This window comes from Narcine bancroftii, chromosome 1, assembly GCF_036971445.1.
Source record: "Narcine bancroftii isolate sNarBan1 chromosome 1, sNarBan1.hap1, whole genome shotgun sequence".
Taxonomy (NCBI): domain Eukaryota; kingdom Metazoa; phylum Chordata; class Chondrichthyes; order Torpediniformes; family Narcinidae; genus Narcine; species Narcine bancroftii.
The window spans coordinates 241,371,349-241,443,437 of NC_091469.1; the positions used below are offsets into that span (position 1 = coordinate 241,371,349).

Genomic DNA, 72,089 nt, shown 5'->3' on the forward strand with positions numbered 1-72,089 from the left:
AACTTCTCACACATGAGTCTCTTTAAAACTGATGACACGACAAGCTTTATTTACAAGTCTGCAGAGTTGGACTCAACTGGCTTCTCACCAGTTAAGCCCCGATACATACAGTGCATTGATTTTTATACCCTTGTTGTTTGCCCTTCCCCTTCTTATTAATACTGTTTTAATTGGTTAGTATTGCAAAAGCATTCTAAGTACAACTGCATTTTTAATTATCACGTTCGTTACGTACGCTGCGAACTCTACATACACTAAATTCTGTTTCTCACCCTTCTTATCAATCTTTTGTCTCCTGCATGTCTCTCACTATGACCATGAAAAGATATGTTTAAAAAAAAACATATCCAGCTGAACTTTTTGTCCTTGGCTGCTAGTAAGCTCCCTGTCCGTTCTGGCTTCCCTTTTTATGATTAATCATCACATTTTAACTTAAGCCATTTTAACCTAAATTCTCTATCTATAACATCTGGGACTGTCCTCTAAATCGGGGCCAAATAGAACTGCGTTTGGGACTGTCCTCTAACTCGTTTCGAATAGAACTGCGTCTGGAACTGTCTTCTAACTCGAGTCCGAGTAGCACTGCATCTGGGACTGTCATCTAACTCGCGTCCGAAGAGAACAGCATTAGTGACTGTACGATAACACGGGTCCAAATAGAACTGCATCTGGGATTGTCCTCTGGCACGGATCCGTATGTAACTAAGTCTGTGACTGTTCTCTAACTTGCGTCAGAATAGAACTGCGTCTAGTATTGTCGTATATCACGGGTCCGAATACAACTGCGTCTTGGACTGCCCTTTAACTCGTGTGCGAATAGAAGGGCGTCTCGAAATGTCCTGTAACACGGTTCCGAATAGAAATGCGTCTGGGACTGTCCTCGAACTCGGGTCGAATAGATCTGTGTCTGGGACTTTCCTGCAACTCGGATCCAGACAGAGGTGTGTCTGGGACTATCCTCTAAGGGGGGGGGGGGGGGGGGCAAATAAAAATGCATCAGTGACTGTCCTCTAACTCGTTTCAAATAGAAATGTGTCTGGGACTGTCCTCTAAATCGGGCGGAATAGAACTGTGTTTCGGACTGTCCTCCAACACGGGTCCGGATAGAAGTGCGACTGGGACTGCCCTGTAACGCGGGCCGAATAGAATTGTGTCTGGAACGGTCCTGTAACTCGAGTCCGAATAGAACAGTGTCTGAGTATATCCTCCAACTCGGGTCCGAATAGATCTACGTCCTGACTCTCCTCTAACTCTGCTCCGATTAGAACTGCGTCTGGAACTGTTCTGTAACTCATGGACTAAAAGAACTGCGTCTGCAACTGTCCTCTTACTCAGGTCATAATAAACCTCCGTCTGGCCTGTCTTCAAACTCAAGTCCGTATAGACCTGCGTCTGGGCTTGTCCTTTATCCCAGCTCCGAATAGAAATGCATCTGGGACTGTGCAGTAAGTAGCAAGGAATAGAGCAGTGTCCCGAACTGTCCTGTAACTGGCGTTAGAATAGAAATGTGTCTGGGATTATCATCTAAAAAGGGAAAGTATTAATCTGTATGCAGGTCGGTCCTCTCACTCGGCTCCGAATAGAACTGTATCTGGGACTGTCTTATATCTCATGCCCAAATAGAACTGCGACGTGGACTGTCCTCTAAATAGGGCAGAAGAGAACTGTGCTTGGGACTGTGTTCAAACACGGGTCCGAATAGAAGTGCGACTTGGACTGCCCTGTAATTCTGGGCTCTTCAATACGGAGCCGAGATAGAGGACAGCCGCAGGCGCTGTTCAATGCGGACCCAATTTAGAGGACAGTCTTCGACACAGGTTTATTCGACCGGAGATAGAGGACAGTCCCAGACGAACTTCTATTCGTAGCCGCGATAGTAGACAGCCCCAGACGCTGGTCAATTTGGACTGCACTCCTTCGGGGGCTGTCCTGTAACTCGGGAACGAATGGAAGTGTGTATGAGAATGACCTCAAACTCGGGATCGTTTAGAAATGTTGCTGGGACTGTCCTCTTACTCGGGCGGTTGAGAACTGTGTCCGGGACTTTCTTCCAACTTGGGGCCGAATAGAATAGGGTTTCGGATTATCCTCTAACACTGGTTAGAATAGAAGTCCAACTGGGACTGCCCTGTAACTCGGGCCGAATAGAATTGTGTCTGGGTCTGTCCTGCATCACAGAATCCGATAGAAGTGCGTCTGAGAATGTCCTCTAACTCGGGCCGTTAGGAACTGTGTTTTGGACTGTCCTCTAAATCGGGTCGAACAGAACTGTGTCTGGGGCTGTCCTTTAACGCAGGTCCAAATAGACGTATCTCTGGGACTGTCTTCTATCTCATGTCCCAAAAGAACTGCGTCTTGGACTGTTCTCTAACTCGGACCAAATAGAACTGCGTCTGAGACGGTCCTGTAACTCGAGTCTGAATAGAACAGTGACTGAGACTGTCCTCTAAATCGGGGACAAATAAAACTGCGGCTGGGACTGTGCTCTAAAACTGGTGTGGATAGAAGTGCGACTGGGACTGCCCTGTAACTCGGGACGAATAGACTTGTGTGTGGGACTGTCCTGCATCTCAGATCTAGATAGAAGTGCGTCTGGAACTGTCCTCCAACTCAGGTCCGAATACAGCTCCGTCTGAGACTGTCCTCTAACTCGGGACCAAACGAACTGCGTCTTGGACTGTTCTCGAACTCGGGTCGAATAGAAATGTGTCTGGGACTGTCCGGCAACTCGGGCAAAATAGATCTGCGTCTGGGACTGTCCTCAAACTCGTTTCGAATAGAAATGGGTCAGGGACTGTCCTCTAAAGCGGGGCCGAATAGAACTGTGTTTCGGACTGTCCTCGAGCACGGGTCCCGATAGGTGCGACTGGGAGTGCCCTGTAACTCGGGCAGAATAGAAATGTGTCTGGGACTGTCCTTCATCTGAGATCCCGATAGAAGTGTGTCCTCGATAGTCTTGTAACTCGGGCCGAATTGAACTGCATCTGGGACTGTCCTATAACTCGGTTTCGAATAGAACAGTGTCTCGGTCTATCCTCCAACTCAGTTCCAAATAGATTTGCGTCCTGGACGGTCCTCTAACTCGGGTCCGATTAGAACTACGTCTGGGACTGTTCCATAACTCGTGGACGAAAAGAACTGCGCCTGGAACATTCCTTTAACTCAGGTTATTATAAACCTCCGTCTGGGCTGTCTTCAAACTCGAGTCTGTATAGACCTGCGTCTGGGCCTGTCCTCTATCCCAGATCCGTATAGAAATGCATCTAAGACTGTGCAGTAAGTCGCAAGGAATAAAGCAGTGTCCCGAACTGTCCTGTAACTGGCGTTAGAATAGAAATGTGTCTGGGATTATCATCTAAAAAGGGAAAGTATAAATCTGTATGCAGGTCGGTCCTCTCACTCGGGTCCGAATAGAACTGTAGCTGGAACTGTCTTATATCTAATGCCCAGATAGAACTGCGTCGTGGACTCTCCTCTAAATAGGGCCGAAGCGAACTGTGCTTGGGACTGTGTTCAAACACGGGTCCGAATAGAAGTGCGACTTGGACTGCCCTGTAACTCTGGGCACTTCAATACGGAGTCAAGTTAGAGAACAGTCCCAGACGCTGTTCAATGCGGACCCAATTTGGAGGACAGTCTTCGACACAGGTTTATTCGACTGGAGATAGAGGACATTCCCAGAAGCAGTTCTATTTGGCGCAGTAAAAGAGGACAGTTCCAGACACAGTTCTATCCGTCCAAAGTTACAGGTCTATCACAGACGCACTTCTATTCTGCCAGAGTGACAGGGCAGTCCAAGTCGCATTTCTAGTCGGACCCGTGTACAGGACAGTCCTAAACACAGTTTGATACGGCCCTGAGTTCGAGGACATTCCCAGACGCAGTTATTCTCGAGTCCGAGTTACTGGACAGTCCCAGACGCAGTACTATTCGTCTTGAGGTTCTGTACAGTCCCAGACACACTTCTATTCGGAGTCGAGATAGAAGACAGCCTCAAACGCTGTTCAATTCGAACTGCACTTCTTCGGGGACAGTCCTGTTACTCGGTGATGAATGGAAGTGTGTCTGAGAATGATCTCAAACTCGGGAACGTTTGGAAATGTGTCCCGGACTCTCCTCTTACTCGGGGCCGAAAGAAATTATGTCTGGGACTGTCCTCTAACTAGGGCGGTTAATAACTGCGTTTGGGCCTGTCCTCTAAATCGTGTCCGAATAGAACTGTATCTGGGACTGTCTTATAACTCGTGTCCAAATAGATCTGCGCCTTGGTCTGTCCTCTAACTCGGGTCCGAAGAGAACTGTGGCTGGGACTGTCCTCTAACTAGAGACGAATTGTACTGTGTCTACGATTGTCCTATAACTTGGGCTCAATGATAACTGCGTCTGGGACTGTGCTCTAACATGGGTCCGGATAGAAGTGCGACTTGGACTGCCCTGTAACTCTGGCCAAATAGAAGTACGTCTGGGATAGACCTGTAACTCGGGAAGAATAGAACTGCGTCTGGGACTGTCCTGTCACTCCGGTCCGAGTAGAATAGTGTCTGGGACGATCCTGCAACTGTGGTCCGAATAGATCTACTTCCTGGAATGTCCTCTAACTGGGGTCCAATTCGAATTGTGTCTAGGACTGTCATCTATCTCGTGTCCGAAGAGCACTTCTACGGGGACAGTCCAAGAAGCAGTTCTATTGGGACACGAGATGTAAGACATTCCCAGACACGGTTCTGTTCGTACCCGAGTTGAAGGACAGTCCTGGACACTGAATTATTTGGACCCGTTTAAGAAGATAGTTCCAGACTCCTTTCTATTCTGACCCGAGTTACAGGACAGTTCAACACACTCTTCTATTCCTTGCGACTTAGTGCACAGTCCCAGACGCACTTCTATTCGTAGCAACGATAGTAGACAGCCCCAGACGCAGGTCAATTCGGACTGCACTTCTTCGGGGGCTGGCCTGTAACTCGGGGACGAATGGAAGTGTGTCTGAGAATGACCTCAAACTCGGGGTCATTTAGAAATGTTTCTGGGTCTGTCCTCTTGCTCGGGCGGTTGAGAACAGTGTCTGGGACTGTCTTCCAACTCGGGGCCGAATAGAACAGTGTTTCGGATTGTCCTCTAACCCAGGTTAGAATAGAAGTCCAACTGGGACTGCCCTGTAACCCTGGCCGATTAGAATTGTGTCTGGGTCCATCCTGCATCTCAGAACCCGATAGAAGTGCGTCTGGGAATGTCTTCTAACTCGGCCCGTTAGGAACTGCATTTGGGACTGTCCTCTAAATCGGGTCCGAACAGAACTGTGTCTGGGGCTGTCCTTTAACGCAGGGCCAAATAGAACTATCTCTGGGACTGTCTTCTATCTCATGTCCCAAAATGAACTGCGTCTTGGACTGTTCTCTAACTCGGAACAAATAGAACTGCGTCTGAGACGGTCCTGTAACTCGAGTCCGAATAGAACAGTGTCTGAGACTGTCCTCTAAAATCGGGGACAAATAGAACTGCGTCTGGGACTGTGCTCTAAAACGGATGTGGATAGATGTGCGACTGGGACTGACCTGTAACTCGGGACGAATAGGCTTGTGTGTGGGACTGTCCTGCATCTCAGATCCAGATAGATGTGCGTCTGGGACTGTCCTCTAACTTAGGTCCAAATAGAACTACGTCTTGGACTGTCCTGCAACTCGGGCCGAATAGAAGTGTGTCTGGAATTGTCCTTGAACTAGGATTCTGATAGAGGTGCGTCTGGAACTGCCCTGTAACTCTGGCCGAATAGAACTGCATCTGAGTCGGTCTTGAAACTCGGCGCCGAATACAACAGTGTTTGAGACTGTCCTCTAAATCAGGGCCAAATAGAACTGCGTCTGGGACTGTCCTCTAACTCGTTTAGAATAGAAATGTGTCTGGGACTGTCCTCTAAATCAGGGCCGAATAGAACTGAGTTTCGGACTATCCTCCAGCATGCGTCCGGATAGAAGTGCAACTTGAACTGCCCTGTAACTTGGGCCGAATAGATTTGTGTCTGGAACTGTCCTGTAACTCGTGCCGAATAGAACTGCGTCTGTCGAGGTCTTGTAACTCGGTTCCGAATGGAACAGTGTCTGGGTATTTCCTCCAACTCGGGTCCGAATAAATCTGCGTCCTGGACTGTCCTCTAACTCGGGTCCGAATAAAACTACGCCTGGGACTGTTCTTAAATTCGGGGCCGAAAAGAAATGCGTCTGGATCTGTCCTCTAATTCGGGCCGAATATAACGGTGTCTGAGACTGTTCTCTAACTCAGGCCAAATACAACTGCGAATGTGACTCACCTCTAACTCGAGTCCGAATACAACTGCATGTGTGGCTGTCATCTAAATCGGGTCCGAAGAGAACTGCATCTGTGATTGTACTCTAACATGGATCTGAATAGAACTAAGTCTAGGACTGTCCTCCAACTCAGGTCCGAATACGGCTCCGTCCGAGACTGTCCTCTAACTCGGGACCAAACGAACTGCGTCTTGGACTGTTCTCGACCTCGGGTCGAATAGAACTGTGTCTGGGACTGTCCTCTAACTCGAGTCCAATTTGAACTGCGTCTGGGACAGACCTTTATCTCAGGTCTGAATAGAACTGTATCTGGGACTGTCCGGCAACTCGGGCAAAATAGAACTGCGTCTGGGACTGTCCTCAAACTCGTTTCGAATAGAAATGGGTCTGGGACTGTCCTCTAAAGCGGGGCCGAATAGAACTGTGTTTCGGACTGTCCTCTAACACGGGTCCGGATAAAAGTGTGAATGGAACTGCCCTGTTACGCGGGCCGAATAGAATTGTCTCTGGGACTGTCCTCTAACTCGAGTCCAATTTGAACTGCGTCTGGGACAGACCTTTATCTCAGGTCTGAATAGAACTGTATCTGGGACTGTCCGGCAACTCGGGCAAAATAGAACTGCGTCTGGGACTGTCCTCAAACTCGTTTCGAATAGAAATAGGTCTGGGACTGTCCTCTAAAGCGGGGCCGAATAGAACTGTGTTTCGGACTGTCCTCTAACACGGGTCCGGATAAAAGTGTGAATGGAACTGCCCTGTTACGCGGGCCGAATAGAATTGTCTCTGGGACTGTCCTGTAACTCGGGTCCGAATAAATCTGCGTCCTGGACTGTCCTTTAACTCGGGTCCGAATAAAACTACGCCTGGGATTGTTCTCTAACTTGGGGCCGAAAAGAAATGCGTCTGGATCTGTCCTCTAATTGGGAGCGAAAGGAACTGTGTCTGGGACTGTCCTCTAATTCGTGCCGAATATAACGGTGTCTGAGACTGTTCTCTAACTCAGGCCAAATACAACTGTGTTTGTGACTCAACTCTAACTCGAGTCCGAATACAACTGCATGTGTGGCTGTCATCTAAATCGGGTCCAAAGGAATTGCATCTGTGATTGTACTCTAACATGGACCCAAATAGAACTATGTCTAGGACTCTCCTCCAACTCAGGTCCGAATACAGCTCCGTCTGAGACTCTCCCCTAATTCGGGACTAAACGAACTGTGTCTGGTACTGTCCTCTAACTCGGTGCAGAATAAACTGTGTTTCGGACTATCCTCTAACACGGGTCCGGATAAAAGTGCGACTGGAACTGCCCTGTAACTCGGGCAGAATAGAAATGTGTCTGGGACTGTCTTTTAACGCATGTCCAAATAGAACTATCTCTGGGACTGTCTTCTATCTCATGTCCCAAAAGAACTGCGTCTTGGACTGTTCTCTAACTCGGACCAAATAGAACTGCGTCTGAGACGGTCCTGTAACTCGAGTCCGAATAGAACAGTGTCTGAGACAGTCCTCTAAATCGGGGACACATAGAACTGCGTCTGGGACTGTGCTCTAAAACGGGTGTGGATAGATGTGCGACTGGGACTGCCCTGTAACTCGGGACGAATAGGCTTGTGTGTGGGACTGTCCTGCATCTCAGATCCAGATAGAAGTGCGTCTGGGACTGTCTTCTAACTCAGGTCCGAATAGAACTAGGTCTGGGACTGTCCTGCAACTCGGGCCGAATAGAATTGTGTCTGGAATTATCCTAGAACTAGGTTTCTGATAGAAGTGCGTCTGGGACTGTCCTGTAACTCTGGCCGAATAGAACTGCGTCTGAGTCGGTCTTGAAACTCGGCGCCGAATACAACAGTGTTTAAGACTGTCCTCTAAATCAGGGCCAAAGAGAACAGCGTCTGGGACTGTCCTCTAACTCGTTTAGAATAGAAATGTGTCTGGGACTGTCCTCTAAATCAGGGCCGAATAGAACTGAGTTTCGGACTATCCTCCTGCACGTGTCCAGATAGAAGTGCAACTAGATCTGCCCTGTAACTTGGGCCGAATAGAATTGTGTCTGGGACTGTCCTGCAACTCGGGCAAAATAGAACTGCGTCTGGGACTGTCCTCTAACTCGTTTAGAATAGAAATGTGTCTGGGACTGTCCTCTAAATCAGGGCCGAATAGAACTGAGTTTCGGACTATCCTCCTGCACGTGTCCGGATAGAAGTGCAACTAGATCTGCCCTGTAACTTGGGCCGAATAGAATTGTGTCTGGGACTGTCCTGCAACTCGGGCAAAATAGAACTGCGTCTGGGACTGTCCTCTAACACGGGTCCGGATAGAAGTGCGACTGGGACTGCCCTGTTACGCGGGCCAAATAGATTTGTGTCTGGAACTGTCCTGTAACTCGTGCCGAATAGAACTGAGTCTGAAAAGGTCCTGTAACTCGTGTCGAATAGAACTGCGTCTGTCGAGGTCTTGTAACACGGTTCCGAATGGAACAGTGTCTGGGTCTTTCCTCCAACTCGGGTCCGAATAAATCTGCGTCCTGGACTGTCCTCTAACTCGGGTCCGAATAAAACTACGCCTGGGACTGTTCTTAAATTCGGGGCCGAAAAGAAATGCGTCTAGATCTGTCCTCTAATTCGGGCCGAATATAACGGTGTCTGAGACTGTTCTCTAACTCAGGCCAAATACAATTGCGTTTGTGACTCACCTCTAACTCGAGTCCGAATAGAACTGCAAGTGTGGCTGTCATCTAAATCGGGTCCGAAGAGAACTGCATCTGTGACTGTACTCTAACATGGACCCGAATAGAACTATGTCTAGGACTGTCCTCCAACTCAGGACCGAAATCAGCTCTGTCTGAGACTGTCCTCTAACTCGGGACCAAACGAACTGCGTCTTGGACTGTCCCCGAACTCGGGTCGAATAGAACTGTGTGTGGGACTGTCCTCTAACTCGAGTTCATAGTGAACTGCGTCTGGGACAGACCTTTATCTCAGGTCTGAATAGAACTATGTCTGTGACTCTCCTGCAACTCGTTTCGAATATAAATGGGTCAGGAATCTAAAGCGGGGCCGAATAGAACTATGTTTCGGACTGTCCGCGAGCACGGGTCCTGATAGGTGCGACTGGGAGTGCCCTGTAACTCGGGACGAATAGACTTGTGTGTGGGACTGTCCTGCATCTCAGATCTAGATAGAAGTGCGTCTGGAACTGTCCTCCAACTCAGGTCCGAATACAGCTCCGTCTGAGACTGTCCTCTAACTCGGGACCAAACGAACTGCGTCTTGGACTGTTCTCGAACTCGGGTCGAATAGAAATGTGTTTGGGACTGTCCGGCAACTCGGGCAAAATAGATCTGCGTCTGGGACTGTCCTCAAACTCGTTTCGAATAGAAATGGGTCAGGGACTGTCCTCTAAAGCGGGGCCGAATAGAACTGTGTTTCGGACTGTCCTCGAGCACGGGTCCCGATAGGTGCGACTGGGAGTGCCCTGTAACTCGGGCAGAATAGAAATGTGTCTGGGACTGTCCTTCATCTGAGATCCCGATAGAAGTGTGTCCTCGATAGTCCTGTAACTCGGGCCGAATGGAACTGCGTCTGGGACTGTTCCATAACTCGTGTACGAATAGAACTACGTCTCGAAATGTCCTGTAACACGGTTCCGAATAGAAATGCGTCTGGGACTCTCCTGCAACTCGGATCCAGATAGAGGTGCGTCTGGGACTATCCTCAAGTGGGGGGCAAATAGAAATGCGTCTGGGACTGTCCTCTAACTCGTTTCAAATAGAAATGTGTCTGGGACTGTCCTCTAAATCGGGCCGAATAGAACTGTGTTTCGGACCGTCGTCCAACACGGGTCCGGATTGAAGTGCGACTGGGACTGCCCTGTAACGCGGGCCGAATAGAATTGTGCCTGGAACGGTCCTGTAACTCGAGTTTGAATAGAACAGTGTTTGAGTCTGTCCTCCAACTCAGGTCCAAATAGATCTGCGTCCTGGACTGTCCTCTAACTCGCGTCCGATTAGAACTGCGTCTGGAACTGTTCTGTAACTCATGGACTAAAAGAACTGCGTCTGCAACTGTCCTTTAACTCAGGTCATGATAAACCTTCGTCTAGGCTGTCTTCAAACTCGAGTCCGTATAGAACTGCGTCTGGGCCTGTCCTCTCTCTCAGCTCTCATCTGGGACTGTGCAGTAAGTCGCAAGGAATAGAGCAGTGTCCCGAACTGTCCTGTAACTGGCGTTAGAATAGAAATGTGTCTGGGATTATCATCTAAAAAGGGAAAGTATTAATCTGTATGCAGGTCGGTCCTCTCACTCGGGTCCGAATAGAACTGTATCTGGGACTGTCTTATATCTCATGCCCAAATAGAATTGCGTCATGGACTGTCCTCTAACTAGGGCCGAAGAGAACTGTGCTTGGGACTGTGTTCAAACACGGGTCCGAATAGAAGTGCGACTTGGACTGCCCTGTAACTCTAGGCACTTCAATACAGAGCCGAGATAGAGGACAGCCGCAGACGCTGTTCAATGCGGACCCAATTTAGAGGAGAGTCTTCGACACAGGTTTATTCGACCGGAGATAGAGGACATTCCCAGAAGCAGTTCTATTTGGCGCAGAGAAAGAGGACAGATCCAGACACAGTTCTGTCCGTCCCAAGTTACAGGTCTATCACAGACGCACTTCTATTCGGCCAGAGTGATAGGTCAGTCCAAGTCGCATTTCTAGCCGGACCCGTGTTACAGGACAGTCCCAAACACAGTTTGATACGGCCCCGAGTTCGAGGACATTCCCAGACGCAGTTATTCTCGAGTCCGAGTTACTGGACAGTCCCAGACGCAGTACTATTCGTCTTGAGGTACTGCACAGTCCCAGACACATTTCTATTCGGAGTGGAGGTGGAAGACAGCCTCAAACGCTGTTCAATTCGAACTGCACTTCTTCGGGGGCAGTCCTGTTACTCGGTGATGAATGGAAGTGTGTCTGAGAATGACCTCAAACTCGGGAACGTTTAGAAATGTGTCCCGGACTCTCCTCTTACTCGGGCCCGAAAGAAATTGTGTCTGGGACTGTCCTCTAACTAGGGCGGTTAATAACTGCGTTTGGGCCTGTCCTCTAAATCGTGTCCGAATAGAACTGTATCTGGGTCTGTCTTATAACTCGTGTCCAAATAGATCTGCGCCTTGGTCTGTCCTCTAACTCGTGTCCGAAGAGAACTGTGTCTGGGACTGTTCTCTCACTCGGGGCCGAATCAAGCTGTGTTTGTGACTGTCCTCTAACACGGGTCCGGATAGAAGTGCGACTTGGACTGCCCTGTAACTCTGGCCAAATAGAAGTACGTCTGGGATAGACCTGTAACTCGGGAAGAATAGAACTGCGTCTGGGACTGTCCTGTCACTCTGGTCCGAGTAGAACAGTCTATGCGACTGTCCTGTAACTCGGGTCCGAATAGAATAGTGTCTGGGTCGATCCTGCAACTGTGGTCCGTATAGATCTACTTCCTGAAATGTCCTCTAACTGGGGTCCAATTTGAATTGCGTCTAGGACTGTCATCTATCTCCTGTCCGAAGAGCGCTTCTACGGGAAAAGTCCAAGAAGCAGTTCTATTGGGACACGAGATATAAGACAGTCCCAGACAAAGTTCTATTTGTACCCGAGTTGAAGGACAGTCCTGGACACTGAATTATTTGGACCCGTTTATGAAGATAGTTCCAGACTCCTTTCTATTCTGGCCCGAGTTACAGGGCAGTTCAACACACTCTTCTATTCCTTGCGACTTACTGCACAATCCCAGACGCAATTCTATTCGTAGCCGCGATAGTAGACAGCCCCAGACGCTGGTCAATTTGGACTGCACTCCTTCAGGGGCTGTCCTGTAACTCGAGGACGAATGGAAGTGTGTCTGAGAATGACCTAAAACTCGGAGTCATTTAGAAATGTTTCTGGGACTGTCCTCTTGCTCGGGCGGTTGAGAACTGTGTCTGGGACTGTCTTCCAACTCGGGGCCGAATAGAACAGTGTTTCGGATTGTTCTCTAACACGGGTTAGAATAGAAGTCCAACTGGGACTGCCCTGTAACTCGGGCCGATTAGAATTGTGTCTGGGTCTATCCTGCATCTCAGAATCCGATAGAAGTGCGTCTGGGATTGTCTTCTAACTCGGCCCGTTAGGAACTGTGTTTGGGACTGTCCTCTAAATCGGGTCCGAACAGAACTGTGTCTGGGGCTGTCCTTTAACGCATGTCCAAATAGAACTATCTCTGGGACTGTCTTCTATCTCATGTCCCAAAAAGAACTGCGTTTTGGACTGTTCTCTAACTCGGACCAAATAGAACTGCGTCTGAGACGGTCCTGTAACTCGAGTCCGAATAGAACAGTGTCTGAGACTGTCCTCTAAATCGGGGACAAATAGAACTGCGTCTGGGACTGTCCTCAAACTCGTTTCGAATAGAAATGGGTCTGGGACTGTGCTCTAAAGCGGGGCTGAATAGAACTGTGTTTCGGACTGTCCTCTAACACGGGTCTGGATAAAAGTGCGAATGGAACTGCTAATGGCCTGTTTCCGTGCTGTAATTGTTATGTTTATGTTTATGTTACGCGGGCCGAATAGAATTGTCTCTGGGACTGTCCTGTAACTCAAGTCCGAATAAATCTGCGTCCTGGACTGTCCTTTAATTCGGGTCCGAATAAAACTACGCCTGGGATTTTTCTCTAACTCGCGGCCGAAAAGAAATGCGTCTGGATCTGTCCTCTAATTGGGAACGAAAGGAACTGTGTCTGGGACTGTCCTCTAATTCGTGCCGAATATAACGGTGTCTGAGGCTGTTCTCTAACTCAGGCCAAATACAACTGTGTTTGTGACTCACCTCTAACTCGAGTCCGAATACAACTGCATGTGTGGCTGTCATCTAAATCGGGTCCGAAGAGAACTGCATCTGTGATTGTACTCTAACATGGATCCGAATAGAAAAATGTCTAGGACTGTCCTCCAACTCAGGTCCGAATACAGCTCCGTCTGAGACTCTCCCCTAACTCGGGACCAAACGAACTGCGTCTTGGACTGTTCTCCAACTCGGGTCGAATTGAACTGTGTCTGGGACTGTCCTCTAACTCGGTGCCGAATAAACTGTGTTTCGGACTATCCTCTAGCACGGGTCCGGATAGAAGTGCGACTGGAACTGCCCTGTAACTCGGGCAGAATAGAAATGTGTCTGGGACTGTCCTGCATCTCGGAACCCGACAGAAGTGCGTATTGGACAGTCCTGTAACTCGGGCCTAATATAACTGTACCTGGGACGGTCTTGTAACTCGAGTCCAAATAGAACAGTGTCTGGGTCTGTCCTCCAACTCGCGTCCGAATAGATCTGCGTGCTTCACTGTCCTCTAACTCGTGTCCGAATCTAACTGTGTCTGGGACTGTCCTGTCACTCTGGCCGAATGGAACTGCGTCTGAGGCGGTCCTGTAACTCGGGTCCGAATAGAACTTTGTCTGGGACTGTCCTCTAAATCGGGCCATATAGAATTGCGTCTGGGACTGTCCTCTAACTCGTTTCAAATAGAAATGTGTCTGGGCCTGTCCTCTAAAACGGTACCGAAAAGATCAGTGTTTCGGACTGTCCTTTAACAAGGGTCCGGATAGGAGTACGACTGGGACTGCCCTTAAGGCGGGCCGAATAGAATTGTGTCTGGGTCTGTCCTGTAACTCGGGCCGAAGAGAACTGCATCTGTCAAGGTCCTGTAACTCGTGCCGAATATAAATGCGTCTGTCAAGGTCCTGTAACGCGGTTCCGAATAGAACAGGGCCTGGGTCTGTCCTCCAACTCGGTGCCGAATAAACTGTGTTTCGCACTGTGCTCCTGCACGGGTCCGGATAGAAGTGCACCTGGGACCATCCTGTAACTCGTGTCCGAATAGAACAGTGTCTGGGCCTGTTCTCAAACTCGGGTCCGAATAGATCTGCGTCCTGGACTGTCCTCTAACTCGGGTCCGATTAGAACTGCGTCTGGGACTGTTCAATAACTCGTGGACGAGAAGAACTGCGTCTGGAACTGTCCTTTAACTCAGGTCATAATAAACCTCCGTCTGGGCTGTCTTCAAACTCGAGTCCGAATAGAACTGCATCTGGGCCTGTCCTCTATCTCAGCTCCGAATAGAAATGCATCTGGGACTGTGCAGTAAGTCGCAAGGAATAGAAGAGTATCTCGAACTATCTGGGATTAGAATAGAAACGTGTCTGGGACTATCATCTAAAACGGGTCCATATAAATCTGTTATGCAGGACTGTCCTCTAAATCGGGTCCGAATAAAACTTTATCTGGGACTGTCTTATATCTCATGCCCAAATAAAACTGCGTCTTGGACTGTCCTCTAACTAGGGTCCGAAGAGAACTGTGTTCTAACACGGGTCCGAATAGAAGTGTGACTTGGACTGCGCTGTAACTCTGAGTGAATAGAAGTGCGTCTGGCATAGACCTGTAACTCGGGATGATTAGAAGTGCGTCTGGGACTGTCCTTTAACTCAGATCATAATAAACGTCCGTCTGGGCTGTCTTCAAACTCGAGTCCGAATAGAACTGCATCTGGGCCTGTCCTCTATCTCAGCTCCGAATAGAAATGCATCTGGGACTGTGCAGTAAGTCGCAAGGAATAGAAGAGTATCTCGAACTGTCATGTATCTGGGATTAGAATAGAAATGTGTCTGGGACTATCATCTAAAACGGGTCCATATAAATCTGTTATGCAGGACTGTCCTCTAAATCGGGTCCGAATAAAACTTTATCTGGGACTGTCTTATATCTCATGCCCAAATAAAACTGCGTCTTGGACTGTCCTCTAACTAGGGTCCGAAGAGAACTGTGTTCTAACACGGGTCCGAATAGAAGTGTGACTTGGACTGCGTTGTAACTCTGAGTGAATAGAAGTGCGTCTGGCATAGACCTGTAACTCGGGATGATTAGAAGTGCGTCTGGGACTGTCCTTTAACTCAGATCATAATAAAACTCCATCAGGGCTGTCTTCTAACTCGAGACCGAATAGAACTGAGTCTGGGGCTTTCCTCTACCTCAGCTCCGTATTGAAATGTATCTGGGACTGTGCAGTCAGTCGCAAGGAATAGAGCAGTGTCCCGAACTGTCCTATAACTGGAGTTAGAATAGAAATATGTCTGGGACTATTATCTAAAAAGGGTCCGTATACATCTGTGTCCAGGACTATCCTCTAACTCGGGTCCGAAGTGAACTTTGTTTGGGACTGTGTTCAAACACGGGTCCGGATAGAAGTGCGACTTGGACTGCCCTGTAACTCTGGGCACTTCTATAAGGAGCCGAGATAGATGACAGCCCCAGACGCTTTTCAATTCGGACCCAATTTAGAGGACAGTCCTCGACACAGGTTTATTCGATCCAATTTAGAGGACAGTCCCAGACGCAGTTCTATTCGTCCCGAGTTACAGGTCTGTCACAGACGCACTTCTATTCGGTCAGAGTGACAGGGCAGTCCAAGTCGCATTTCTAGCCGGACCTGTGTTATAGGACAGTCCCAAACACAGTTTGATTCGGCCCCGAGTTCGAGGACATTCCCAGACGCAGTTATTCTCAAGACCGAGTACAGGACAGTCCCAGACGCAGTACTATTCGTCTCGAGTCTGGGATTGTCCTTTATCTCAGATCATAATAAAACTCCGTCTGGGAATGTCCTCAAACTCGGGTACGCATAGAACTGCGTCTGGGACTGGGCAGTAAGTCGCAAGGAATAGATCAGTGTCTCGAACTGTCTTGTAACTGGGGTCAGAATAGAAATGTGTCTGGAACTATCATCCCAACCGGGTCCGAATAAATCAGTGTCCAGGACTGTCCTCTAACTCGGGTCCGAAGAGAACTGTGTCTGGGACTCTCTTATATCTCGTGTCCAAATAGAACTGCGTCTTGGACTGTCCTCTAACTCGGGTTCTAAGAGAACTGTGTCTGGGACTGTCCCATAACTCGACCCGAATTGAACTGTGTCTACGATTGTCCGATAACTCGAGTTCGATTATAACTGCGTCTGGGAATGTCCTGTAACTCGGGTCCGTTTGGAATAGTATCAGAGACTATCATGCAACTCGGTTCCGAATAGATCTGCTTCCTGGAATGTCCTCTAACGCAGGTCCGATTAGAATTGCGTCTGGGACTGTCGTCTAACTCCTGTCCGAATAGCACTTCTTCGGGGATAGTCCAAGACGCAGTTCTAATGGGACACGAGATATAAGACAGTCCCAGAAACAGTTCTATTCGAACCGAGTTAGAGGACAGTACTGTTCACAGATTAATTCGGACCCGTTTTCAATGATAGTTCCAGACACTTTTCTATTCTGACCCGAGTTACAGGACTGTTCGAGACACTGTTCTATTCCTTGCGAATTACTGCAGAGTCCCAGACGCACTTCTATTCGGAGACGAGATAGAGGAGAGCCCCAGACGCTGTTCAATTCGGACCCAATTTAGAGGACAGTCCTCGACACAGTTTTATTCGACCCGATTTAGAGGACAGTCCCAGATGCAGTTCTATTCGTCTCGAGTTCCAGGTCTGTCCCAGACGCACTTCTATTCGGAGCCGAGATTAAAGACAGCCTCAGACGCTGTTCAATTCGAACTGCACTTCTTCGGGGACGAATGGAAGTGTGTCTGAGAATGATCTCAAACTCGGGGTCGTTAAGAACTGTGTCTAGGAATGTCCTCTAACTGGGGCGAATTAGAATTGTGTCTGAGACTGTCCTCTAACTCGGGCCTTTAAGAACTGCGTTTGCGCCTGTCCTCTAACTCGGGTCCGAAGAGAACTGTGTCTGGGACTGTCCTCTAACTAGAGACGAATTGTAATCTCTACGATTGTCCTATAACTCGGGCTCGATAATAACTGTGTCTGGGAGTGTCCTCTCACTCGGGGCCGTATCAAACTGTGTTTGGGACTGTCCTCTAACACGGGTCCGGCTTGAAATACGACTTGGACTGCCCTGTCTCTCTGGCCGAATAGAAGTGCGTCTGGGACAGACCTGTAACTAGGGGCCGAATAGAACTGTGTCCGGGAATTTTCTGTAACTCGGATCCTGATAGAACTGCGTCTGGGATTCTCTTGAAATTCGGGCCGAATAGAACTGTGTCTACGCTTGTCCCTCCCCCCTTTGTCCCCCTTGGCCTCCTCCCCCTTCATTCCCCCTTGGCCTCTTTAATCCCCCTCCTCTTCGCCCCCTTATTTCCCCTTCCCCCCTTCATTTCCCCTCCTCCCTTCACCCTCCCGTTGACCCCCCCTCCCCCTCCCCCTCGCTGTTTTTTCCCACTTCGCTTCCCCGCGTGCAGATGCCATTTAAAAATGGCGCATACACAATGATGGTCCGTGTTCTGCCGCTGCTTTGATTGACATCTCCTCCGCCCCTCCTTCCTGTCTGCGGCCTCCCCAGCACGTCCTCTGGCCCAGGAGCTGTGACGTCGCAGGTTTCGCGAACGTCCCTGAGCGCCATCCCCTCAGTAACGGGCCGGAACGGGGAGGAGGCCGCGGCTTTGGTCCGAGGGTGGAGGTGAGTCTCATCCCGTGCGGTGTTCGGTTGTGGGGGATTCCGGGTGGTCGCTGTCTCGGGCACAGCCCCTTCCCCTTATTGGAGTCGCGCTGCCCAGAGTGGACCTGGTGCAGCGGCCTTGGGGAGGAGTGCGAGGGGCACCGGGGTCCGGCCAGGGAGAAGCGGGTGGGGGTAAGAGGGAGAGGGAAGGGGAGGGGGAAGGGATTAGGAGGAGGGGGAAGGGATAAGGAGGAGGGGAAGGGATAAGGAGGAGGGGGAAGGGGCGGGGAGGAGGGCAAGGGGCGGGGAGGAGGGCAAGGGGCGGGGAGGAGGGCAAGGGGCGGGGAGGAGGGCAAGGGGCGGGGAGGAGGGCAAGGGGCGGGGAGGAGGGCAAGGGGCGGGGAGGAGGGCAAGGGGCAGAGTGGGAAGGGCAAAGACCCGGCTCCTGTTACACGGGCAGGGACGCGGCTCCTGTCCCCACCTTATTTGTACATTTGCCTGATTTTTGGCATAATAAAGAAGGGCTCAGGCCTGGAACGTAAATTGCCGATCCCTTTCCATGGACGCAACGCGATCTGATGAGTCCCTCCAGCACTTCTATGCATTGTCCTCATTATCCCTGTCTTAAATCTACTCCCCCGTATCTTGAGGCTCTGTCCCCAGTTCTGGTCTCAGCTGCCAGTGGAAACAACCTCCCTGCTTCTACCTTATCTATTCCTTCTGTGGAAAAGTTTTTCCGAAGCAACACCTTCGACCACAAGGCCATCAGGTCAGCATGGAACATTTTGCAGTAACAGACAGATGAGGACTCAATGGATCCGGTGAGATGGTTCCATGAGCAGTCCATCCAGGTCATGGAATGCCTCTTCACCTGGGCTCACCAGGATTTGCCTGGTTGGCAGTGAGAGGAGCCCTCCCAGTGAGATCCTCCTTGTACAATCGGAACATCACTCTCCATCCACGTTGTCCTTGGGACAGCTGAGGTGGAGTGGGGACAGTTGCCTACCTTTTTGCTGAATGCACATTTGTAAAGTTGGTATGGAAAAGGATGCAAGGATTCTTGACATAGTTGATCCCCAGCAGGAGCGTAACAAAGAACTCTCTGATCTACTGGCTGTACCCTGGGGACATAGTCTGTGTCCGACATCCAGAACTGCTGGAAGACCAACTCGGTGAAAGACTGCACTTTGGCCACCCTGAAACCTGTTGGTCTTTCAGCACATGGAGATGTCAGAGGGAAGGCTGGTGACTGGCTCATTCCAGCTTGCAGGATTACGCGCACTGAGGCTTGGTGCTGCCAACATGAGGGCACTGTGGAATAGCTGCAATTTAGATTCCTCCCATTACCAGGCACTGAGGGGCTGAGACCATGGGAAGCCCCTCAACCAACAGAGAGTGTTAGAAATGACAAGGTGCTAATGGGCTATGGAGAAATGAATATAAAATATACAATACTGAGAATGTAAACTGAATGTTTAAGAATAAGTCTGGAACAGTTTTCTTGTAAATAATGTATTGTGGGAAAAAAAATTTTTAAATGTTATTTATTGATCAAAATAAATCATATAAAGTCAAAATACAAGTAGATACATAATATTTATCCCCTAATATCCCCCACCCCCCCAATCTTAACCCTCTCTAAGCTACCCCAAAAGAAAAGAGGAAAGAATAGAAGATAGAAGAGATCAACTTGTGTAACAATCATCAACTATTGCTATGGTTTGGTGCAATCCCAACAACTGTAGGGGAAAAAAAACTATTACAAATTCAAAGGTAACAGACAGATGAGGACTCATATCGTATACAGGCTCCAAACCTTGACAAAGAAAGGATAATTGTTATGTAAATTTTTTGTTTCCTTTTCCATTGAAATACAAGACCTCATTTCTGAATGCCACTGTTGAATACTCAAATCAGTTTCATTTTTCCAAGTAATTGCCAGACATTTTCTAGCCACTGCTAATGGCAATCTCAAATATTTTTAATTCTAAACTCAATTTCTTTATATAACCCAATAAAAATACCATAGGATCAAGCTAAATTTAAATAAACCTTCTAAAAGTTCCTTAATTGTTTTCCAAAAGGGTTTCACTGTTTCACACAACCAAGTAGAATGCAAGAAAGAGCCAACTTGCTTATGGCACCTAAAACATAAATCAGAAGAAATAAACTTATATTTCCTTAACTTCTCAGGAGTTAAATATAACTGATGTATAAAATCATAATGGACCAATCTATATCTTACATTTACTAATTTAGTTATACTATCCTCACATCCAGTCATCCTGAGAAATAGATATTGGCAAATCTTTTTCCCATTTTAACTTAGATTTATAGATATCCATCTTAAGCATTTTATGCTGTAATAAGGCATAAATCTCAGATATAAATCCTCTCTTACCACCTTCAGTAAGTAAACTGAAAAATTTAGACCACCTAGGCAACTGTAACGTACGCCCAAAGTTTTCAAGGCTGATAATAAGTAAACAGGGTATTTGAAGAAATTCCATAATTCTCCTTCATTCTTTGAAATTAAATAAAATACCTAGCTTCATAACAATCCTCCACCAACTTAATTCCTTCTGTTCCCACATTTTCAAATACTGATTATGTAATGAAAAAGATTTAAATTGGTGAAAAGATTTACAGATAACATTGATAGGACGAATAAATTGTGTGAAAGTGATTATCTTTCCCTGTATACAATACCTTTCTCATGTAGAATTCCCCAAAAATTCTTTAAATATTTGGATGCTGTGGTGAGGACATTCTTATGGAAAGGGAAAATGGTAAGGGTGTCACTGCAGAAATGGACTTGAAAATGATTGTCTTTTAAAAGCAACAGCAGAGACGTGGTGTCTCTCGATACCTTTTTGCAAGGCTTTTGACAAAAGTGCTCAGAGAGGTCACTGATGGGTTCTTGTTTACCTAAAAACAACAGATGAACCAGAAGACTGACTCCTATTGTTTGATGGAGAACATCGGGTGGTTTATGCAAGCAGTCTCTGAGTGAGTCAGAGAGAGAGAGTGTGTGTGAGAGACAGAGAAGCTTGTTGAAACTGAAGCAGAAGCTGTTGGAACTGAAACAGAAGCTCAGAGTGTGGAGGATGGGCTACTCTTGTGGTTCTGGCTGTCTGATGTTTCAATTGGAATAAGTGAAACAGAAAGGAACTCTGTGATAACCTGACAGAAAGAGGTTATCATCTGGAGAACCCTGATGGGATAAGTTTCATCAGCAAGACATTGAGGTGAATAATGATAGTACCTCATTTGTGGAAATCCTGGAACAACAGCTATAAGAACCTTCCTGAGTGGTAACCATTTACCTTTCGAACACCAAAGCCTGGTGAACTTTATACATGTTAAATTCTGTGCACAGTATAAGAATTGCCTGCAACCAGTGAACTTGGAGGAATGAAAAGTGAGATTGGACTGTGAACCAAAGAACTTTTCTAAACTTAACACACATTGCACACATATGCACTTAGAATTAGAAGAGGGTTAGGTTAAGTAAGTTAATACAGGTACACAACTTTTTATCCAGAATTCTGAAAGCTGACAATCTCCAAAAACCTGCATTTTTTTTCAGTAGATGACATTTGCTCATCAAAGATGGAGTTTAGCACCAAACATGACCAGATGCGACCCTTGCTCAACTACCGTGTATCCCGACTCATACTGCTACTTTGTAAATGCTTCCAAATTGCTTATACTCTCGCCCATCCAGCGACGTGGCACTTTCAGTTGGCCCAGTGGTGGCTCAAAGGCTGTTGTCATTACCCAAAATCACCCATGTTGATGCAAGGGCTGTACTAGCGGAAGCTCCTGGTGCTGGTACAGCGGAGGGAGAGAGTGAGAGAGGGAGAGAGACAGCAGCGTGACTCAGGTGGGCGAGGGGGAGGAGAGAGAGACAGCAGCATGACTTGGGTGGGCGAGGGGGAAGGGAGAGAGATGGCACCGATACTAAGACCTTCAGCACACGGACTGTTCAGGTACTCCTTGGGCAGGAGAAATACCGTTGGAAGTTCCTACTGGCCATCATGAGAACTGTGCTGTTAGGAGCCGACTTCCTTCGGGCACACAGCCTGCTGGTTGAATTGAAGGGCAAGATGCTAGTGCATGACCATACGTTCCAGACCCTATGTCTTGAGCTGTCCAACGCGCACAGGCCAGGGATAGCAACCGTCTGCATGACCAAGGACGAGTACTCCCATCTCCAGGAGCTCGGCATAGTCCGCAGGTTGGACAACCCCTGGGCATCTCCCCTGCACATGGTCCCCAAGACCTCTGGAGGTTGGCGCCCGTGTGGGGACTACCGCCGGCTCAATGATGCGACTACGCCCGATCGCTACCCCATCCTCCACATCCAGGACTTCACGGCCTACTTGCACGATGCCCTGGTGTTCTCCAAGGTCAATTTAGTCAGATCCCCATGCACCCTAATGACAGGGCAGGGCAGCATCCTTCCATGTAAACAGTATTGCACATCTAGCCAGGAGAGATGAAAAAGACAGAATATGACATTTAATTGGAGTTAGAGGAATATCATCTCCAATTGTACCAAAAAGAGCAACCAGAGGATTTGGCTCGAATTTACACTTAAAATTAAAGATAGAGTTTGAAATACCTCCCTCCATTATTTTTCAAGGCATGGACATATCAAAACATATGAATTACAGAAGCCTCTTCTCTCATACATTTATTATAATAAGGATTTATATCTGAATAGATACAAGATAGTTTAACTTTAGGCAACTTTCTTTTCAAATATTTTTATTGATTTCATCATATATAATAATAAAAATGTTGAGACCTTTGTTACATTGAAAAGAAGTTTAAAAAGAAACAAAAAAAAAACACTTTCCTAATTATCAGGCCCCCTCCCTTCAGAGGCTACTGGCTAAATATAAACAGTCCATGACCTAATAATAAAAATCAAGGTAATCGTTTAGGTTAAAAAAACCCAAAAGATAACTATAAATGTTGAAAATTATTAAGAAAGGAACCCCATAAAGAAGCAAAATTAAGATTAATTTTAGTCGTGGAACATTAGTTTTTTTCCTAAGTCAGACATGCCATTGTATCAGACAAGCATTGGACGGCAGCTATCCATCTCATTACGATGGCCCTTCTAGAGAAGCAAGAGCAACAAAATGGGATTGTGAAGCAGCCAGTGTCAGACCCATTTGCCCATTTACTCCAAAAAGAGGAAGGAAAGGATTTGGAGTCAAAGTAATGTCAAAGTAGTCAAACTAAAGACATGGTATGAAATACCCCTTCCCAAAAATTGGAAAGGAAAGGACATAACCAGAATATATGATACAATGAACCTTCTTCAGTTATGTATTTATCACATTTAGAAGGAAAATTAGATAAAATTGAGCCAATTGGACTTTGGAATAGTGGACCCAGTGTATGACCTTAAACTGTAAAAATGAGTGTCTAGCACAAAGAGAGGATGAACAATTATATCTTGTTCCCATAATTTTTTTAAAAAATTCTGTCCGGGGAACTAACCCTAGATCTTAAAAGTAGTTCAGTTTGAAATGATAAATCATCCCTATCTTATTAGGTTCCAGATCTTGAGGAAACCTCAACATTTAAAAAATTCAAGACGCTCCTAACCTGTTCTTCTTCTTCTTTGGCTTGGCTTCGCGGACGAAGATTTATGGAGGGGTAAATGTCCACGTCAGCTGCAGGCTCGTTTGTGGCTGACAAGTCCGATGCGGGACAGGCAGACACGGTTGCAGAGGTTGCAGGGGAAAATTGGTTGGTTGGGGTTGGGTGTTGGGTTTTTCCTCCTTTGTCTTTTGTCAGTGAGGTGGGCTCTGCGGTCTTCTTCAAAGGAGGTTGCTGCCCGCCGAACTGTGAGGCGCCAAGATGCACGGTTTGAGGCGATATCAGCCCACTGGCAGTGGTCAATGTGGCAGGCACCAAGAGATTTCTTTAGGCAGACCTTGTACCTCTTCTTTGGTGCACCTCTGTCACGGTGGCCAGTGGAGAGCTCGCCATATAAATAATGGAGAAGGGTTCAGAGAGCTCCTAACCTGTAAATAACGAAAAAAGTGATGTTTAGGTATTATACATTTGGTGGATAATTGTTCAAAAGAAACAAGGTTTAGGTCAATAAAGAAATCTAAAAAGGATTGGATACCTAAATTTGACCATTGATAGTGCCCTATGCTGAACCGAAGGTATAAAGGAGTTACCTAAAATAGGACTAATTAATAAGAATCTGAATTGAAACCAAATTCTCTATGTATGTCTGACAACAAAAGTTATCAGTTAATTTGGAAGCAGATAAAGGTAAAGGTGCACCAAGTATCGAAAGAAGAGAATACTTTTTAGTAGGTTTAATTTCTAAATTATGTTCCTTATGATGAATCCAAAAAAAATTTATCTAATATTGACTGCCCAGTAATAAAACCTACATTTGTGCCAAGTTCCATTCTTTTTAATATTTTGAAGATTTTTTTTATAACTATGGTGTGTGGGGGGTGGGGGGGGGGGGTGCACTTATTTTTCCATATAAAAGAAGATATGAGAGAGTTCAGTGATTCAAAAAAGGATTTGGGAACAAAAACAAGTACAGCTTGAACAATATATAAAAATTTAGGTAGGATATTCATCTTAATAATATTAACTCATCTAATTAATGTTATAAGCAGTGACGGGGACATAAGGATGTTGTATTAACCAGCTCAAAAATTAGATCTCAAACTTCGTCTGATAATGTAAGATTTAAATCCTGTTCCCAGGCATTTTTAATTTTAACCAGAGGGGCATGTCTCAAACCCACGAGCTTATCATAAAGAATGGACATTAAACTTGTTAAAAAATGTTGTAACCTAAATATCACATCAACAATGTTTGCATCAGGTGCCTGAGGAAAATCTGGGATCTGAGGTTTAAGAAAATGTCTAATTTGCAAATATCTGAAAAAAATAGTATTTGGTAAGTTGAACTTTTTGAAAAGGATTTCAAATATTGTCAATGATGATATATTTGAAATGTTCAATACTGAATCAAAACCAATCATGAAAAACAGAATCTTGTAAAGAAGGTTGAAAAAAGATGATTGTGTATGCGGATGTGGAGAAGAACGACACGCACACCAAAGCCTTAAAAAATGAGACTGGTTTATTGCACTGGTCGTCGTGCTTATATGGGCTCCAGGCGCTGACGTCAGGGCTCCGCGTCATAAGAGTTCTGGCTTGGGATTGGCCAGTGTTCCCGCCAGAGTTCCCCATCTTCTCACTGTGTGGAGGTCACCTGGAGTGACGGCCAGAGTCACCCCCAGGTCTGCTTGGTCGCCCATTCGTCAGCCATTTTATGGGGTGATCTGTGCCTCTGCGTGTGGACTGCTACACGACACCACCCCATCCCATGACTAGTGGGCCATTATCCATTGTCTTTAGCGGCCTGCCCCTGTGTAACAGGGTAAGAGTAGAGACCGGCTCACCATAGTCCAGATATGCAGGTTTCAGATGGTCGACGGTAAAAGTCTCCTCCTTAACACCAATGTCTAGGACGAAGGTGGAACCATTGACTCTAATGACCCAGTAGGGCCCCTCATAAGGTCGATGTAAGGGTGCCCTGTGGGCACCTCTTCTCATGATTACATACTGACAAGTCTTTAGGCCCTTAGGGACATTATGTTTGTGATGGGGTTTGCTGTGGGACCAAGGACCCAAGTTTTCGCTGCAAGTTCTTGAGGGTTGCCACGGGGTCTTCCAGGAACTCCCCAGGGACGATTAAAGGCATAGACCATCTCTGCTGCCGAGGCATTGAAGACCTCCTTCGGCACAGTATGAATTCCCAACAGGACTCAAGGCAGTTCGTCCACCCAGTTGGGACCTTTCAGCCTGGCAATTAAGACTGATTTGAGGTGCCTGTGAAAGCACTCCACCAACCAGTTGAACTGAGGATGATACACTGGATTTGGGACCCCAGAAAGTTAGCCAGCACTGCCCAGAGCCCAGAGATGAATTGTGCGCCCCTGTCTGGGGTGTGGTGCTCTGGGACCCTGCATCAGGATACCCATGTGTCAATGAGTGCCCTGGTGCGAGTTTCTGTTTTGGTATCAGCCAGCAGGACTGCCTCCAGCCACCTCGTGGAGCAGTCAACCATTGGTTAAGGTGTACCTTGCCCCATGGGAACCTGGCAATGGCCCCACTATGTCAGTGTGTGCTTGGGTGAACCTGTGCTGTGCCGATTCAAAAGCCGGTGTGGGCCCTCTCATGTGAAACTGCACTTTGGAGGAATGACAATGTGTGCAGGCCTTGGCCCACTGGCTGACCTGCTTACAGAAGTCATGCCAGGCAAACGTGCTGGCCACCATTTTGACTGAGGTGCAAATTGTGGGGTGCGCCAGGTTGTGGATGGCCTCGAAAACCTGGCGCCTCGAAAACCTGGCACCTCAGTGCAGCCGGAACGATGGGGCAGGGGCTAAGGGAGAAACGTTGCACAGTAGTGTCAGGTTACCTGGGCCAACTGGGATGTCCTCCACCCTGTGGCTAGAGATGACTGATCTATACATGGGGATCTCACGGTCCTGCTGCTGCGCTTTAGTGAAGGCCACGTGGTCAACCCCTTGGGACAGGGCATGTACCAACTCAATCATGAGGCATGACGGGGCATTGGCTACCACGTTGTTTTTCCATGCAATGTGCTAAATGTCTGTGGTAAACTCGGACACGTAGGACAAGTGTCTCTTGTCGGGCTGACCGTAGGTCCGATCCCTTGTGGAAGGCAAAGGTTCAGCGGCTTGTGATCAGTGAAGACCTTGAATTGCCAGCCTTCCAAAAAGTAACAAAATGTCTCACTGCCAGGTACAACGCTAACAGCTCTCGGTCGAAAGCACCTGTATTTGAGCTCTGGGAGATGGAGGTGCCTGCTGAGAAAGGCCAGGGGTTGCCACTGGCCCTCAATGAGTTGTTCTAGCACATCCCCTACCACTGTGCTACCAATGTAGTGTGCTATGCAGGCATGGAGAAGAACGAAACACACACCAAAGCCTTGGAAAATGAGACTGGTTTATTGCTCTGGCTGTTCCACTTATATGGGCCCCTGGCGCTGGCGTCATTGGGACAGAAGAGAAGCAACAAACTCTTTACATAGAGTTTCCCATCTGAATTTTATAAAGAAATTAAGGATTTACTAATTCCTATATTTATGCAAGTATTGGACCAGGCTTCTCAAACATATACCCTTCCAGAATCATTCTCGCTGGCAATAGTTATTGTGATTCCATTGGAGTGCAGAGCTCAAGTTGGCCGGGGTTCCGCTAGAGTTTTCCATCTTCCTGCCATGCAGAGGTGAGCTGGGATGACAGCCAGTCACCCCAGGTCCGCGCAGTCATTGGCCATTTTGCAGGCTGGTCCATGTCTGTGCACGGACAACAACAAAACAACATTAATTGTCCTCTCTCAGCAGTCGTCCACATTAACTTTTACTATACCATATATTTAAGAACTGATTATTTCTTAAAAAAACTAAAAGAGGATTAATCAATGGCATTTTAGGTGATAAAGACCCTCCACCAATATTTTGATTAATTTTATTCCAAAAGTTAAATAAATGTTTCAATAGTGATGTGTCTTTATCAGCCATCAACAGTTTTGATTCCCACATATATATAAATACTTGTTTCTTTTCTCCAATTTTGTTCAGTTCTATGTTAACCCACGCCGGTTTTACATTTTCAAATAAAGAAGCAAGGAATCTTATCTGTGCCACTCAGTAATAATTTCTAAAATTAGAGAGCTGGAGTCCTCCTAATTCATATTTCCATGTTAACTTATCTATAGAAACTCTTGCCATTTTACCTTTTGAAAGAAATTTCATTATTTGTTTATTTAATTCTTGAAAGAATTTTTGAAGTGTTAATATTGGTAATGTATGAAAAAATATTGTATCCTTGTAAATACGTTCATCTTTATACAATTCACCCTTCCAACTAAAGTTACAGGTAAATTTATATATTTTTTTAAATCCTCAATTTTTTAAGTAAAGATAAATAATTCAATTTATATAAATTCTTCAAATTGTTATCTATTCATATTCTTAAATATTTAATATCTTCCTTTGGCCATTTAAACTGTGTATCTCTCTGACACTGGGAATAGTCACCTGCTGTCAAAGGCATAATTTCACTATTCCAATTTATTAATCAAAACTTTCCCATGTTCTTACATCTACGTAAAGATGACTCGGGTTCAGTCAAATACAGTGTATTAAAACATCATCTGCAAATAAACTGATTTTATGTTCCTCTCGACCTACCCTAAAGCACCTAATTTTTAAATCTGAGCGAAATCATCTGGGCAAGTGGCCCTGTAGCTAAAACAAATAAAACAAGGGTCATCCTTGTCTACTTGACCTTGTTAAATTAAATAGCAGAGACAGATGTCCATTTGTTACTACTTTACCTTTAGGACTATTATATAATGTTCTAATCTAGTTTAACATTTTCAATCCAAATCCAAACTTAAACCTTAAACAAAAAATCCCACTCGAATGTATCAAATGTCTTTTCTGCATCTAGAGCTACTGTGCTTTTTTGTGCTAAATTAATTATGCTAAACAATCTATCAAGATTTTCCACAGATTGCCCTTTTTTAAACAAACCCTGTCTGATCCATACTAATTAATTTAGGGAACACATTATTCATTCTATTTGCCAAAACACTTGCTACTATTTTATAATCTACATTTAATAATGAATATAGATCGTACGATGAAGGTTCTAAAGGGTCTCCTTTTTTAGGAATCACAATAACTATTGCCAGCGAGAATGATTCTGGAAGGGTATATATTTGAGAAGCCTGGTCCAATACTTGCATAAATATAGGAATTAGTAAATCCTTAATTTCTTTATAAAATTCAGATGGGAAACTATGTAAAGAGTTTGTTGCTTCTCTTCTGTCTCAGTAAATGGTGCATTAAGTTCAGTTTGTTCTAAACTTAACCCAGGCAATATTATCTGTGATAAATAATCATTTGTTTTCATTGCATCTCTGAAAGATTCCAAAGTATATAATTTAATATAAAAATTCCTATAAGATTCATTTACTTCTTGAGGTTTTTTTTTAAACTTTATTTAAGATTTTATAACATGAATAACATATAGGATTACATTAAAAAAAATAAGAATAAAATAATAAAATTACAATACAGTATCAGTAATCTAAATAAACTATACCCTCCCCAATAATTATTACACATTAATAACCCAACTCAAATTACCCCCCAAAAATAAAGAGTGAAGAATTAATAAAGTTAATAATATATGTGAGAAAAAAAACCCACTTACAAAAAAAACATAACCGATTAAAATACTAACAAAAAGAAAAGTAATTAATACTAAAATATCAGACTTAAAAAACATATTTAAATCAAACTTAAAAGCATATATTTAACAAATGGGGTTAAGATGAAACATATATTTAACTCAAACTTAATATAAAAAATTAAAGTTAGTAACATTATCAAAAATTCTTAAACAATAATCAATTCTTAAAAAAAATTGTAGCATGAAAAAAAAGAAAAAAAAAACTTTCTCCATAGAGATAAACATTCACCAAATATCAACTAACTTCACATCTATCATCATATTAGTCACATAAACCACCATCTTAAAACAAAATTCAAACCTCATTAAGCATTGTACAATTCAATTTTAGTACTCTTCCACCATTTTTCCCTTTTACTCTTGAATAGTTATCCAATAAAAGCTCCAATACCACATTTAAATATCCCCAATCATTACGTTAAAATTTAGATATCCAAATAATAAAAACACATCTACAACAAAATCTATATCTTCAACAAATGGAGCATAAACCACAAACAAAATTCAAGCCTCATTAAGAATTGTACAATTCAATTTATAACTTTCACCATTATTCCCTTCGTTCTATAACTAAAATAGCAAAATAATATACACCAGAATTACCACTTCTTTCACCTTAAAGTTAAAGAAAAAATATTAAAAAAAACTTATCCATCCCATTCACATTTAAATTTCAAATATTCCTTATCTACTTAATAAACTTTTAAACAATCAAATACTTTCTTATGCTTTTTTAAAATATTTAAACAAAAAAAAAACCCCTTCACTCTTTAATCTAATAATACAAAAAAAAGGAAAAAAGAAAACGGGTAGGAGGTTAAAAATACCCCCTCCCGTCTAAACCGCGCAGTGCGGTAACTCCCAAAAAAAAATGGGTGTGAGATAACTCACACGTAGCAGATGACTTTCAGGAAATAGTGCCTATCCAGTTCTCTCCCCCAACTCTCACTTCATCTTAAACTAACATCATCATTATTTAATATTCCTTTTTTTAAAAAAAAACATTAGAAAAAAAAAGGACAACTCTTTTTTTTAATCAACTCCAACTACCGAGTCACCATTACAACCATTCCTTCTTGGAGCACGGCTCTTTTCTTCCATCTTGTCTCCTTAGAGATTGCAGTGGAGTATGTCTCTGTTGAAACTGAGTAATTGGCAGCTCTTGAGCAAATGCTATAGCTTCCTTTGAAGAATCAAAGAACTTTGGTTGGCAACCATCTTGGAAAACCTTCAAAACAGCTGGATATCTAAAGGTTGCCTTGTAACCTTTCTTCCACAACAACTCTTTAGCAGGATTGAATTCCCGTCATTGGAACATAACTTCTTGACTCAAATCCGCATAGAAGAAAACTCGATTATTTTGAATCATCAAGGGTGATTTTCTCTGTTGTGCATTTCTAATAGCCACTCGTAAAATTATTTCTCTGTCGTAATAATTCAAGCAATGAACCAAAACAAGTCTTGGACTTTGACCTGAAATAGGTCTTCTACACAAGGCTCTATGAGCACATTCCAGTATTATACCTTCCGGGAAATGTTCTTGACCCAGCACCTGTGGAATCCATTCAGTAAAAAATTTTCTTGCGTCTGGTCCCTCCATACCTTCCGGCAAACCAATAATCTTTATATTGTTCCGTCTGGATTGGTTTTCCAAATAATCATTCTTTTTCACCAAATTTTTATTTTGAGTTTGTATGTCTTTGACCCTTTTGGTCACATCAAAAACTTGATCCCGTATTTCATCTATATCTTCTTCACACAAATTAAATTTATCTCTCACTTCAAGCTTAAAAGCTCCAAACTCAGCCATCTGTTGAGAATGTATTTTCACCAGAGTATTAAACCTAGTACCAAGTTCAGTCATAATCTTGGATAATCCCTGCATTGTATAAGATAATTTAGATTCAAGATTCACAAATCGTTCATTCATAACATTGCCGTCAGATGCTACTGCACATGTACGAACCTGAATAACTCTTTGTTCTAAAGGCTGTTTGGCACCCTCTTTAGGGGGCTCTACCGACGTAACATTAATCTCTACACCCGAAAGCTGTATCTCTCTCCTGGGATCCATTTCAGGCTGAGTCTCGATGTTTTTCCTGTAGGTAGGCTCCAAAACTTGAACTTTTAGAAAATGTCATTTTTTTTTGCTCTTTTTCACCAATTGTACCGTCAGAAGTTAAGTTAACAGCACTGAAGTTATCTAAACTTTTAAAGAATTTTAACGGGCATTTCTAGACAAAACAATAAGATAGAGTCAGGAGAGGACTGGAAGGCACGTCTGATCCTTACGCCATCTTGCCACACCCCCTCTTAAGAACACTCTCCGTTAATTTACCTATCACCGATGTCAGACTCACAGGCCTATAATTACCTAGTTTACTTTTGGAGCCTTTTTTAAACAGAGGGACAACATGAGCCACTCTCCAATCCTCTGGCACCTCCCCCGTGGCTAATATTTCTGTCAGAGCTCCCACTATTTCTACACTAACCTCTCTCAAAGCCCTATGGAATATCTTGTCAAGGCCTGGAGATTTAAGCACCTTGATTCTCTTTAAAATAGCCAGATTGACCTCCTCATTAATCTGTATATTTTCCATGACCTCACTACCAGATTTCCTTACTTTGCCTGGCTCAATATTCCTTTCCTTAGTGAACACTGAAGAAAAAAAATCATTTAAAATATCCCCATTTCTTCTGACTCCTCAATTTTATCCCTCACTATTCTTTTACTTTTAATATACCTGTAGAAACCTCACAAAGATAAGCGTATACAGAGCCGTTGTCATACCCACACTCCTGTTCGGCTCCGAATCATGGGTCCTCTACCGGCACCACCTACGGCTCCTAGAACGCTTCCACCAGCGTTGTCTCCGCTCCATCCTCAACATCCATTGGAGCGCTCACACCCCTAACGTCGAGGTACTCGAGATGGCAGAGGTCGACAGCATCGAGTCCACGCTGCTGAAGATCCAGCTGCGCTGGATGGGTCACGTCTCCAGAATGGAGGACCATCGCCTTCCCAAGATCGTATTATATGGCGAGCTCTCCACTGGCCACCGTGACAGAGGTGCACCAAAGAAAAGGTACAAGGACTGCCTAAAGAAATCTCTTGGTGCCTGCCACATTGACCACCGCCAGTGGGCTGATAACGCCTCAAACCGTGCATCTTGGCGCCTCACAGTTTGGCGGGCAGCAGCCTCCTTTGAAGAAGACCGCAGAGCCCACCTCACTGACAAAAGGCAAAGGAGGAAAAACCCAACACCCAACCCCAACCAACCAATTTTCCCTTGCAACCGCTGCAATCGTGTCTGCCTGTCCCGCATCGGACTGGTCAGCCACAAACGAGCCTGCAGCTGACGTGGACTTTTTACCCCCTCCATAAATCTTCGTCCGCGAAGCCAAGCCAAAGAAAGAGAAACCCTTTGGGTTGATGTTTTACTTTCCCTGCCAAAGTAGCCTTGTGTCTCCTTTCAGGCTTTCTAATTTATTTCTTGATTTTGCTTATACTCCTTATATTCCTCAAGCTCCTCATCTGTTCCCTGCTGTTTATACCTATTGGACACATCCCTCTTCCTCTGAACCAAATTCCCAATAACCTTTCCTTTAATCCTCACAGGGATGTTCTGACTAGACTCTCAAAAAACTCCCTCTGAATATCCTCCATTTATCTGTTATATCCTTCTCAGAAAATAAATTATCGCAATCCACACCCTCTAAATCCTGTGGCATCTCTTTGAAATTAGCCTTGTCCCAATCAAGAATCTCAACCTGTGCCCCAGCCCTACCCTAAAGCTAATAGTTTTCTGACCACTCTGCCCAAAGTGTTCCCCAACACAAACCTGACACTTGACCTATCTCACTCCTAATAGGAGATCCAATACTTTTGAGTCCGTTCTTCGATGTATTGATTTAGAAAACTTTCCTGAACAGATTTGACAAACTCCATCCCATCCAGCCCTTTTACAGTATGGGCGTCCCAGTCAATGTGTCGGAAGTTAAATTCACCCTCAGTCACCACCTTCTGTATGCTCCCTCCTTACAAATTTCCTCCTCTAATTCCCACAACCCATTAAGTGTCTATAATATACCACCATTATTATTTTCATGCCTTCCACATTCCTCACTTCCACCCAAATAGCCTCACTGGAACAGCCCTGCAAACTATTCTGCCACAGCACTGCTGCAATGTTCTCACTAACAAACAATGTGACTCCTCCACCTTTTAGCCCCCCCAGTTCTATCACAACTAAAGCATCAGAATCCTGGAACATCCTGAATCATTCCCCTCCTGTAACCAAGTTTCACTGAAGGCTACAATATCATATTTCCATGTGTCAGTCTATGCTCAAAGCTCATCCACCTGACTCACCGTGCTCCTTGTATTGAAATATATACACGAGAGAATGTCCCCACATTCACTCCTTAGATTACCATCTACTTTTACTAACCCCTCTCCTTCATTAATGTTAACAATCTGGTTCCTCTCTCCCTTCAAATCTAGTTGTCCTTCCCCCTCCTCCCCCCATCAATTTCACTCTCTCTGATTCCCACCCCCCCTCTCTGCCAAACTAATTTAAACCTTCCCACCAGCTCTACCTGCCCACGAGGATATTGCCCCCCCCATCCAGTTCAGATGCAGCCCGTCCTTCTGTATAGATCACACCTTCCCCAGAAAAAATCCCATTGATTCACAAATCTGAACCCCTGTCCCCTGCACCAACTCTTCAGCCACAGATTCATCTGTCACATCTACCTGTTCCTACCCTCTCTAGCGTGTGGCACAGGCAGCAATTCTGAGATTGCCACCCTTGAGGTCCTGCTTTTTCACTTCATCCCTAACTCCCTATATTCTTTCTTCAGGACCTCATCCCCACTTCTATCTGTGTCATTGGTTCCCATGTGGTCCACGACATCTGGCTGCTCACTCTCTCCCTCCAGAATGCTGTGAACTCAATCAGAGATGACTCTGATCCTAGCACCTGCGAGGCAACATACCATCCAGAAGCCCAGATCTCAGTCAGCAAACCTCCTATCCACGTTGGTTAGATGAGTCCCCAATCACTCTCCTCTTCTCCCCCTTCCCTTCTGAGCCGGGTCGGGGTGGGACAGTCTCTGCATTGGAGAGGGCCCAGAGGAGGTTTACAAGGATGATCACATAAAGGAGAATTCAAAGGCTCTGGGATTGTACTCTCTGGGGTTTAGAAGAATGAGGGTGGGGTTCTCATTGAAACCCATGGAGTACTCAAAGGCCTGGATATAGTGGAAGTGGAGAGGATGTTTCCTCTGGTGGAGGAGTCTGTGACCAGAGGGCATAGCCTTGGAATACAAAATGTCCCTTTGGAACAGAGAGCAGGAATTTCTTTAAGCAGATGGTGGTGAATTTATGGAATTCATTGCTGCAAGCGAATGTGATGACCAATTCATTGGGGATATTTAAGGTAGCTGTTGGAAGGGAATCAAAGGTTGGGGGGAGAAGGCAAGAGTATGGGGTTGAAAAAGATAGTAAATTAGCCATGATGGGATGACAGGGCAGTTTGATGGGCTGAATGGCCTAACCTGTTTATGATCTTATTGCATTACAGGCAGCAACAGACATCACATCCGTGAATTTCGCAGAATCGGGAGAGGTTTCTTCATCTGGATTTTAAATCGGCCCTTGTGTGTCAGGCAACCCCATCTCCTAGTGCCCGGCCATCACTCTCTCCACCTGCATTTTGAAGGTGGGGGTCGCTTGCCGCCCATAAGTGCCTGATCATTGGAGACGTCTCTGACCACAATACCCTGCACTCGGCAAAGGGATCTTCAGCCACTGTTCTGACCACCGCGCATTTGCCTCCTGGGGGAGTTGGCAATGCATCCTGGGTAAGGCGCTTGTCAGGGACTGAAGGCGATTCAGCACTGGAGGCAGGACGCAGCACCGGGTCCCCAAACGGAGGGAACCCGTGGTTCTTGGGCTTACAGCACCTGGCTAAAGGACACTTTCCCCCGATCCCAGCCCTAGTCCCAGCCTCGCTGTTGATTTAACCTGCAACCAACTCTCGGGAGCCTCCATCGAGCTGAGTAGGTGCTGTGCACTCTGGGGGATTTATCCCCTGTTCACACCCTCTCGTCCCCACAGTGATGAAGCCATTTCTGTGCTCCGACTGCGGGAAGAACTTCAAATGGTCGAGTCAGTTAACGAAACATCAGCGGGTCCACACCGGGGAGAGGCCCTTCACCTGCTCTGTGTGCGGCAAGGGCTTCACCCAGACATCCCACCTGTTGACCCACCAGCGGGTCCACTCTGGGGAGAGGCCATTCACCTGCTCTGAGTGCGGGAAAGAGTTTGCCCAGTCCTCTAACTTGAGGAGGCACGAGTGGGTCCACACTGGGCAGAGGCCATTCATCTGCCCTGAGTGTGGCAAGGGCTTCAGCGACCAATCAAAATTGACTGCCCACCAGAAAATTCACAATAGTGACAGGCCGTTCATCTGCCCTGAGTGCGGGAAGGGCTTCATTCTGTCCACCGACCTGCTGAGACACCAGCGGTTCCACACTGGTGAGAGGCCATTCATCTGCCCTGAGTGTGGGAAGGGCTACACCCAGTCATCCCACCTACTGACCCACCAACGGGTTCACACCGGGGAGAGACCATTTACCTGCCACGAGTGCGGAAAGGGTTTTGCTGATTTGTCCAGCCTGAGGACCCATCGGCAATGTCACTCTGGGGTCAGGCCATTCATCTGCTCCAAGTGCGGGAAGGGCTTCACCAAAACCTCCCACCTGCTGACTCACCAGCGGGTCCACACCAGAGAGAGGCCCTTCTCCTGTTCTGTGTGCGGAAAGGGGTTCACCCAGTTGTCCAGCCTGAGGACCCACCAGCAGGTCCACACAGGGGAGAGACCATTCACCTGCCCCGAGTGCGGGAAGGGCTTCACCCAGTCCTACCACCTGCTGATCCACCAGCGGGTCCACACTGGGGAGAGACCGTTCACTTGCTCTGAGTGTGGGAAGGGCTTCACCCAATCGTCCAGCCTGCTGACCCACCAGCTGATCCACACTGGGGAGAGGTCATTCATCTGCTCCCAGTGCGGGAAAGGCTTCACCCATTCCTCCAACCTGCTGAAACACCAGCGGGTCCACTCTGGGGAGAGGCCATTCATCTGTTACAAGTGTGGAAAGGGGTTCACCCAATCCTCCCACCTGCTGACCCACCAGCGGGTTCACATTGAGGAGAGGCTATGTTCACCTTCTCCGAGTGCAGGAAGGGCTTCACCTAGTCTTCCAACCTGCTGAGACACCAGCAGATCCACTCTGGGAAGAGGCTATTCACCTGCTCCAAATGCAGGAAGGAGTTCGCCCAGTCCTCCAACCTGCTGACCCACCAGCAGATCCACTCTGGGGAGAGGCCATACACCTGCTCCAAATGCAGGAAGGGGTTTGCCCAGTCCTCCAACCTGCTGACCCACCAACAGATCCACTCTGAGGAATGTCCATTCACCTGCTCCAAATGCAGGAAGGGGTTTGCTCAGTCCTCCAACTTGCTGATCCACCAGCAGATCCATTCTGGGGAGAGGCTGTTCACCTGCTCCGAGTGCGGGAATGGGTTCGCTCAGTCGAATAGCCTGGTGAAACACCAGTGAGTTTACACATAAAGCTTGAAGGGTGTGGAATATTTAAACATCCCTCACTCAAACACCAGGCGGGACTGGAGTCTTGTGGTTATTGAGGCAACAAATCAAAACAGGCCTTGGTCTTGTTATTAATTTGCAATTTGTTTTCAGGTTGAAGTTTATTGTCACATGTACAAAGGTGCAGTGAGGCAGTTTGTTTTGAAGCAGTCTAGCTGGACATCCTGTACATAGTCCAATAAATAAGTCAGTGCAGAGTGCAGTTTCAGGGGCAGATCAGTCAGTACAAGGTAAAAACAGCATTACTTTACAAGTATGAGGATCATTCAAGAGCCTGATAATGAGGGAAAAAAACTGTCCTTGAATCTGGTGGGGTGTGATTTCTCACTAGTGAATCTTCTTCTCCATGGGGAGGGGGGTAAAGGAGTGTGTCTGGGAAGGGGGGAGTCCATGGCAGTGGGAAATGGAGATGGAATGGATTGTCTCCATCAATGTTAGTGATTCCGATTACATTTTTAAACATTCACAATACAGGACGGTTGAAGGCTCTCCGGCCCATGAAACCTGTGCTGCCCAATTAACCTACCAATCACGGGGGCAACGTAAAGTCTTGCAGGCAGGACTGGATTCAGACCTGGGTCATTGATGCTACAATAACGTTTCGCTAACTGTGCCATCAATAACAGGAATTGAATTTCATGTCCTGGGTGTACCAAATAAAGCAGCTGTGTTTGAGAACTGTGTCTCATCCCCTTGTATCTCTGTAATACACTCAATGTAGAGAACAAAGACAAGGCCATTCAGTCCATCTGGGACCACACTGGGAGCATCTTGGTATCTCCCCTCCTGTCCGTGTTTCTGCCCCATACCAGTCCCCAACCAGGAGTCGGCCGTCCAGACCATCGAGCCTGTTCTGCCATTCAATAAGATCATAGTTGATCTGGCCATGGACTCAGTTCCACTTGCCTGCCCATTCCCCAAAACCCTTAATTCCCCAATCTGTCAAAAACCTACCCATTCCTGTCCTAAATACTTTCCACAAGGTAACCTCCACAGCTGGATTGGGGAGAGAATTCCACTGATTCACCCTCTGGGAGAAGCCAATTTCCAGTTTCACCCACATGGTGAGACACAAACGAGCTGGAGAAACTCTCCATCTCATCAAACATTGAAGGAAGTAAAGGGGAACCACCGTTTGGACCTCAGATGATCCTTCACTTCCTACCGATGCTGTGTGACCGGCTGAGATTCTCTCGGTAGTTTGTGTGTTGCCCTCGACCCCGGCATCTGTAGATGTTCTTGTTTAACTCCAACCCCCATCCCTCTGACTTCCTTCCTCCAGCTCCCTCCCCCATTCCTTTCCCCGATCAGTCAGCATCTTTTACAGCCCCCTGACCCTTCCCCATCACCTCTTGGCTCTTTATTCAACCTGCAACCTGTGTCCATTTGCTGATCTGTGCTCCTCCCCCCACCCCCACCCTATTTGCATGTTTTCCTGATTTTGGGCATAATTAAGAAGGGCTCCCTTTCCATGGACGTGACGTGGCCTGCTGAGTCCCTCCAGCACTTCTACGCATTGTCCTCATTATCCCTGTCTTAAATCTACTCCCCCAAATCTTGAGGCTCTGTCCTGGTTCTGGTCTCAGCTGCCAGTGGAAACAACCTCCCTGCTTCTATCTTATCTATTCCTTCTGTGGAAAAGTGTTTCCTTTCACCACAAGGTCATCAGGCAGGGGTCTGCTCAGAACGTCCTGCAGAAACTGAGAGATGAGGACTCGATAGATCTAGTGGGATGGTTTCCTGAGCCGACGTCCAGGTTATCTGGCGGAAGGTTTCATTGCCAGAGCTCACCAACAATCAGCAGGACTTGTCCTGGCTGGCAGTGAGAGGAGCCCTCGCAGTCAGATCCTCCTTGTACATAACCCTCCAGGCACTTTGTTCTCGGGACGGCTGTGGTGGAGTGGGGACAGTCACCCACGCCTTTGCTGAATGCAGATTTGCAGAGTGTGTCACGGTTCGTCCCCAGTGGCATCATGACAGAGTCTCTCTGATCTACAGGCTGTTTCGGGGGCACATTGTGAGTCCGACCTCCAGACCATCAACTCGGTGAAAGATGCACCTTGGTCATCCTGAAACCTGTTGGTCCTTCTGCCCACAGAGATGTTGGTGAGGGAATGCAATCAACTGGCTCATTCCAGGCTGCAGGAGTATGTGCAGAGGGACGCACTGAAGCTTGGTGCTGCCCACATGAGGGCACTGCGGGGAAGGACCACAATCTAGAGTCCATCCGTCACCAGGCACTGAGGGGCTGGGGCAGAGGGGGTGCCCCATAACCAACAGGGGGCCACAGGGTGGGGGCCACAGGGTGGTAACAGGTTATGGAGGGAGAATGTACAGTGCTGAGAATGTATTGATATGATTGACACCATGAATGTAAAATGTCTTATAAATTTATTGTGAATGAAGTATATTTTTTTTAAATCCTCCTTTGTTTCATAAAATTCCACGTCACCAAAGCAGCTCTTTCAGCCCAATGTATCCACACTGATTAAGCTGGACCCTCCCCTCCCCCTACCTGGTTCCACCTGCCTAACGTCCCCCCTCTTGACTTGGTCCTAGCTATGATCTGCCAGCCCACCTCACCCCTTCCTCTCCCCTCACGTCTTTATACTGGCTAGTTCCCCTCTACTGTGATGGAGGGGCTCAACCCAAAGTGTGGGCCATCCCTCTGTCTCCACTGAGTTGCTCCAGCACTTTGTCTTCTGCTCGAAAACTAGAGAGCAATGTTTAAGGTGAGAGGAGATTGATTAAAAGGAATGATTTAAAGGAAGTTTGTCTCCCAAGAGGGTGACAGAGGGATCAAGCAAGGGAATTGCGTTGGCAGAAATGGACCAAGGGAATTTGTGGTAAAAGTTCACAGAAAAGTGGATCAAATTGATGAGCTGATAATGGGTGCAGGAGGTAGTGCCAATATAGTTATTGGTGTAGCGGAGGAAATGTTGAGGAGTTTGCCTGCATTGGCTTGTAGCATGGATTGTTCCAGACAGCCAACAAAAAGGCAGGCACACTGTAGATGGGACCCAATGCATAAAGAATTTGGTCAAAGCCTAGAGAAGAGAGTTATTCAATCATGACTACTTTTTCCAGCGATCTTACTTTATGACAGGAGGAAGATCCACATACTTTGCTTTAGGCAAAGATAATGAAGTTTTTCAGAATATTATTTTTCTTTGAAGGGAACTCAACAGTAAAGTTAGAATCCTGTTTACTAGTTTTCTGGGTAAACATGTACCTCTCATTTTGTTCGTTTTAGATTGGTCACAGTGTTTGAGCTACCGAAAGAAAATAGACACACACACCGAGATCAGTTCAGTTTATACAAATGTTCATTACAAATTCAAAAGCTGATTTCAAACTACAATATGCTAGCCCTTCCCAACTATACTTATCAATGCCTGGACTGATCCCAACTGCCGAAGTGAGGCAATGACTGCACACTTGTCGGGGCGCCGGAAGCAGCTTCTCCACCTCCCCCGACTGGGATGTTGGCTGGACTCGAGAAGTTCTTCTTGCTGAGAGATGTTGCCACCTTTCGGAGAGTCTCCCACTTCAGCAGTGGGACCATGGCTTATATTACCCAAAAACTGCTTACCCAAGCACCTATTCCCAGCACAGCAAGAAAGATAAGTGAGCAAGCTAGCATGCTAGGCTTCTATCGAATAACATAATTTTCAGCTTATCACTTTGAATACAATGGTTTATTTTGCATCAAGGCTAGGCCTCTGACAGTCTGTGACCAAAACAAGCAGGAAGATTAAATGTTCTTGGTACACAGATGTCCTTTGTCAGATAACTGCATCTCTGGCCCCTCGGTGGAATTTAGCTTATGTCTGCTGATTCCAAAAAAACAAGCAGGTTCTCAGCCTTGCAGAAGCAAAGGGTGCAAAAGTAAAAAACACGGTTTAAATCTTCCATTACAACTAGTTCGATATTATTTCATTGTTGGCTTGGCTAACAATTACCTGACAAACACATTGACCATGAAATGTGTTCCAGTCATTATTTCATTACTATTTGAGCCAAATAGTTAACTGTAGTTTTCCAACAGTAAAAAGTTGACACATACACAAAAGCAATGTCATTGGCTTTAAGATGCTCAAGGCCATAAAAATAGGGAAAAAAATTCAAGCCTCTTCAAGAACCATGAAGGTAGGGATTGATCAATCAGCAGGAATTTTAGAGAAGCTTTTGACAAAGGAAGCAATCAATATTTGTGCATCTTTTACTTGTATTTCTAATTGTAATTACAAGGCTGAAATCATTTCTGTGCACTACACTAGTTCTCATTTCCTTTGTAAGGCCCAGAAAGTTTGAGGTAATTTTATTTTAAATGCAGGAGAGTTCATTGGGCTTGTTATTTTATGTACAATTCAATAGTTGAGAACATCTGCAGTCGGAGACATGTATATTGCTGCATTGTCACAGGAAGTTTTTCAGTCCACCTGTGGCAACACATCAATGAGCATATTTTAAATATAATCATTTATGCTGCATCTGAATTTATTTTGGCAAACAAGCAAACATTTGCACTACCATGAATTTATCATGGATTGGACATCTGTTTGAATACAGGAAGTCCCTGGGTAATAAAAACGCAGATGCTGGAGAAACACACCAGGTCACACGGTGTCCAAAGGAGGTAAAGATACTATATATAACCGGTGTTTGGGCCTGAGCCCTTCTTCAACCTCCAGTGGACGCTGTGAAATCTTTTGAGTTCCTCCAGCAATCACAGTGCCTGCAGACCAGGTAATGACATGGTTCCATGCCTGAGAACTGCTTGTGAACTGAACTGTTGACAAGCCAGATAAGAACAAAAAAGGTGTGTGGGGGAGGGTTACACAATCAGCTGTGCTAGGAAGATGAGCAGGTGGAGAAAGATCAGCCTCCCACCCCCAGCCAGTCTCTCTGACTCAGTGGGTGAGTCTGCTTAGCGCACCCAACCACTTCAAATTGTTGCAGCTCGGGCAGTGTGAGGAGATGAGCTGGGGTAATGCCCTATACCCACCCATCAACCCTGCTCGTCTCCCACACGCTCATTTGTATGATTGGGGTGTCTGGAGATTAAAACCCAAACCAAAGGTGACCTGACTGACCATAATGATAACCACCCCTACACAACCAAAGCACAATTAGTTTGGAGATCTGAGCAAACATGGGTAATTTAGTTGGATGCCACCTGAGCCAGGATAACTTCTCATCTCATCTGCTGTGAAGAGTTCAAAAATGTTTTGTGAGGAACATGTTAAATCACAATTCTCCCTCTCGAGGCAACAGTTCAGTACAAAGCACATATGAATTGGAAGGTTTGGGTTGCAGATCCATTCCAGGGACAGAAGCTGTTACACCTAAGCAGGACTGGGAAAGCAAATGTACAAGGCCATTCTATGGCACTTTTAATTTTTTTAATTTAGACATTCAGCATAGTAACAGGCTGTTTTGGCCCACGAGTCTGTGCCACCCAATTAACCTACACCCCAGTATGTTTCAAACAGTGGGAGGAAACCGGAGCCCCTGAGAAAATTCACACCGACACGCAAAAGCTCCTTACAGACAGCACAGGTTTCAAACCCTGGTCCCAATCACTGGTGCTGTAAAGGCATGCTGACCACTACACCAACCGTCCCATCCTTATACTGACATGAGATATATCAGAACACATCTGCCTTCTCATGTTCAAGTGGTGCAGTGTGCTAGGCATGTGGGATCTCCATATAGGAACCTCCTGTTCACTACATTAACGATAGCTGAAGGGAGGTGGTAGGGATGAGCTCCCACTGCTACACAAATGCTCTTCATGGCGTGTGACTCAAATAGTCTCTGACAACCAAATCCAGCTCCTGGCCTTCACGTGTGGCATCATTCTTATGCCCGGCGGAACTGCTCTCACTGACAAGGGGCAAAGGTGGGCCACTGGTGCCTTGTGTGAGAGATTATTTAGAGGTAGTTTGTGAGGAATTGTTAGAGCAGTTTGCACACACATTTTAAAATACAGAATATTTGCAGGACTTTTGCAGAATGCGTATTGCAGGAGGCAACAAAGTATCGACAGCAGCTTGCCTGGGAGAGCATTTGATCTTTGCAGGGAGAGGAGAACAGTTTTGCTCTTAGAGAGGGAGGGTGGGAAACAGAGAGAGGAGTCACAGAGATCAGTTCCGGAAGGACAAACTGGCAAATTTTGGAAGGCTGTCTGGTCAAAGGAAAAGACTGGCGATCTGAAAGGTGACCTGAAAGAAAGAGGATCATCTGGAGAACCTTGAAGGGGACAAGTTTCATCAGCAAGACTGATTGAGAAGGAATCAGTCGCAGATGTCCTGGAAAAGGAATTTCTGAAAACCAGCAAGAACCCTCCTGAGTGGTAACCATTTGCCTGTTAAACACCAAAGCCTAGTGAACTTTGTTAATGCTAACATTTGTGCTCTGTACAGGTACTCGATCCTTTATCCAGACACCTAAAATCCGGAAAGCTCCAAAATCCAGCAAGTGGGGACCGGCGGTTGGGCAAGGCGGCCGAGGGTCCACGGTTGGGGGAGGCGGCTGGGTGGCTGAGGGACAGGCAGTAGGGGGAGGCGGCTGAGGGACCGGTGGTCGAGGGAGGTGTCTGAGTGGGTGAGGGACCGGTGGTCACGGCTGGGGGAGATGGCCGAAGGACCACGATTGGGGAGACGACCGAGGTACCGGCAGTTGGGGGAGACAGCCGTTGGGGGAGACTGCCTGGTGACTGGAAGGGGGTGGGGTGGATAGGCAGCACATTTCGGTGGGCTTTCCGAAATCCGGAAAAATCCAAAATTCAGAACACACTGTCCCCCAAGGGTTCTGGATAAAGGATCATGAACCTGTACAAGAATTACCTGCAACCAGTGAGATTGGACTGTGAACCAAAGAACTTTTCTAATTTTAAATTACATTACACACACCTGCGCTTAGTATTAGAGGGGGGATTAAATAGTTAGGTAGGATAAGTAATAAGTTAAAGTTTAATTCTGATTTCTTGTTCAAATATAATTATAAACAACTTTTGTTTAAGTAACCCTGTGTTGTAGTGCATATCGCTGGTTTTTGGGGTCCTCTGGACTCCATAACACTTGAAACCAGTTCATCCAGGTAGATGGGGCTCGGTAACTCATCTAGGAAAGGGAAAACTCCAATTTCAAACCTCCACTGCCTTGTGGCTCTACCCACTCATGGGAAAGGCTTTGGGAGTAAACTCCGAGGAAAGATCCAGAGTGGGAGTCCTGAAGGCGGCTGACTGCTGTACCCAGCATGGGCACGGCAATTCCTGCGATGCTGTTGGCACCAAACTGTATCGACCTTCATTCTTCCTTTGGACCTGTCATTAGCATGGAGGTGGGTGGGGGCCCCACTGTGTGGGCAACAGACAGATCTCCATGTCAACTCTACCCTGGCTTGCGGCCTGAAGAGGCCATTCCACAGTGACGACCAGAGGTGCAGCATCCATGGTTGACCACAACCGATGGAGGCCACACACTTCAGAGACGATGAGAAACTCCTTATTGTGAAATTATAAACTAGGCTTCCTTCTTTATTTAAAGTTGAAGTTCTCTCTGAAAATAGCAGCTGGGCTACAACTCTCTTCGATCCATTCTGGGCACTGCGGACAAGCCTAGGATTTATTGCAGGCAGTTATTTACATTCAAGATGGTGGAAGTGAAGCACCTCCTTCAACCACTGTGCTCTGCACTGGTGTTAGGACTTCACAAGAGGTTAGTCTAGTAATGGCAGAATATGACCCAGCAAGGAATGAGAGCAGAGAATTTCTGAGCATGTTGCCATCATCCAATTATAGTGGGGTCAGAAATTTGGGAGGGCAATCATCTTTAATGATACATCCTGCAGCCACAACAGTGGGTTATTTTAGACTTTAGCAACTTCTAAAAAGTTTCTAAATTGTTCACAGACTGAGTATCCATGTCAGTGAGATCAGCCAAGCACTGCAAAGAACAGTATTGCAGTCCTTGTTTGTCCAGAGTGAAGCAACAGAGAGAAAGGAAGAATATGTATTCTAAGATCTTTTTCAAAGAATTAGGCAGAAAAATCTATACATTTTTAGTTTGCATTTGGTGATACTTCTCAAAATGTTCATTGTGTAGCTGGCTACTAAAAGCTATGTCATGCAGGAGAGGTTCTAGCTGTGTGCAGGTCAGCTCAGAAAGAGCGACATGAACCTCAGTTGGGTGGAGTTATCACTGAGCTTTATTTGGCTCACAGCCGTGCTTTTATTCTCAAAATGAAGGGCATGGTCAAAACCCTCTCAGCACTGATTGGTGTGTTTGTGATCCACTTTCCCTGATAAGCCAGTTAGGCTCCTTTAGTTGTGGCCAATTGGAGGGGAGCGCTGACGGGCCTCGTGCAGCCTGGTGAATCATCACATTCGTCCTTCATTTTGTGAGGCCCCCTGAGGGGGCTGCGAGGGGCCGCCGCAGTTGCTAATTTCCTGGAACATCACCACAATATTGATACATCTTTAATAAGGTCATTCATGTATTGTGTGTTACATTATACTGTTACATCCCCAAAACTAATCAAGTGCAGAATAAGCACCTTACCACTTTCTTCAATGATCTCAATCATGTGCACAAATTTGGGAATAAGACAGCAACACCCACCAGGTACAAAAGTAAAAAAAATGTTATTTGTGCAGAAGAACTGGAGCAACTTTGCAGTTATTTTTGAAATTGATCACCAAGCAAACTTTGTTTCCTGTCACCAATGACTGACTGAAGAATTGCTTCGTGGCCTGGAAAGGGACACAGTACTTCTGCCCATGGAAGGTTTCAAAGGCAAGCAAAAAAATATCAGGAAGTGTGGAGGAGGAATAAAACCATGGTGTCAAAAGCACAAAGGAGTTAACCACAGAATTGCTGGAGGCTGAGTATGACCCACCATTTGGAGAACAGGTGATTCTTATTTTAAAAGCATGTCCTTTTATCCCCTGCCCAACAATCTCACATTTCAAAATGCCATTATCTTCATAACAATTTGGTGCTCCTCAAAATGTGGTGCAGAGCAATGGAGAAAAGAGAAAAAGTCATTACTTATGGTGATGTTTTTGTAATAAACCAAAAAATTCACCAGACTCAAGAAATGTGAAAGAATCTTGATTCACCGTCACTGACTCCAAAACACTGAAGTTGAGTAAAACTGATGCGCTTTTATTCACAATAGAATAAAGGCACTTCCCTGTTGGTCGATTGTCCCGAACTGAGGAGGCTGAGGGAACAGTCACCTTTATTCCGGAGCCTGTGGGAGGGGCCACAGGTCCAGTTGGCCCAGACTGATAAATATTTACATACCATGCTTTACGACAAATCTACTGTATAATAATATTGGGTTAGAGAGGGGATCTTACAGAGACATGAGAATCTATAGGGAACTGAAGGGGATAAAAGAGATGGCACAACTGCATCATATCTGGACTTCATCGAAGCCAGAAAAACCTTTCCAGATAGAGAACCAAGGATCCAGCAAACAAGACATTTAGACCAAAATAGTACTGGAGAAATTGGTGAACTTGGAGAGAGAAGCAAGGATGTCTTCTTGGAATTTTGTGGGACCATGGTGAGGCCATACCTGGAATCTTGTGCTGTTCTAGTCTTCTTGCCCAAGAAAGGATGTTTCTAGACTGGTTTCTTGATGCTGAGTTTGCATAATAAACAATGATTACTAGACTCTCAATGTATTCTCTCAAGTTTAGAAGAATGTGAGAAGATTTAATCAAAACCAACATAATATGGAGAGGGTTGGAATACTTCATTTGAGCAATGAGCATGGGGCCAGGGGAGAACAGGACAGAGAGGTAGAGTACTTTGGCCTGAGACAAGATGAACCTTTGGAAATCTCTATTCCACAGGAAAGTAAAGGCCCATTTATTGATTTTATTCAAAATATGGATTTATACATTTCTGAATATTAAGTGAAGCAGTAATGGTGCTGCAAAATAATGTCAGCAAAGAAGTGAAAGGACAGGCAGGTGAAAAGACAGGATAATTTGCTGTGTAATAGAAAGGCAGCAACATCGGTAACAGATACTGGCCTAATGCATGGGGCATTAGGAATAATGTAGATGACCTTGTTGTCCAGCCACAGATTAAAAGATATGACATTGTGGCCATCACTGAGACATGGCTTAATGATGGATGTGATTAGGAGCGGAATGTGCAAAGGTACACGATGTATAGGAAAGATAAGCAGGTAGGTAGAGGGGATGATATGGCCCTGATGGGAAGCAATGATATTAAATCACTAGAGTGAAGGGACATAGGGACAGAAGTCCTTATGTGTTGAGAAATGGCAAAGGTAAAAGGACCCTAACAGCATTGAAATACAGGTCCCCAAAGGAGGTAGACGACGTTACAACTGGAGAAAGAAATGTGCATCAGAAGGAAAATGTCGGGGGTGTGGCAAGATGGCGTAGGGAGTAGACATGAGATTTCACCTCTCCCCAATTGAATATTTAATACCCGAATTTTAAAAACTGTTAGAATATTAAAAGTGTTTTTTTATAAGATTTTAAAGAGTTTTGACAGATATAATGAGAGCCATTAAAAGTCAAACTTCAAAAACAGCACATTTTAAAAGAGTGGGAAGTGCAGAGGGACTGAGGCCTACCTCGTCGAAGGATGCCCAGAGATCGATTTTGGATTATCTGAAGACCTCGAAGATCAGCCAGGCGAAGGTAATGTTGACTCCAGCACCTTCGACACAAGATAGCGCCACTGCCGCCCATTCAGCCAAGGAGCGAAACATTCACAATCCAGACCGCGCTCCCGGGGATGTGGAGGCTTCTGCAAGTGGTGGCCCAACACCCAATCAAGGTCTTGAGCACATCAGACTAATTGCCAATGTGCCGAGCCCAATGGTGGAAATGTCAGGTCTCGATCGCGGGACCCAGTCAGGACTGGGCATGCGCTAGGAATTGCAGATGCGCGTCACTTCGGAACAGGCCCTGATGATGGGGTCGACCCTCCCCCGATGCTCCGAGCATGTCAGACCAATGTGGGAGGGGATGTTGACCTGGAGTCGGGAGGCCCAGGCAGCGGCAGCGTCTGTAGCTGTATCTGCTTTAATGGTGGAAGGAAAAGAAGAGGAGATGGAGAAATACCCTGAAGAAGATTTGGATTTGATCCTGAAAGCTGCCAGACTTATTAAAGGTAGGCCTCTAATGTTTAGGCCTCAAATGTTTCAAAAACTTCTAGAAGTAGATCTCCAACTCTACAGACTTTCAAAACAGAGCAGGTGGAAGAAGATACTTTCTGTTTCAGAGGACTTTATGCGACATATGGATAATATGGCTGTTCAAGTTACTCAAGATTTTCAAGAAAGCAAGCTTCAATTTGCTGAATTCAGAGGTGAAGTGGTATCAATTAAGCAAAATCTGGTTAAATGTTTAAAAGAAGAGGATGTGGTTCAGGGGGAATTTAAGGATATTAAGTGAGCATTTCATGATTGTACTGATATTGTAGATTGATATACTGAACGAATAGATTACTTGGAACACTGTTTAACAGATTGGAAGGTTCAGAAGCGTGCGTTTATGCAGAAAATCAATTCCTTGGAAAATCAAAGCAGACATAACAATGTTAAAATAGTGGGTTTGCCAGAAGATTTTGAAGGAATTGATCCGGTGAAGTTTTTTTGGAAATGGATTCCTGAAGTGTTGGGAAAAGATGCTTTTCTTGAAGGATTGGAATTGGATAGAGCACATAGAGCGTTAGGAAGAAAACCTTTTCCTGATCAATCTCCACGTGCAGTTCTTATTTGTTGTTTAAGATATCAAGATCGTGAGTTAATTTTATGATTGTCAATTCAGAAAGCTCGGCAGAATCAAGGCCGTATGATGATCCAGGGACGTAGAGTCCTTTTCTATCCAGATCTGAGTCAAGATGTGATACATCGACGGAAAGAATTTAATCCAGCGAAAGCTGTGTTATGGAAGAAAGGTTATCGGTTTGCTTATAGGTATCCTGCTGTGTTGAAGGATTTCCAGGCTGAATTTTTTGATGATGAGGCTGATGCTTTGTCTTTTGCTAATTCTTTGCCAAATAATTCTCAGAGTTTTGAGTTACAGAAATCAAAAGCAAATGGATATCCGAAGTGCAATGGTGCTGTGAACGGGAGTAGCAAGAAAAATGGTCAAAATCAGCATTCGAACCAGAAGGTAGAGGAGGACCCATCTGCTGCTGCAGTTGATGTTCAGGAGCAATGGTGGAGTTGTGGGGGTGGTGGATTGAATTGAGATTGGTATTTAAGTGAAATATTGAGATATATGAATATCAGCTGGGGGGGGGGGGGGTGGATGGCGGTTTAGACCACACCCGGTCACTTCTGTGGGGTTTTTTCTTTAGAGGGTTTTTTTTCTTCAGAGGGGTTTAAGGGGGGGGGGGGGGGTTCATTTTTAATTTTTTTTTACCAGAGCTTCAGTGTGTTTCTGGGTTGGTTGTGTTAAAAGTTATTTTTAAAGATAAAATGAGTAAATTGAATTTTGCGACATTTAATGTGAAAGGGATGAATCATCGAATAAAGAGGAAGTGTGTTTTGGATTACATAAAGATGATGAAAGTGGATATTGCTTTCCTACAGGAGACACATCTGATGGAAAAAGAACATTTGAAACTGAAGAGAGAGTGGGTTGGACATGTTTTGGCATCCTCTTTTAATTCTAAGGCCAGGGGAGTGGCGATTTTGGTACATAAGAGGGTACCTTTTATTTTAGAGTCTGTTTTTGAAAATGTTAGAAGAGTTTTGAAGGTGAATTGTAAATTGTTTTCTGAAACTTGGACTTTATTAAATTTGTATGCACCGAATGAAGATGATGTACAATTTGTAATTGATACCTTTTTAAATTTGAGCCAATCAAATGAGAATATAATGGTAGGTGGGGACTTTAATTGCTGTTTGGATCCACTGTTGGATAAATCTCCAAAAATTGTTAATCAAACTAAGATGGCTAAAAGGGTGGTAGAAGTGATGGAGGAATTGAATTTGGTTGATATATGGTGACGTATTCACCTGACCAAGAAGGATTGTTCATTTTATTCTGCTCGTTGTGACTCATTTTCTAGAATAGATCTCTTTTTGGTTTCAGCTCATCTACAGGGAAGAGTTGATTTGGCAGAATATAAAAGTAAAATATTGTCGGATCATTCTTTATTATTGATTTATTGTGAGCTTTCTGAGAAAGTTGAAAGAACTTATTGAGATGTTACTTAGACGACCGGAATTTGTTGTGTTTCTAAAGGACCAGATTAAACTCTTTTTGGAGATAAATTAGGGATCAGTACAGAGTAAATTTATGTTGCGGGAAGCTTTGAAAGCATATTTGAGAGGTCAAATTATTAGTTATACGGCTAGAATGAAAAAGCAATATACAGTGGAACTTTTTGAGTTAGAGAAAGAGATTGAAGATTTAGAGAAAAAGTTTCAGGAGAACACAACAGAAGATAATAAGATACAGTTATCTAATTTGAAACCTTGTTATAATACGAAACAAACTTATAATTATGAAAGATTGCTTTTGGGATCAAAATAACAGTATTATGTGTAAGGTGAAAGAGCACATAAAGTATTAGCATGGCAGTTGAAAACTGAACAAACTTCCAGAACAATCAATGCAATATGTGGAAACTTAGGTGTTACATAAACCACAGGAGATAAATGAGGAATTTTGTACTTTTTATCAGGATTTATATACATCTGAAGATAATGTAGATATGGAACAGATTGACACTTTTTTGTCTTATTTGAATTTAGCTTCTTTGGATGAGTGAGAGGTAAAATTGTTAGATACATCGTTTACGGGTTTTGAATTAAAAGAGGCACTACAAGCTATGTCAATTGGTAAATCACCTGGTGAGGATGGATTTACCATAAAAGTTTATAAGGAATTTCATGATTTGTTTTTTCCAATGTATATGGATGTACTGAAGCAGGAAACAGATACTAGGTTATTTCCTGAATAATTTTTGAGAGTTTTGATAATAGTTATACCAAAGAAAGATAGAGATCCATTGAAAGTTGGTTCTTATAGACCTATATCTTTACTTAATGTAGACTATAAGATTGTAGCAAAAGCTTTGGCAAATAGACTGGCAATTTTTAAACCAAAATTAGTGTATGTGGATCAAACGGGGTTTATTAAAAATAGATAGTCAGTTGATAATATTACTAAATTAATTACAATAATTAATGCTTCAAGACAGCAAGTTAATCATCCAATGATATTAGCATTATATGCCGAGAAAGCTTTTGATCGAGTTGAGTGGAAATTTTTATTTAAAGTGTTGGAGAGATTTAAATTTGGACTGTCTTTTATTGGTTGGGTTAAGGCATTATATATGAGTCCTTCTGCACAGGTGGTGACAAATGGTCAGATTTCTCAAGTATTTACTTTGTACAGATCAACTAGACAGGGCTGTCCATTGTCACCAGCCTTATTCACATTAGTTATAGAACCTTTAACCCAGGCAATTAGACAAAATGTAAATATTCAAGGCATTGCGATTTGGCAATGAGAGTATAAAATCAATTTATTTGCAGATGATGTGTTGATATATTTATCTAAACCTAAGAATTCATTACAACCTTTAGAAGAATTGTTAAAATATTATGGGTCAATGTCAAGGTATAAAGTAAATTGGGATAATAGTGAGATATTACCTATATCTGACAAAGATTACTCAGATTGTAGGCAAATTACTAAATTTAAATGGTCAGAGAAGATTAAATATTTAGGTGTAATTATTGATAAGGAATTTAAGAATCTATATGGTTTAAATTACTTACCTTTGTTAAATAAGATTAAACCTGATTTGAATCAATGGAATTAATTGGCCAAATAAATTGTATTAAAATGAATATACTTTCGCGTATTCAGTATTTGTTTCAATCAATTCCGTGTCCGGTACCAGGGAAATTTTAAAAAGAATTAAATAAAGTGATAAGCTCTTTTTTTATGGAAAGGTAAATTATCTAAAGTATCGTTGCAAAAGTTGACATGGTCATATGATTTGGGAGGTCTCTAATTAACACATTTTCAAAATTATTATCAGGCAGTGCAGTTTAAGTTTATTAGTAGATTGTTTGATATTGATCAACCTCCAATGTGGGCTTATGGTGAGATGGATCAGATACAAGAAAGATCAATACATAATTTCATATATAAATGGAATTTATTGCTTTTACAAACATATAAGGTACCTGTTTTAACTCATTTATTTAAAGTATGGAGTAAATAGAATCAATTTTAGAGTCAAAAGAAGTATGTTCAATTAAAACTCCGTTATATCAAAATCGTTTGATTCCTTTTTCAATGCATAATTCTCATTTGAAAAAATGGGACTTAAAAGGTTTGGTATTAATTGAAGATTGTTTTTAAACAGGGTTATTTCTTTCATTTGATAGGCTTAGGGAGACTTTTGGGATATCACAAAATACGTTGTTTCCTTATTATCAGGTACATGCTTTTTTAATGAATAATTTTGTGTGAGAAATGATATTACCAATACAATCGAAGTTCAAAATATTTCTTATGGATAAGGGAAAGAAAGGGTTTGTTTCTGAAATGTATTGTTACAATCAAAAATAAAGAAGGTATTGCAAGTAAGAGATAAATGGGAACAGAACTTAGCTATGTTTATTCCTGAGGAGGTATGGTCTGATTTATGTTTACATAGCGTTACAAAATTAGTTCACGTGCGTTGTCGTTTAGTTAATTATATTTTTTTACATCAGTTATATTTAACCCCTGAAAAGTTAAAGAGGTATGGCTTCAAAGATTCTGATTTGTGTTTTAGGTGTGGAGATCAGATAGATACTTTTCTGTGTGAAATTGTCCAAAGGTTAAACTTTTTGGGGAAAAGATTATTAAATTTTTGCGAGATTTATTTCAAATAGATTTATATGTGGTTCCATGGCTGTGTTTATTAGGATATATGAATCCATTAGTAGTACGTTTGGATAAATCTTGGATAGCGTTTATTCGATTGAGTTTGGCAGTAGCGAGAAAGTGTATAGTGGTTACTTTGAAAAATGATGTCGTTGAAATTATGTATTGTAACTTAACCCACTTTATTTGTATGTTTTAATAATTTTCTTTTTGTATGATGAGCTCTGGGGGGTGGGGAGGGATAGTAAGGGGTGGGATAGAGGGTTGGGGGGTAGGGGGTATAGGGGGTAATTTATAGGTTTTTTTGTTGTTTGTGTATGCTTGTATTTTGCAAAGTTTTAAATAAACTTTTCAAAAAAAGGGAAGATATCAAAATAATTATGGGGGTTTTGACATGGAAGGGGATTGGGAAAGTTGAGAAGGTTCTGGATCTCAGGAGAGAGAGTTTATAGAATGCCTATGGATAGGTTTTTGGAGCAGCTTGTCAATCAGCCCACCAGGGGATTGGCAGTTTGGATTGGGTGATGTGTAATGAAAGAAAGGTCATGGAACCCTTAGGCAGTCGTGATCATAACATGATCGAGTTCAGTTTCAAATCTGAAAAGCAAAAGCTGATATCAGGAGTGTCAGTATTTCAGTGGAACAAAGGGAATTCCAGCGGATGAGAGAGGAACTGGCTCAAATTGACTGCAAAAGTAAGTTCGATGGAGGGACGGCAGAGCAGAATTGGAGGATATTTCTACAAGAAATAAGGAAATTGCAGGATAGGTATATTCCAAGAAAAAAGATAATTATGAATGGGAAAACAGCACAAATGTGGCTACAAGAGAGGTTGAGGTTAAAATAAAAGTAAAAGAGAGGGCAGACAAGGAAGCAAAAATTAGTGGAAAAACTGGAAAACTTTAAAAAACTTACGTTAAGAGATAAGGTCATTAGGATGGATTATGAAAGAAAGTTGGAAAATAATGAATTAAATATGAAGAGTAAAAGAGAGACATGGGTAGATATAGGACCGATTGAAAATGATGCTGGAGAAATTACAATAGGTAACAGAGGAACTATTTTGTGTCACTCTTCACGGAGGAAGACAATAGCAATATACTCGACAATCAGAGGTCTCAGGGAATAGAATTCAGTACAGTCAGGATTACTACAGAGATCGTGTTTGGGAAGCTAAATGCACTAAAGATAGACAAGTTTCCTGGACTGGATGAGGATTCTGAACCACCTCGTCAAAATGAAAATGTTAAAGGCATGAGAGTTTTGAATGAGGAATACAAGATTAATCTATTTGCTGATGATGTTTTATTATATTTGGTGGATCCGGGTATTTCTTTACCAGCAATTCAAGAATGTTTAGAAATTTATGGTCAATTATCTGGTTATAAAGTAAATTGGACCAAAAGTGAAATTTTAACAATTTGTAAAAATGATTATTCAAAGTATAAAAGTACTACAAATTTGAAGTGGACCACACAAATTAAATATTTAGGAATTAATGTTAATACAGAATTTCAAAATTTATATTCAATTAATTATCTTCCTTTAATAAAAAAGATTAAATTAGATTTGATTAAGTGGAAGGATTTGCCTTTGGGTCTATTAGGGAGGATTAATACTATAAAAATTAATATTTTTTCCCGAATACAATATTTGTTTCAATCAATTCCTTGTTTTTTTAAGGATTTATATAAAGCAATTAGAGACTTTTTATGGAAGGGAAAATTTCCAAGGGTAGCGATGAGAAAGTTGATGTGGGATTTTCAATTTGGAGGTTTAAGATTACCGAATTTTCAACATTATTATGAAGCAGCTCAATTTAAATTTCTTAGTGCATTAATGAATATGGATGAACCGCCCAGTTGGGCAAAGATAGAAATGGCGGTTATTTCAGAAAAATTTTCTCATGAGTTTTTGTTTCGATGGAATAAAAATTATTATGAACTTATGATGTCCCAATATTGAAGCATTTATTAAACTTATGGACAAGTAAACTTAATAAATTGGGGCTCAAAAATAAATGGTCTGGACGATTGCCATTATATAACAATCATCTTGTTCCTTTTACAGTCTTCAATATTACTTTGAAACAGTGGGAAAGGAAGGGAATAAAAAATTTATCCGACTGTTTTTCTGAGGGATGTTTTTGTTCTTTTGATGAATTACAAAGGAAATTCGGTTTTAGTGGAAATTCTGTATTTGTGTATTATCAATTAAGATCTTTTGTAAAACAGATATGTGGTCGACATATGATTTTATTGCCTGATTCTAATTTTGAGGAATATGTACTTTCAATATCACAAAAGGGATATATATCTGATTTGTATTGTATTTTACAAGAAATTGATAGTAAAAAAGATTGGGATAAGGATAAGTTGAAATGGGAAAAAGATTTAGGTTTTATAATAGTTGAAGAAACTTGGATGGAAATTTGTCAGAATAGTATTAGGAAATTGGTTAATGCTAGATTAGCGATGATTAATTACAGTTTTATACATCAGTTATATTTAACACTGGAGAAACTAAAAAAGTTTGGTCTTAGTAAGTCGGATTGCTGTTTTCGTTGTGACCAGATGGCTAATACATTTTTGCATACAGTTTGGTTTTGTGATCGATTGCAACAGTTTTGGAAGGGTATTTAATCTATATTTAATAGTTTATATAATATTTGTCTTGTATTAGATCCTGGTATATTTTTATTAGGGAATATGCAATCATTAATTGATTTGGGCCTACAAGATTATCAGATTTCTTTTATCTATTTAGCTTTAGCTGTGGCCAAGAAATGTATAGCATCTACTTGGAAAGATAGAAATATATTAACTTTAGATAGGTGGTATTTGGAGATGAAGTTCTGTTTGACTGTGGAAAGGATATCTTTTTCAATTCAGGATAGGATGTCTTTTTATAGGTTGAAGTGGACTCCGTTTGCTAAATATATTCATTTAAGTTTGATTTAAATATGTTTTTAAGTTTGATATTTTAGTATTGATAATTTTTTTTTGTTATTAGTATCTTTATTTGTTATGTTTTATCTTTTTTTGTGTAAGGGTTTTTTTATATATAATTATTGTTCATTTTATTAACTCTTCACTCTTTTACTCTTTATTTTGGGGGGGGGATTGGACTAACCTTAAGCTAGGTCATTAATGTTGTGTACTAATTTGGGGGGGGGTTAGTTAATTTAGTCTGCCGATGTAGTATTGTAATTTTTATTATCTTATGTTTAATCTTTTTACTGTAACTTTCTATTTTATTCATGTTATAAAAATCTTAAATAAAGTTTAAAAAAAAAACATGATAGGTCCAAGCCAGCATGGTATCACAAAGGGAAGATCCCGCCTGACCAATGAATTGGAATTTTTTTGAGGAATTCTCAAGTAAGATGGACAAGGGAGAGGCTGTGGTGGTTGTGCATTTGGATTTTCAAAAGGCCTTCAATAAGATGCAACATAAGATGCTGCTTAATGAGAGCCCGAGGAATTAGAGGTAAGATATTAGACTAGGTGGAGCATTGGCTGATGGGCAGGAAGCAAAAGGTGGGAATAAAGGTATCCTGTTCTGGTGGGTTGACGGTCACTAGTTGTGCTCCGTAGGGGGCGATGTTGGGGTTGCTTCTTTTTACAATGTATATTGATGATTTAGATTATGAGCAAATGGTTTTGTGGTCAAGTTTGCAGAAAACACCAAGTAGGAAGTGCTGAAAAAACTGACAGGTCGCAGAGAGACTTGGACAGTTTAGGGGAGTGGGCAAAGAAATGGCAGATGAGATCCAATGTGGAAAAATATATGGTTGTACATTTTGGAAGAGGAAATAAACAGGAAGATCATTATTTAGATGGGGGGGGGGTTCAAAATTTGAATGTGCAAAGTGTTATGAGCCCAGAGGACCCTGAAACCCAACAGCAATAGATATTCACCAAGACAAATGGTTACTTAAACAAAAGTTGCTTTTCATTATCTTTAAACATGAAAACAGGATCAAACTTTAACTTATTACTATTAACTAACCAAACTTAATCCCCTTCTAATTCTAAGCACACATGTATGTAATGTGTGTGTTTACGTTCAGAAAAGTTCTCTGATTCACAGTCCAATCTCACTTCTCATTCTTCCAAGTTCACTGGTTGCAGGCCATTCTTATACAGTGCATGGAATTTAACATTTATAAAGTTCATCAGGCTTTGGTGCTTGAAAAGTTAATGGCTACCACTCAGGAAGGTCCTTGTTGGTTTTCAGAGATAGATTCATTGTTCACTGGACACCCACAACTGATTCCGTTTTTAAATTAGTCACTTCAGTGTCTTGCTGATGAAACTTGCCTCCTCAGGCTGTGACCATCACTTTCTTTCTCTATTCACCAGAGTCCGGGAAGGTGGACAGGTGAATTGTGGCCGTTGGGTTCTGCAGACTGAGCCACATCCAAACCCTGGTAGTTAATGGTACTGTTGGAACTGACATAAACCACAAATAAGAACTATATAATAAAAGCAGAAAACGTTGGGACATTCAGGCAGCGTCTAAAGCACTGATTCTCAAACTTTTTCTTTCCACTCACATACTATGAAATAATCCCTTACACATGATGCCATAGGTGCTCTGTAAGGGATTATTTCAAGTGGTTTGTGAGTGGGTGGAAAAGGTTGAGATCCTCTGGTCTAAGGGCTCAGACTCCATATGTTGACAATTATTTCTCTCTCCCCCCCCCCCCCCACTCCCCACTAAAGCCCCTCGAGCCATTGACTTCCTCTAGCAGATTGAATTTTGCTTCAGATTCTAGAATTTGCCGTCTCTTGAACCCCAGCCCTAATGTCACCAGCATTTCAAGTCCGGTCCTTTCTGATAAACGGCAGAACTAAAATGTAAACTCGTTCCTGCTTTTGTTCTGATTTGATTTCCAGCATCTACAGTATTTTACTTTCCAAATATAAGAAGGTGAATTTAACCCTGAAAGGACACTTGATTCTTTCATTCAAGTATCTGAATTAACTGTGTAAACAAGCTTTTCTTCTGCCTTTCTCTCTATTTAGATAGATCATCGCAACTTATGTTCCTTGGTGAGAGATTTTTCACAGACAAACCAGGTAATGGAAGGTCCTCATCTTGTGAATCATTCTGGGATAATTTCCCAATTCATCTTTGAAATATCCAAAGGCATGTTAAAGGTTCCTGTGAAAGATCTTACCTGTATCAGTAGCACAGTTAGCTTAGTGCCTAGTGCAATGGTATTATGGTGCCAGCAACACATCTGGTAGAAATCTGGTGCTGTCTGTAAGGAATTTGTATGTTCTCCCTGTGTCTGCCTGGGTTTCCCCGGGTGCTCTGGTTTCATCCGTCCTTTCAATGGGTTACATTTTTTTAAACATATAACACAGTAACTGTCCCTTTTGGCCACAGCCCTGTCCTGCCCAATTAGACCTAAATGATCTACTACCCCAGGAACATTTCAAATGGTCGGAGTAAATTGTGGCCCTGGCGAAATCCCATGCAGACTTGGGGAGAATGTACATACTCCTTACAGAGAGCGCAGGATTCGAACCCCAGTCCTGATTGGTGGTGCTGTAACAGTGTTGTGCTGAGCGCTACGCTGCCCAAGTCACCCAGTCTCTTCACCTACTCCAAAGCATTTACATCCCGCCTGAAATGAGGCAACCAGAACTGAATCCCCCTCTGTGGCCCTCTGCTCTCAACCAGCATCTGCAGACTTTCTTGTTTCACTCCATTCAGTCTCTTCGAGGAATCCCCTCCCTGAAGTGGTTTTCCTTTGCATACAATACAAAGATGGGAGATGGGGCAGAGAGTTAGAAACACCCTGAAATGCTGGAGGAACTCAGCTGGTCTTTTCTGTGTCTATAAGAGACAAAGATGTATTGCTGACATTTCAGGCTGACATTTCAAGGAATAATTAGAAGAAGCCAGAAGCAGAAAGTCTCAGAATTCAAACAAAGGGGGAGGAATCCAGACCAACAGAAGGTTTTAATTGGATATATGAAGGGACGAGGTGAGAATTTATCATGTCTGTGGGAAAGGAGACAGGGAATGGAGAGTCAGAGATAAGGGAAGGGGTAAGGGGGTTGAACGAAAGCCAGAGAAGTCAATGTTAATGCCAGGAACTCACAGCGGGAGAAATCCAGTGGTAGACAACCTACCACACACATCCATGTTTACGTTCCCTAATCAGTCACTGGTTATCCAAATCTTAGAATAACTTACAATAACTTACTGACTACTGACATTAGCCTCACCGGTCTATAATTTTCGAGGTTACATTTGGAGTCTTTCTAAACATAACAACATGAGCTTCCCTCCAATCTTGTGGCATCTCAACCACGCCTAAAGACATTTTAAATGTTTCTGCCAGGGCCCCTGCAAATTCTACTCTGGTCTCACTCAATGTTCGAGGGAAAACATCTGACCCTTGGGATATATCCACCCTCATTTGTTTTAAGACAGCAAAACCCCCTCCTCTTTAATCTGTACATTATCCATGACCTCACTGCTTATTTTCCTTCCTTTCCTACATTCTGTGCCAGTTTCCTGAGTAAATACTGATGCAAAAACCCATTCCAGATCTCGCCCATCTCTTCTGGCTCCATTCAAACCCAATTACTCTGATTGTCAAGGTGACCAATGTTGTCCCTCAGCACCCTTTTGCTCTAAGTTTACCTGTTGAAACACCTTAGGATTTTCCTTTACACTGTCTGCCAAAGTAACCTCCTGTCTTCTTTTAGCCCTCCTGATGTCCTTGTTTTGTCTTGCATTTTTATACTCCTCAAGTACATCATTTGCTCTTTGTTTCCTGTTCCTCTTGTACATTTCACTCACCTTCAACAGTTCCCCAATATCCCTCAAAGCACCAGGTTCCCAATTCCTGTTAACTTTGCCATTAATCCTGACTGGAACATACAAAATGTTGCCTTTAAAGCCCTTCCACTTGCACAACACATCACATCCTTGCCAGAAAACAACTTACCCCAATCCATGCTTCCTTGATCCTTTCTCATATCTTCAAATTTAGCTGTTCTCCAATTTAGAATCTCAACCCGAGGAACAGACCGATCCTTATCCATCATCATCTTGAAGCTAATGGAATGATATTCACTGGATAAAATGTTCTCCTACACATACTTTAGTCACTTGTTCCAACTTGTTCCTGAAGACGAGATCCAGTATTACATTCTCTCTCTCTCTCTCTTTCATACCTATACAGTATATATTGATTGAGTAATCTTTCCTGAATACATTTAATAAACTCCAAGCCATCCAGTCCTTTCACAGTGTGGGAGTCGCAGTCAATATGTAGAAAGTTACAATCTCCTACTATAACAACTTTATGTTTCCTGCAGCCATCTGCTATCCCTCTCCACATTTGCTCCTCCAATTTTTGCTGATTTTTGGATACCACCACGAGTGTGGTCAGACCTTTTCCATTCCTCAGCTCCATCTATATAGCCTCAGTGGATGAGCCCTCTGGTCTGTCCTATCTGAGCACAACTGTGATTCCCTGACAAACAATGCCACTCCTTGCCCTTTCATCCCTCCTATCTGATTGCGTTTGAAAGGATGGAACCCCAAAACATTGAGCTGCCAGTCTTGCCCCTCCTGAAACAAAGTTTCCCTAATGCCCACAATGTCATAATTCCTTGTGACAATCCATGCTCTAAATTTCCTACCACATTCCTTGCATTGAAATAGATGCACCTGAGAACATTTCCACCACATGCAACTCTTTGATTTCTGACTTAACATGCTTTTAACGTCATCTTTTCCCCCTACACTCCACTCTCTGCTCTGACCATCTGGTTCCCATCCCCTGCAAGTCTAGTTCAACCCCCTGAGCAGCACCAGCAAAATGTCCTCCAAGGAAAAAAATAGATGATCTATCTCTCCTCACAAGAAAACCTTCCATTCCAAACACCATCCTGTCCAGACCTCCTTGAATCCTTCTTTTGTCCCCTCACCTCCCTATTCTGTGTGAGGAATGATTTTAGTGTTGTTTATATTCTTTGGCTTGGCTTCGCGGACGAAGATTTATGGAGGGGGTAAAGAGTCCACGTCAGCTGCAGGCTCGTTTGTGGCTGACAAGTCCGATGCGGGACAGGCAGACACGGTTGCAGCGGTTGCAGGGGAAAATTGGTTGGTTGGGGTTGGGTGTTGGGTTTTTCCTCCTTTGCCTTTTGTCAGTGAGGTGGGCTCTGCGGTCTTCTTCAAAGGAGGTTGCTGCCCGCCAAACTGTGAGGTGCCAAGATGCACGGTTTGAGGCATTATCAGCCCACTGGCGGTGGTCAATGTGGCAGGCACCAAGAGATTTCTTTAGGCAGTCCTTGTACCTTTTCTTTGGTGCACCTCTGTCACGGTGGCCAGTGGAGAGCTCGCCATATAACACGATCTTGGGAAGGCGATGGTCCTCCATTCTGGAGACGTGACCCATCCAGCGCAGCTGGATCTTCAGCAGCGTGGACTCGATGCTGTCGACCTCTGCCATCTCGAGTACTTCGACGTTAGGGATGAAAGCGCTCCAATGGATGTTGAGGATGGAGCGGAGACAACGCTGGTGGAAGCGTTTTAGGAGGCGTAGGTGGTGCCGGTAGAGGACCCATGATTCGGAGCCGAACAGGAGTGTGGGTATGACAACGGCTCTGTATACGCTTATCTTTGTGAGGTTTTTCAGTTGGTTGTTTTTCCAGACTCTTTTGTGTAGTCTTCCAAAGGCGCTATTTGCCTTGGCGAGTCTGTTGTCTATCTCATTGTCGATCCTTGCATCTGATGAAATGGTGCAGCCGAGATAGGTAAACTGGTTGACCGTTTTGAGTTTTGTGTGCCCAATGGAGATGTGGGGGGGCTGGTAGTCATGGTGGGGAGCTGGCTGATGGAGGACCTCAGTTTTCTTCAGGCTGACTTCCAGGCCAAACATTTTGGCAGTTTCCGCAAAGCAGGACGTCAAGCGCTGAAGAGCTGGCTCTGAATGGGCAACTAAAGCGGCATCGTCTGCAAAGAGTAGTTCACGGACAAGTTTCTCTTGTGTCTTGGTGTGAGCTTGCAGGCGCCTCAGATTGAAGAGACTGCCATCCGTGCGGTACCGGATGTAAACAGCGTCTTCATTGTTGGGGCCTTTCATGGCTTGGTTCAGCATCATGCTGAAGAAGATTGAAAAGAGGGTTGGTGCGAGAACACAGCCTTGCTTCACGCCATTGTTAATGGAGAAGGGTTCAGAGAGCTCATTGCTGTATCTGACCCGACCTTGTTGGTTTTCGTGCAGTTGGATAATCATGTTGAGGAACTTTGGGGGACATCCGATGCGCTCTAGTATTTGCCAAAGCCCTTTCCTGCTCACGGTGTCGAAGGCTTTGGTGAGGTCAACAAAGGTGATGTAGAGTCCTTTGTTTTGTTCTCTGCACTTTTTTTGGAGCTGTCTGAGGGCAAAGACCATGTCAGTAGTTCCTCTGTTTGCGCGAAAGCCGCACTGTGATTCTGGGAGAATATTCTCGGCGACATTAGGTATTATTCTATTTAGTAGAATCCTAGCGAAGATTTTGCCTGCAATGGAGAGCAACGTGATTCCCCTGTAGTTTGAGCAGTCTGATTTCTCGCCTTTGTTTTTGTACAGGGTGATGATGGTGGCATCACGAAGATCCTGAGGCAGTTTTCCTTGGTCCCAACAAAGCTTGAAAAACTCATGCAGTTTGGCATGCAGAGTTTTGCCGCCAGCCTTCCAGACCTCTGGGGGGATTCCATCCATACCTGCTGCTTTGCCACTTTTCAGTTGTTCGATTGCCTTATATGTCTCATCCAGGGTGAGAACCTCATCCAGCTCTAGCCTTAGGGGCTGTTGAGGGAGCTGGAGCAGGGCGGAATCTTGGACTGAGCAGTTGGCACTGAAAAGAGATTGGAAGTGTTCTGACCATCGGTTGAGGATGGAGATCTTGTCGCTGAGGAGGACTTTGCCGTCTGAGCTGCGCAGCGGGCTTTGGACTTGGGGTGAGGGGCCGTACACAGCCTTTAGAGCCTCGTAGAAACCCCTGAAGTCGCCAATGTCCGCGCTGAGCTGGGTTCGTTTGGCGAGGCTAGTCCACCACTCATTTTGGATCTCCCGGAGTTTGCGCTGAAGATGGCTGCATGACCCTGGTGTGGAGCACATCTCGTTTGTCACTTTCTCGCACCAGGATGTAGTCCAGGAGGTGCCAGTGTTTGGATCGGGGATGCATCCAGGTGGTCTTAAGGCTGTCCCTCTGCTGAAAAAGGGTGTTTGTAATGACAAGCCACTGTTCTGCGCAGAGCTCCAACAGGAGGTGCCCATTGTCGTTGCACTTGCCGACGCCATGCTTGCCCAGGATTCCTGGCCAGGTTTCTGAGTCTTTGCCGACATGAGCGTTGAAGTCGCCCAGGATGACAACCTTGTCGGCTGTAGGGGTGCGTTGGATGAGGTTGCGCAGGTCGGTGTAGAACTTGTCCTTTTTGCTGGTTCTGCCTGGAGGGTTGGAGCATAGACACTGATGAGGGTGATGTGATGCTTGTTTTGAAGGGGGAGTCGCATGGACATGATTCGGTCCGAGAGGCCTGTCGGAAGGTTTTCGAGTTTGGAGGCAATGAAGCTCTTGACCATGAAGCCTACACCAGATAGGCGTCGTTCATCCGAAGGCTTGCCAGACCAGTAGAGTGTGTAGCCCGCGCCGCGTTCTTGGAGGCTGCCTACATCTGCCAGGCGGACTTCACTGAGAGCGGCTATGTCGATGTCAAGTCTGAGGAGTTCATGTGCAATGAGGGCAGACCGACGTTCAGGTCGGTGGCTGTCAGCCTTGTCTAGCATGGTTCTGATGTTCCAGCATGCTAGCTTGAGTTTGTGAGCATCTTTTGAGGGGGAGGACGTGGAGGGGGAGGACGTGGAGGGGGAGGACGTGGAGGGGGAGGACGTGGAGGGGGAGGACGTGGAGGGGGAGGACGTGGACCTGTCCTCGGGCCTGCGCAAAGGAGCTTTTAGGTGGAGTGCAGTGTGCGCAGTACTGGCCCCACCCTTTACACCCATGGTTCGTGTGCCGTGGCCAAGCAAGCTGGGACGTGGCGGCCCCGATACGGGCAGGAGCAAGGGGGAGACGGCGGCCCCGGCCTCGGTCGAGTGAGGCAGGCGGAGGCCCCGATCCGGGCAGAGAGTGGGAGGCGGCGGCCCCAGTCCAGGCACAGGGTGAGCAGCAGCGGCCCCGGCCCCGGTCCGGGCGAAGGGTAGACGGCAGCAGCCCCGATACGGGCAGGAGCAAGGGGGAGACGGCGGCCCCGGCCTCGGTCGAGTGAGGCAGGTGGAGGCCCCGATATGGGCAGAGAGTTGGAGGCGGCGTCCCCAGTCCGGGCACAGGGAGAGCAGCAGTGGCCCCAGCCCCGGTCCGTGCGAAGGGTAGACGGCGGCGGCCCCGATAAGGGCAGGAGCAAGGGGGAGACGACGGCCCCGGCCTCGGTTGAGTGGGGCAGGCGGAGGCCCCGATCCGGGCAGAGAGTAGGAGGCGGCGGCCCCAGTCCAGGCACAGGGTGAGCTGCGGCGGCCTCGGCCCCGGTCCGGGCAGTATGGACCGACCTAGGAGGGGAGGCAGGCCCCTCCAGCCCGGGTAAGAAACCTGCATAGGAGAAGGCCACTCCGATATAAAACCTATGACCCAAGGACCTCGCTGTTTATATTAGGCAACATACATACGCACCAAAGTTCTTAATTTATGCAGCCAAACAGTTACTTTTTAAAACAAAACAACTGAAAAACAATTTCAGTAATGTACTACATTCAATAAAACATGGGCATAAATATAAACTGTTATGTCTCAATCTGCTGGATCCCCAACGGGTCCACCACTTTGTTACACCTCGCACCAGCAGCATCAGAATTCATAATTCAAAAGGGTTGAATGTTAACTCTAAATTAATTAATGACCATGAACAATATAATGTCATAACCCAATGAACCCCACTATAAGTATCCTATAACAAATATAGAGATATCATCTCTTCATAAACAGTGTGTACGTAAAATAATAAACCAGTCTGTGCCCAATATTCAAAAAGAGAAAAGTCCACAGTCCAAAAAGTCAGTCCATGGTCCATAACAAAACATATGAATATTATTCAGTTACCCTGGTTGAACAAAAGAGATTTTGCCGTTGTGCAGACAATCCTTTGTGTTATCGGAGCAGTCCATGATTTGTGTACCGTGAGGAGGTTCAAGATCCTGAAGCCATTGGGATGAAACACTATTGGTGATATAGTCGACAGTGAAGGAGGTTGTCCAAGGTGTTAATGGTATGAATCCACTGGGAAAGTGCACAAAGGAATGGCAAATTGAATGTAACTCAGACCAGTGTGAAGTGATGTAGGGTCAGAGGAACTGGTGGGGATTTGGGAAGTGTTGGAGACCAGAGACCCTGTGGCACCACACGCAGTTCCATGGGAGCATCGTCAAAGGTGGAGGTTAATCAGACTTGTTGCACGCGTCTCTTCATTGGACGTCACTTTCTTCTGTGTTGGACCACACCTGCAGCACTATGTGCAGTTCGAGAATGACAGAAGTCATTAATTCCATGCTGAACGATTCTTCTGCCTTGTCCCATTGACTGGCACCATAGCCCACCATACCCCCCATCTATGTACCTATACAATTTTTCTTCCATGTCATAATCCATGACAGCTGCAACCTTGTTCTGCACTCTCTCCATGAAGAACCCCTTGTGTTCCATTTAAACACTTCATCTTTCAACTTTCACCCATGTGCGCCATTTATGGTCTTATCCAACCTGAGTGCAAAAAACATGATCTCTGCCCCTCATCAATAGGTCTACCTCGACCAAGTCTCCCTTCAGCCTTCTGGGCATCATGCTTCAGGAAAGATGGAATTGAACCCAAGGGGGTGTAGAAAATATTCTCAGGGATGTTGTCTGGACTGTGGATCTAGAGTGTGAGGAGAGGTGGGATTGTCTGTCATGCCAGGAGCAAAGGGGCTGAGAGGTGATGTAATGGAGGGTTGTTAACACGTGAGGGTCTTGAGGCTGAGTATGAGGGTGTCTAAAATGAGGGGACAATGATTGATGTGAGAGAGAGGAGATTTAAAGGGGATTTGAGGGATAAATCTTTCACACAGAGTAGTTTGTGTCTGCAATGAGCTGCCAGAGGAGATGGTGGAGGCAGGCAGGAAATATAGGAACATTTAAAACAATTCCTGAATGAGCAAGGCATGGAGGGAGACAGCATTAATGCAGACAGGTGAGGGTAGTGTCGATAGACGTTTGGTATCGTCGTCCCGACACAGGATGAACACGATGATGCTGATGGTCGCTGACCACTCTCATTTTCAAGGATTGACATTTTCCTGTAGAAATCCTCAGGTTTTTTCTTCACATTTTCTGCCAATGAAACCTCACGTCTGCTTTTTCCTCCTGATTTCCTTATTTTTTTCTTGCATTTTTTATGTTCCACAACTATCTCATTTGCTTTTTGTTGCATACACCTGCTTTTCATCTTCCTCTTTTCCTGAACCTGGTCCCCAATGATCTTATAAAATGAAAGTTTCCTACGCCTGTTAACTTTGTCTTTAATCCTTCCACTTACCGAACACATACTTGCCAGAAAACAGCTTGTGGCAATCCACACATTCTTGACCTTGCTCATTTCCTCTGATTTAGCCTTTCACTAGTTTAGAATTTAAAGCCAAGGACCCAACCTATCCTTATCCAAATTAAAGGTGAAATGAATGGCAGCATGATCGCTGGCAATTGCCAAGACCTGGGACCTCACAATGCACCATCAGGTGTTTACAAGACCTGTGTCCTCAGAGGGCATCCCCATGACTTTGAGGTCCATCAATGGCACATGGTCCATCAATATTTACTCAGGTAACTGGCAGAGGAAGGAAGGAAAACAAACAGCAGTGTCATGGAACATGGAGATTATGGAAGAGGAAGTGCTTGCTGCTTTACAGCGAACAAAGGTAGATAAAGCCTCCGGGCCGGATATGATCTTCGCTCCAATGTTGAGGGGGACTTTTGTAAAAATTGCATGGGCCCTGCCAGATATATTCAAAATGGCCTTAACTGTGGGCGAGGTGCCTGGAGAGTAGCTCATGTTTTCCCATTAGTTAAAAAAGGCACCAAAAGTAAACTAAGTCATTATAGGGCAGTGCACCTGATGTCAGTGGTGGATAAATTATTGGAAGGAGTTCTGAGAGACAGGATATATAGATATTTCGACAGTTAAAATGTAGAGTGATAAAAACAGAATAGTGGGGCTCTTATCAGATCACTCACCATTAACATTAACTACTTCAGTAATGAAAAAGTAAGAAAATATATAGAGAAATGTTTGGTGAAACAAATCAGACATCCTCAAAGCATACTTGAGGGGACAGATGATACCCTATACAAAAACATCTTAAGAGGAAACATATGGCAGAAGATGAACAGTTTGGAGAAAGATATTACAAAATTAGAAACAAAGTATCAAAGAACAGGACATGAAGAAGAATACGGACTACTGGAGACATTAAAGCTAAGATACATATAGAAAGAAAAGGTTATGCTAAAATCTAAACAAAAATATTTTGATTGAGGTGAATGGGCACATAAAATCTTATCTTGGCAAGTATAAACAGAGGAGTCATCAAGAATAATAAACATGATGAAAACAAACAGAAATTCTAACATGTAAACAAAATGAAATTAATTATATTTTTAGGCAAGATTACACAAAATTACTCAAAGTCAAGAATAAAATGGAAGAATTTCTGTTGAATATTCCAAACCAAAAGCAAGAGAAAAGATAGAACTAGACACTCCCTTTACAAGAGAAGAAAATGAAAAAGCCCTGGGTACCCTACAGGCTAATAAATCAGCAGGGGAGGATGGATTTCCACCCAACTTTTACAGACAATTCAAAGAATTACTAATGCTCCTCTTAATGAATGACCCTTCCAGAATTATTCTCAAATGCTATTATTATAGTTCTACCAACAAAAATAAGGATCCATTAAAAACTTTGTCATATAGACCAATTTCACTGTTAAATGCTGATTATAAGACACCAGCAAAAGTGTTAGTTTAAATATTAGGGCAATATCTACCAAAACTGATAAAGGAAGACATTCCTCAAATAGTCTAGGAAGGTTATTTAATAATATCCATATTGAAAAATTTGAACAAAATCCAAGTATAACAGTCTCTTTGGATACGGAAAAAGCATTTGACCATTTGGAATGGTCCTTTCTATTTAAAAGAAATAAAAAATTTGGCATAGGCACAACATTTAAAAACTGGATAAAAACCTTACATCATAAACCACAAACTAAAATTATAACCAATAGTCAGGTGCCAGTGGTGTTTCCCTTGAGTAGATTGAGTAGACAGGGATGCCACCTGTGGTATATCTGGATCCAGATATAAAGGACTTCAAAGTTGGACAAGTAGATTTGCTGATGAAGTGCAATTGTACCTATTAGACCCGGTTAAATCTTTGGAACAATTACATGAAACACTCAAAAAATACAGAAAACTATCTGGCTATAAAATAAATATGGACAAAATCGAGATAATGCTATTGATACCTGGAGAATCTGAAAGGTATCAAAAAGGAAGTAAACTTAAATGGAAGACAGATGCAATAAAGGATCCAGATCCCATCACGGTTCAGACAGAGCCCATCCCCTTCAAATATTTCCTTCTTTCCCCTATACTGGTGTCAATTTCCAATGAATTGGAACAGACTTCTCCTATGCCAATCCTTGAGTCACACATTTAATTCCAATCTTCTAGACCTTCTGCCAATTTACACATGGCACGGGTTGTTATCCAGAGATTACCACCTTTTTGGTTGTGAATTTTTAATTTGGTCCCTAGTTCCTCAAATTCCCTTAGCAGGATCTCTTTTCTCGATCTACCTACATTGTTTGTACCCACATGGACACTTCAACTGGATCCTTGCCCTCCTGTCACTCAGATAAGACATCCTGAACCAGACACCAGGCAGGCAACACAGCCTTCGGGACATATCTACAACATGAGAATTTTATTGTTATGCCTTTTGTCACCTTGACATTGAACTAAATACCAGAGTCATGCCTGAAAAGAGGAATCTTGGGCAGAACCATCATACATTTTTAAATGTTTCTTATTTCTAGGTCGATAACATGAATGTTTATAGCTGTTGAATCTATTGCCATATTCTAAACAACTCAATGGGAGAGATCCTCTCAGACCCAGGCCCTACTCCATACAGAAAGTGATAGGGTGGATTTTGAGAAAGAACAGACTCCAGACAAGTGAAAATAAGTGTATAAATGTGGAAGACATCAGGGTATAACATGACAGCTTTTGAAACCCCACCGCCTGTTATTGGTTAAAGAAAGGATAAGTATTTTTTAAATGGAACATTTACCTCCTCCATTACAGGCAACAGTCCCCTGTCTTGTTTGCCAGAGGGACATTAGGACCTCGAGTTGTCCCATGCCTGAGAACGCTCAAGACAGAAGATGGGTCATCACCCAAGGAGTGACAAAGTCACTCATAGTACAAAAACCCTTGAGTCTGATGTTGGATGGGGATTGCTCAGCTCTCACTTCAAAAATACAGAGGGGTTGTTCTATACTTCTACAATTTCAAATGAGTGAGGGGCAAAATGACTCTCTCTCTTAATATTACATCATTCTATATAAAAAGAATTAGTTTCCCTGCCCTGATGTCTGGCTTTTTGGTGTTTACCTTTCACAAGCAAAATATAATGTGTTATAGTTCAGCATTGAACCAAAAAATAAGAAATGAATATGAATCTCTCCCTCTAATTGTGCTTATGTAAGCCATCTTCTTATCTGTCCTTGTAAAGCACAGTGGGTGTTATTTTTCACATCATGTTGCAAGGTAATATTTGCAGCTGTCTAACTGTTTTCAGCCATCTTATGATACACTAAAGGTTTGGCAACCATCTTGTCTTTCACTAAATATTAAAACCAAAAGCTTTGGCATTAAGATACAAACTATTCTTACACACCTACACCACAAACTGTCTCAGTTAACCACTCTGGTCCCTCCACTCCCCCCTGCCTCTGCAAAACCCTCCAGACCCTCCACCCCTCCCTGACTTTGAAACATCCTCCAGTATCATACACTCCTCCGTCTGTCTCCACTCCAGTCTTCTACAACCCTCCCTGTCTCTGTAATCTCCTTCAGACCCTGCAGCTGTACCTGCCTCTGAAATGCCTTTCAGTCCTCTACACCCCTTGATATCTCTAACAACTTTCAATCCCCTACATCATGCCCTGTCTCATTAACCTCCTCCAGTCCTCCACAATCCTCTCTTTCTCTGTCAATCCCTCTGCTCCTCCCATTCTCTGTAAATAGCATAATTTCCAATTGGCATCGCGTCAAATTCTCATGGCCTCAAATATTCATCAACCTTTCTCTCCTCACCGTCCCCTCCCTCCTCACTGTCCCCTCCCTCCTCACGGTTCATCTTTACTGTCCCCTCCCTCCTCACCTACCCCTCCTCCTCACCATACCCCCTCTTCCACCTCACTGTCCCTTCCCCCTCACTGTCCCCTCCCCCTCACCCCCTCCCTCCTTACTGACCCATACCCTCTCTCCCATCTCACTATACCCTGCCTCCTCACCATCCTCTCCCTTTTCACTGTCCCCTTCCCCTACTCTCTCTCCCTCCTCACTGACCCCTCCCCACTTATCGTGCCTTCCCTTCCTCCTCACCATCCCCTCCTTCCTCCCTGCTCCCTCCCTCCTCACTGACCCCTCCTCACTTACCATACTTTCCCTCCCTCCTCACCATCCCCTCCCTCCTCCCTGTCCCCTCCCCCTCACTGTCCCTTCCCCACTTACCATACTTTCCCTCCCTCTTCACCATCCCCTCCTTCCTCCCTCTCTCCTCACTGTCCCCTCCCCACTTATCATACCTCCCCTCCCTCCTCATCATCTCCTCCTTCCTCCCTGCTCCCTCCTCAGTATCTCCCTCCTCATTGACCCCTCCCTCCCCACCCTTTCTTCCTCACCATTCATTCTTCCTCCTCATTGTCCCATACTGACTGATCCCTTCCACCTCATCATCCTCTCACTATTCTCCATCATCTCCCTCCCTCACCATTCCCTCCCTCCCTCCTCAATGTCTTTTCCCTCCCCTCCCTCACCTCACTGTCCCCTCCCTCCTCTCAATCCTCTCCCTCCCTCCTCAATCTCTTCTGTGCTCACCATCCCCTCACTCCATCCTCACTATTCCAGATACACAAAGTAAATATTGTAAATATCAGATTAGAAATTGAAACTTTCAGCCTCTTGTAAAAGACAAATGCTAGTAATAGGTCTATTTAAGTAACCACTCTTGGTTTTAATCCGCACTTGCCAAACAAAACCTTTTTTGACCAGAACTGTATCCACAATTCTTCCCAGCAACCAAATATCTCTTGGTGTTGGATTGTCCATGCTAATTACAATGTCTCCGCATACAAAATTGTATTTGGCTTGAGAGCATTTTAGTCTTTCATGTAATTACAAAAGATATTGTTTGATCCATCTTTTCCTAAATAAATCTGCAATAAATTGCACTTATTTCCATCAGTGTCTTGCATAGATATCTTCTTTCTGAAGCCCGGACCCATTAAAGATTTAGATTTAAGAAATAAAAGATGATTCATTGTCAGTGCCTCAATGTCATTTGAATCACAGAAATATTCATTATTGGACGACCATTTAAAATGGAATTGAGAATTTTCTTGATTGATCCAATCATTCTTTCCCACATACCTTCATGATGTGATCCTGTGGATAAATACACAATTTATTTCTGAAGTAATGCATCATGAATTTGATGCTGATTCCAATTTTGAATTTCTTTTCATACTCTAATTGAGCTCCTGTAAAGTTAGGTCTTTTACCTTTTATCTTTTATCTTTATGAGAACGTAATTACTTCACTTGACCACGTCTGGCCATAAAGCATCGAAGAACATTGATAAACGTGTCATATCAAGTGATGACACTACTTCAATATGAATTGCTCTTGTAGTCAAACAAGTGAAAGTAGCTCCATATCGTTTTTCAACATTTCTTCCTCATTTTATTTGTAAAGGACCAAAATAATCAACTCCCACATATGTAAATGGGGGTTCATCAGGTGAATCTCTGTCTTGTGGCAAATCTGCCATTTGTTGTTGTCCAATTTTAGCATTTGCAGGTCGACAATGAACACATTTTGAAACAATTCTTTTGATCAATGACGAAGCACCAAGTATCCAATATTTATTGTTTAATTCTGTTAATACGTGATTATAACCACCATGACTTGTTCCCTCATGTACATGTTGAACAATAAAATCATAAATATGAAAAT

General features: G+C 44.2%; 1 protein-coding gene across 2 annotated transcripts; it reads left to right on the forward strand.

The window, feature by feature from the left end:
• Positions 1-17,666: 17,666 nt before the first annotated feature.
• On the forward strand, positions 17,667-39,260 carry LOC138740747 (zinc finger protein 432-like). Of its 2 annotated transcripts, XR_011343148.1 has the most exons (3): positions 17,692-17,834; positions 34,752-35,031; positions 38,838-39,260. XR_011343148.1 is itself a non-coding variant. In XM_069893826.1 (2 exons), exon 2 carries the CDS (start codon positions 35,290-35,292, stop codon positions 36,442-36,444), a length of 1,155 nt encoding a protein of 384 aa, XP_069749927.1. In that variant the 5' UTR covers positions 17,667-17,834; positions 34,752-35,289; the 3' UTR covers positions 36,445-39,260. The 2 variants fall into 2 exon arrangements, 1 of the variants encoding a protein (XP_069749927.1); XM_069893826.1 differs by having other exon boundaries at positions 17,667-17,834; positions 34,752-39,260.
• Positions 39,261-72,089: the final 32,829 nt, after the last annotated feature.

What these genes read in the sequence shown, in the direction of transcription:
- LOC138740747 (XM_069893826.1), top strand. Translation starts at nt 35,290, where the DNA reads ATGAAGCCATTTCTGTGCTCCGACTGCGGGAAGAACTTCAAATGGTCG.